This window comes from Callospermophilus lateralis, chromosome 8 (genome assembly GCF_048772815.1).
Source record: "Callospermophilus lateralis isolate mCalLat2 chromosome 8, mCalLat2.hap1, whole genome shotgun sequence".
NCBI classification, from domain to species: Eukaryota; Metazoa; Chordata; class Mammalia; order Rodentia; family Sciuridae; genus Callospermophilus; species Callospermophilus lateralis.
In genome coordinates this window covers 124,196,720-124,268,808 of record NC_135312.1, presented here as the reverse complement: position 1 = coordinate 124,268,808, position 72,089 = coordinate 124,196,720, and the positions used below count along the sequence as shown (strand labels likewise).

Below are 72,089 nucleotides of genomic sequence, written 5' to 3'. Positions count from 1 at the left end.
AAAAACAAAAAAACCCAAAACAACAACAAAACCCTCTGAATTCCTCATCTGTTTCTCTTGTATCAAAATGGCAAGAAGGTCCAGTTCTGCTGGTTGGTTCTCACTCAGGAAGACCTCTACAAACCACATTACAGTTCTCTATCAGCCTGAGTTTCCCCATCTGCCAGGTGAGGACAATAATAATACCTGCCATTTTTAAGTCATAGAACATTTATCATTAAGTCGACTTTTATTGATTGGGTTCAGTGATGCATGCCTATAATCCCAGCAGCTCGGAGGCTGAGGCAGGAGGAGCTCAAGTTCAAAGCCAGCCTCAGCAACTTAGCAAGGCCCTAAGCAACTCAGCAAGACCTTGTCTCTAATAAAATATTGCTCAGTGGGTTCAATCCCTGGTACCTCCCCCCAACTGACTTTGATTAATCAAATCCTCTGAGAAGCATAAGTAGGACTTGATTCTTCTGCAATTGACAGCCTAGTTTCTAATACAAACTTCTCTACTTGCTATGATTGTATTTTGTGTGGTTCCCCATTATCCCCAAATTTAATAGAGCCAGAATCTTTTATGGCCTTATGAATTGACTTTGAATTAGATGCTGTTGGTTCCAGATACTCTTTGTAGCACAAACAGAGCCAACAGGAAGCCAGCAGACTCCACCTGGAGGTTCTGACCAGCCGGGAGAGGCTGGCTCAGCAGAGTCCAGGGAGCTTCTCACAGGCCTTTCCCGCCCAGGGGACCCTCCACCACTGTACAGGCAGAATGTTCTGAGGCAGACTTTGCCTCTCACCCTTTCCGCCTCTTTTTCTTTCCCCAGGAGCTCAGGACTTCTCCCTTCCCGCCTGGGTTCAATCTCAGAACTTCCGCAGTGGTGGCTGCCTGAGGGCGGAGGAGCTCCTGGGCTCCAAGAAGACTCTATTTTGCAAGAAGCTGCCTTGTTCCGCCGCCTTCCGCCCTCAGCAAGTTCTCTTTGTCTGTTAGGGAGTTCCCCTGGGCTCAGGATCTTTCAGAACTTATGATGGGGAAAAGAAAAAAGGATTGACCCCCAAATAGGAAAATACAATGAATAACGCAAATTTAAGAAACATTTGGTTAAGCCTACAAACTAAAAATTGTGCTGACATTACTAATTGATAAAAGGTCATAAAATATTCATAAAATAATTACACTTGGAAACAATTGGTGGTAGGTTAGATTATTTCTACTCAAAAGATTTCCAACCAAATACCATGATTGCTTAGAAACTTTGGTTACAGATTAAATGGTTTATTTATAGTTAAATCATTTCAAAGGCAAAATTCTTTTTCTTTTTCTTTCTTTTTTTTTTTTTTTTTTTTAAATTAGAGCATTATAGTTATGGGTTAATTTTGACCAAACTATACCTGCATGAAATTTGATTTACTCTATTTCAGTCTCTGTTCCCTACCTGTCTTCCTAACCCCTCCTTCCTATTATTCTCCTTCCTCTACTGGTTTTCTTTTTTGTTTATTTATTTATTCATTTATTAATTTTTGGTACCAAAAATTGAACCCAGGGGCACTCAGACACTGAGCCCCACCCCCAGCCCTAGTCTGTATTTTATTTAGAGACAGAGTCTCACTGAGTTGCTTAGCACCCCACTTTAGCTGAGGCTGGCTTTGAACTCATCATCATCCTGACTCAGCCTCCCAAGAGCCACTGGGATTACAGGCATGGGCCACCACACCTGGGGAATTTATTTATTTTTGATTGGTACTGTCACACACACATAAAGGTGAAATTCCCTGCAATAAGTTTACATATAAGCACAACCTAATTTTGTTAAATTCATTCCAAATTTCCTCCCCTTTCCTGTCTCTCTTCCTGCCCTCTCCATCTCCCCTATATCTTTATTCTCCCCCATCCTTCTTCCCCTTATTTTGCTCTAACTTATATGTATGAGAGAAAACATTCAACCCTTGAGGTTCTGAGTCTGGCTTATTTCACTTAGCATGATGTTCTCTATTTCTACCCATTTACTGGCAAATGGCATAATTTCATTCATCTTGATGGCTGAGTAAAACTCCATTGTGTATATATGCCACATTTTCTTAATCTGTTCATCTATTGATGGGCATCTGGACTGATTCCATAGTATGGTTATTGTAAATCATGCTGCTACAAACATGGGTGTGGCTATATCACTATAGTATTTTAGTTCTGATTTTAGTTCTTTTGGATAAATACCAAAGAATGGGAGGGCTGGGTCCTATGGTGGTTCCATTCCTAGTGTTTTGACTGCTTCCAGAGTGGCTGCAGTCCTACCAACAATGTATCAGTGCACTTTCCCCCTAATCCTTGACAACATTTATTATTTGATTTCTGACTGGAGTGAGATGAAAGTGTAGCTTTGATTTGCATTTCCCTGATTCCTAGAGATGTTGAGAACACTTTTTCATGTATTTGTTGGTTATTTTGTGTTTCTTATTTTGAGAAATGGCTATTTAGTTCTTTCACCCATTTATTGATTGGATTACTTTTTTTTTCTTTTGGTGTTAAGTTTTTTGAATTCTTTATATATTCTGGATGTGAATCCTTTATCTGACTAGCAACTGGCAAAGATTTTCTCTCATTCTGTAGGTTCTCTCTTCATGCTCTAAATCATTTCCTTTGCTGTGCAGAAGCCTTTCACTTACTGACTTTTGGTTTTATTTCTTGCATTTTAGGGGTCTTGTTAAGGAAATCTGTGCCCGTGTCTATAAGATGGAGTGTTAACCCTATTTTCTTCAAGCACTTGCAAAATTTCTGGTTTAATTCCTAAGTCTTTGATTCATTTTGATTTGACTTTTGTGCAGGGTGAGAGTTAGGAATCTAGTTTCATTGTTCTACATATGGATATCCAGTTTTCCTAGCACTCTTTGTTAAAAAGGGTATCTTTTCTTCAACATATATTTTTGACACCTTTGTCAAGTAGCAGATGCTGTATGTCGCTTTGTCTCTGTGTCTTCTTCTGTATTCCATTGGTCTTCATGTCGACTTTGATACCAATATCATGCTCTTTTTCTTATTATAATTCTGTAGTACAATTTGAGATTGGGTATTGTGATGCCTCCTGCATTGTTCTTCATGCTCAGGATTGCTTTGGTCATTCTTAGTTTCTTACTCTTCCAAATGAATTTTTTTTTTTTTGTAGTAAATTTTAATTTTATTTTTTTTATTTTTTTTTTCATCTTCCATACATTTGATTTAAATGAGTTATGCATTTCCATTTTTACCCCAAATACAGATTGCAGAATCATATCAGTTACACATTCACAATGCTTACATAATACCATATTAGTGACTGTTGTATTCTGCTGACTTTCCTATCCCCTACTATCCCCCCTCCCCTCCCCTCTCATCTTCCCTCTCTATCTCATCTGTTGTTGTTCCATTCTCTCCCTTCCCCCCCTTTCCCCTCACAACCTTGTATATGTGATTTCATATAGAAATGAGGGTGTCCTTCCGTTTCCATGCACTTTCCCTTCTCTCTCCCTTTCCCTCCTATCACTCGTCTCAGTTTAATGTTAATATTTTCCTCATGCTCTTTTCCTCTGTTCAGTTCTTAGTTGCTCTCCTTAAATCAAAGAAGACATTTGGCATTTGTTTTTTAAGGATTGGCTAGCTTCACTTAGTATAATCTGCTCTAATGCCATCCACTTCCCTGAAAATTCAATGATTTTGTCATTTTTTATTGCTGCATAATACTCCATTGTGTATAGATGCCACATTTTTTTTTATCCATTCATCTATTGAAGGGCATCTGGGTTGGTTCCACAGTCTGGCTATTGTGAATTGTGCTGCTATGAACATGGATGTGGCAGTATCCCTATAGCATGCTCTTTTAAGGTCCTCAGGGAATAGTCCGAGGAGGGCGATAGCTGGGTCAAATGGTGGTTCCATTCCCAGCTTTCCCAGGAATCTCCATACTGCTTTCCATATTGGCTGCACCCTTTTGCAGTCCCACCAGCAATGTACAAGTGTACCCTTTTCCCCACATCCTCGCCAGCACTTATTGTTGTTTGACTTCCTAATGGCTGCCAATCTTACTGGAGTGAGATGGTATCTTAGGGTGGTTTTGATTTGCATTTCTCTGACTGCTAGAGAAGGTGAGCATTTTTTCATGTACTTATTAATTGACTGTATGTCTTCTTCTGAGAAGTGTCTGTTCAGGTCCTTGGCCCATTTGTTGATTGGGTTATTTGTTATCTTATTGTTTAATTTTTTGAGTTCTTTGTATATTCTGGAAATTAGGGCTCTATCTGAAGTGTGAGGAGTAAAGATTTGTTCCCAGGATGTAGGCTCCCTATTTACTTCTTTTATTGTTTCTCTTGCTGAGAAAAAACTTTTTAGTTTAAGTAAGTCCCATTTGTTTATTCTTGTTATTAACTCTTGGGCTATGGGCGTCCTATTAAGGAATTTGGATCCTGACCCCACAATATGTAGATCGGAGCCAACTTTTTCTTCTATCAGGTGCAGGGTCTCTGCTTTGATATCAAGCTCCTTGATCCATTTTGAGTTAACTTTTGTGCATGGCGAGAGAAAGGGATTCAGTTTCATTTTGTTGCATATGGATTTCCAATTTTCCCAGCACCATTTGTTGAAGATGCTATCCTTCCTCCATTGCATGTTTTTAGCCCCTTTATCAAATATAAGAAATTTGTAATTTTGTGGATTGGTTTCTGTGTCCTCTATTCTGTACCATTGATCCACCTGCCTGTTTTGGTACCAGTACCACGCTGTTTTTGTTACTATTGCTTTGTAGTACAGTTTGAACTCTGGTATCGCTATACCTCCAGATTCGCACTTCCTGCTTAGTATTGTTTTTGCTATTCTGGGTCTTTTGTTATTCCATATGAATTTCATGATTGCTTTATCTATTTCTACAAGAAATGCCATTGGGATTTTGATTGGCATCGCATTAAACCTGTAGAGAAGTTTGGGTAATATCGCCATTTTGATAATGTTAGTTCTGCCTATCCATGAACAGGGTACATTTTTCCATCTTCTAAGATCTTCTTCTATCTCTCTCTTTAGGGTTCTGTAGTTTTCATTGTATAAATCTTTCACCTCTTTTGTTAGGTTTATTCCCAAGTATCTTATTTTCTTTGGGGATATTGTGAATGGGGTGGTTTTCCTCATTTCCATTTCAGAAGTTTTGTTGCTGATATACAGGAATGCCTTTGATTTATGCGTATTGATTTTATATCCTGCCACTTTGCTGAATTCATTTATTAACTCTAGCAGTTTCTTTGTAGACCCTTTTGGGTCTGTTAAGTATATTATCATGTCATCCGCAAATAGCGATAATTTAAGTTCTTCTTTTCCTATTTTTATGCCTTTAATTTCTTTTGTCTGTCTAATTGCTCTGGCTAGTATTTCAAGAACTAAGTTGAATAGAAGTGGTGAAAGAGGGCATCCCTGTCTAGTTCCAGATTTTAGAGGGAATGCCTTCAGTTTTTCTCCATTTAGAATGATGTTAGCCTGAGGCTTAGCATAGATAGCTTTTACAATGTTGAGGTAAGTTCCTGTTATCCCTAGTTTTTCTAGTGTTTTGAACATAAAGGGATGCTGTACTTTGTCAAATGCTTTTTCTGCATCTATCGAGATGATCATATGGTTCTTATCTTTAAGTCTATTGATGTGGTGAATAACATTTATTGATTTCCGTATATTGAACCAGCCTTGCATCCCAGGGATGAATCCTACTTGATCATGGTGCACAATTTTTTTGATATGCTTTTGCATTCGATTCGCCAGGATTTTATTGAGAATTTTTGCATCTAAGTTCATTAGAGATATTGGTCTATAGTTTTCTTTCTTTGAAGTGTCCTTGTCTGGTTTTGGGATCAGGGTTATGTTGGCCTCGTAGAATGAATTTGGAAGAGCTCCTTCTTTTTCTATTTCTTGAAATAGCTTGAAAAGTATTGGTATTAATTCTTCTTTGAAGGTTTTGTAAAATTCTGCTGTATACCCATCCGGTCCTGGGCTTTTCTTAGTTGGTAGTCTTTTGATGGCCTCTTCAATTTCTTCTTTTGTTATTGGTCTGTTTAAATCGTGTGTGTCTTCCTGACTCAATCTGGGCAGATCATATGATTTAAGAAATTTATCGATATCTTCACTATCTTCTATTTTATTGGAATATAGAGTTTCAAAATACTTTTTAATTATCTTCTGTATTTCTGTAGTGTCTGTTGTGATATTGCCTTTTTCATCCCGTATGTTAGTAATTTGCGTTCTCTCTCTTCTTCTCTTCGTTAGCGTGGCTAAGGGTCTGTCGATCTTATTTATTTTTTCAAAGAACCAACTTTTAGTTTTATCAATTTTTTCAATGGTTTTTTTTGTTTCAATTTCGTTGATTTCCGCTCTGATTTTAATTATTTCTTGTCTTCTGCTATATTTGCTGTTGTTTTGCTCTTCCTTTTCTAAGGTTTTAAGATGTAGTGTGAGTTCATTTATTTGTTGGTTTTTTCTTTTTTTGAGGAATGAACTCCAGGAAATGAATTTCCCTCTTAAAACTGCTTTCATTGTGTCCCATAGATTCCGGTATGTTGTGTCTGTATTGTCGTTTATCTCTAGGAATTTTTTGATTTCCTCCTTTATATCTTCTGTAACCCATTGATCATTCAGTAACATATTGTTCATTTTCCAGGTGATGCAGGATTTTTCCTTCCTTCTTTTATCATTGATTTCCAGCTTCATTCCATTATGGTCAGATATGGTGCATGGTATTATCTCCACACCTTTATATTTACTGAGAGTCGCCCTATGGCATAATATATGGTTTATCTTTGAGTAGGATCCATGTGCTGCTGAGAAGAATGTGTATCCACTTGATGATGGTTGATATATTCTATATATGTCTGTTAAGTCTAGGTTATTGATTACGTTATTAAGTTTTATAATTTCTTTGTTCAGCTTTTGTCTAGAGGATCTGTCCAATGGCGAGAGTGGTGTGTTGAAGTCCCCCATAATTACTGTGTTGTGGTCTATTTGACTCTTGAACTTGAGGAGAGTTTGTTTTATGAACGTTGCAGCACCATTGTTTGGTGCATATAAATTGATAATTGTTATGTCTTGTTGGTGGATGGTTCCTTTTAACAGTATATAGTGTCCTTCTTTATCCCTTTTGATTACCTTAGGTTTGAAGTTGACTTTATTCGATATGAGAATGGCCACTCCTGCTTGTTTCCGATGGACATGTGAGTGGTATGATTTTTCCCAACCTTTCACCTTCAGTCTGTGAATGTCTTTTTCTATCATATGAGTCTCCTGAAGGCAGCATATTGTTGGATTTGTTTTTTTAATCCAGTTACTAGCCTATGTCTCTTGATTGGTGAATTTAAGCCATTAACATTTAAGGTTACAATTGAAATATGGTTTGTACTTCCAGTCATGTTTATTTATTTATTTATTTTAGATTGGTTAGTTTTCCCTCTTTGGTTATTTTTCTTCCCCTTTACTGAGATACCTCCCACTGTTAGTTTTGGGCGCTATTTTTCAGTTCCTCTTCTTGTAATATTGTGGTCAAAATGTTTTGCAGTGCTGGTTTTCTGGCTGCAAATTCTTTTAGCTTTTGTTTATCGTGAAATATTTTAATTTCATTGTCAAATCTGAAGCTTAGTTTTGCTGGATACAGTATTCTTGGTTGGAATCCATTATTTTTCAGTGTTTGAAATACGTTGTTCCAGGATCTTCTCGCTTTCAAAGTCTGTGATGAAAAATCAGTCGTTAACCTAATTAGTTTACCCCTAAATGTAATCTGCTTCTTTTCTCTCGTAGCTTTTAGTATTCTCTCCTTGTCCTGTATGTTAGCTATCTTCATGATTATGTGTCTTGGGGTTGGTCTATTATGGTTTTGGATGTTTGGGGTCCTGTAAGCTTCCAGGATTTGGCAATCCATTCCATCTTTCATCTCTGGGAAGTTTTCTAGTATTATCTCCTTTAGTAAGCCATCCATTCCTTTGGACTGATTCTCTGTGCCTTCTTCTATCCCAATGACTCTCAAATTTGGTTTTTTGATAAGATCCCATATCTCTTGGATAGATTGCTCATGAGATTTCAGCCTCTTTTCTGTGTTAACTATATTCTTTTCAAGTTGATAAACTTTGTCTTCATTATCTGATGTTCTGACTTCTACTTGATCTAGTCTGTTTGTAATATTCTCATTAGCGCTTTTAATCTGATTTACGGATTCTTGCATTTCTATGATTAAAACTTGATTTTTTTTTAACACCTCTATCTCCTGATAAAGCTCATTCTTTACTGATTGAATTTGTGTGGTTAGTTCCTCTTCAAAATATACTTTCAATGCTTGGATTTGCTGTCTCATGTCTTCTCTAATATTCCGTTCCATCTGAATTAGGTATGCCTTGATTTCTTTCCCTGTCCATGTTTCTGTTTCTGCTATGTCCTCTTGTACATTTAGATTGTCCTGCATTGTTTGTAACCCTTTTTTCTCTTGTTTTTTCATATTGTTCACGTCGCTATCCAGCTCTGTTTGACTGCTTTGTAACTGCTTTCTCCTATACATTTGTTTTGGCTTTGTATATCTCTGTTGTCTCTCTTTTGTGTTGGGAGATTATGCCTAGAAATGTTGGGCTTTGTTGTGCTTTAAAGCAGATTCATTCAATTCATATAAGGCTTCTAGGTTCTGTATGCATATAATGTTTTGCTGTTTGTTCTTAGGTCTATATGTTTGGGTTAGGTGCTCTGGTGGTACGATGGTTAGTATGTCTTGGCTACTTTAGGAGATTGCTCCACTGAAGGTGGATACTACCGGGCAATTGGATCAGGGTGTTGTTAGTAGCTAGGTATTTGGGAGTCTTATAGACAGCCTCGAGATATTCACCTATTTGCATTTAGACAATTACACGCAATGGAAGATGTAATGCTTGGGATGAGAGTTGGGGGGTAAGGGGATGAAGGTGCTGTTAAAAAGATAAAAGGATGGAGGGAGAGATAGATTAGAGGGGAATGAAAAGAACAATAAAATTTGAAATGGGATAGAAAGAGAGAAAGAGTAGGGGGGAAAGGATCAGGGAGAGAATAAGGAGAGAGAAAAAAAATATATCGGCAGCATCAACCACAACAACAACCACAAAAAAATAAAAATAAAAATAATAAAAATAAAAATAAAAAATAAAAAATAAAAAATAAATTAAAGTCTTGGAGATCCTCCTTCTTCTCTTCCAGTAGGTGGAGCTGTGCCCTCCAAGCGGAGCGTCTGCTCTGTACCTGCCGAGAGCTATCTCTGTAGGGCGTCTCCTGGGAGTCTCTCAGACTTGTCAGTCCCGAGCCATTTCACTTCTCCAGCTCTTAACCCCCTTCCTCCTGTCAGCCTGCCAGCCAGGTCCTGTTCCCCATAAGTGATTCTCCAGAGGTCTAGTTACACTTGCAGCCCCACCGTGTGTCCCTTTTAAGCCCCAGTGCTGTGGTAAACTGGCGGCTAAGACCCTGGCGGTCACCGCTGGTGATATGGGGGCCTTGGGGTCTGGGATCCCCTCTGCTTCCCTACGGACATGACCCCTGAGAAGTCAATGATGTTTCCTGGCTGCCTGTATCAGTATGTGAAGTCACGCACCTGCTAAAGTGGATTCTGCTGGGAAGGAATTCCGCCGGCCGAACTCCGATGACGTCACCTCTCATCTATGGCGGGCCCCAGGCTCCTTGCTGTAGTGTCCGAGGGGAGGGGTGAAACTGGTCCGGCCCGGTTTGCCTCAGCTCCTGCGTCGTGGGGGCTTGGCTAAAGACTTCTTCCTGCCAAGCTGTGTCTCGGCATCTAGCAGGACCCAGTCACTTTTGCTGCGGGCGGGTGGACAGATCTGCAGCTGTGCCCGCGGTGCGCAGACTGTGGAAGGTGAATCTGGTACTCCGCGTCTAGCGGCAGGGTCCCGCTCGTCCGGGTCACATAGACGTTTTAAAAAAATCCTAGTAGCTCCCGGGCGGTCTCTCTTCAATGGAATTTTGCTAGGAGAATCTCCGTTGGAAGGATCCAAGAGTTATCCTTGCAACTTTATGCCCCCATCACTGGGAGTACAGTGAAAGTGCAGCCTCTCTGCCCGCCGCCATGTTGGATCCCCCCCCAAATGAATTTTTAAAAATATTTATTCTTTAGTTTTAGGTGGATACAATATCTTTATTTTATTTTTATGGAGTGCTGAGGATCGATCCCAGTGCCTCACATGTGCTAGGTGAGCACTCTACCACTCTACCACTTGAGGCACAACCCCAGCCCCCCCAAATGAATTTTTTTTTTTTTTTTTTAGAGAGAGAGAGAGAGAGAGAGAGAGAGAGAGAGAGAGAGAGAGAATTTTTTCTCGGTGGACACAACATCTTTCTTTGTATGTGGTGCTGAGGATCGAACCCGGGCCGCACGCATGCCAGGCGAGCGCACTACCGCTTGAGCCACATCCCCAGCCCCCCAAATGAATTTTTAAGTCTGTTTTTTGCCGCAGTCTGGCTGGGCACAAATCACGAGCCATTCAAGCAGGAACAAACTTTATTTCTGAACTCCACCAGCACACTCCACACACGCTCCCTGGGAACTCTCCCGAACGCCACCCTCGCAGCTCCTCCAGGAACCCCACACACCAACTGGAACTCTCTCTCCAGGAACTTCCCCAACCAACTCGAACTCCCCAGGCAATCCTCACGAGAACTCCAAAGAAGCGGGTGCCCAGGCGGACAGTAAAGGTCTAATATACAATTGAATCAATCCAGCATCATCTTTTTTTTTTTTTTTTTTTTTTTTTTAAAGAGAGAGAGAGGTAGAGAGAGAGAGAGAGAGAGAGAGAGAGAGAGAGAATTTTTTAATATTTATTTTTTAGTTATCGGTGGGCACAACATCTTTGTTGGTATGTGGTGCTGAGGATCGAATCCCGGCCGCACGCATTCCAGGCGAGCGCCGCTGCTGCTTGAGCCACATCCCCAGCCCCCAGCATCATCTTAATGGCTTGCCTCTCAACCAATACTATTAGCAAAATGCCAGAGGCCATTCCTACTCGGCTCTCAACAGTTTTTCATAGTTCTTTGAAGAATGTCATTGGTATTTTGATGGGGATTGCACTGAATTTGTATATTTCCTTGGTAATATGGACATTTTGACAATATTGATTCTGCCTGTTAAGAATATGGGAGGTCTTTCCATATTTTAGGGTCTTATTCAATTTCTTTCTTCAGTCTTCTATAATTTTCACTGTAGAAATCTTTCACCTCCTTGGGTAGATTAAAGTCCCAAGGTTTTTTTTTTGTTTGTTTGTTTTGTTTTTGTTTTATGTTATTGTGAATGGGACGGTTTTCTTGATTTCTTCCTTGGCTGAATCATTGTTGGAATATAGGAAAACTATTGATTCATGGGTGTTGATTTTGTATCCTGATACTTTGTTGAGTTCATTCATCAGCTCTAGAAGTCTTCTGGTGGAGTTTTTTGGGTCTTCCAGATATTAGAGCATGTCATCCCCAGATGGAGATATTTTGACTTTTTCTTTTTCTCTTTGTAACCCTCTAATTTCCTTCTCTTGTCTGATTGCTCTGGGTAGTGTTTCAAGAGCTAAATTAAATAGAAGTGGTCTTGTGCCTGATTTTAGAGAAAATACTTTCATTTTTTCTCTGTTCAATATGATGTTGGCTTTGGGTTTGTCATATACAACGTTTATAATGTTGAGGTAAGTTCCTTCTATCTCTAGCTTCTCCAACATTTTTAGCATGAATAGGTGCTAGATTTTATCAAAGGCCTTTTCTGCATCTTTTGAGATGATCGTATGATTCTTGTGCTTAATTCTGTTTAAGTGGTGGATTACATTTATTGATTTGTGTATGTTGAGCCAACCTGGCATCCCTGGGATGAAACCCACTTGATCATGGTGTATTATCTTCTTGATGTGTGTTTTGAATGAAGTTTGCTAATATTAAGAATTTTCAGAGGCAAATCATTTAAGTTTTTTTCAGAAAAATTATACAATAATATGGGTCCATTTTGATACTGTTGAGTCTTCCTGCCCAATAATATGGTAAGTCTCTCCATTTATTTAGGTTTTCTTTAATGTCATTCATAATTTTCTTCTAAAAATAATATTTTCTTTTCTTTTTCTTTCTTTTTTTTTTTTTTTTTTTTTTTGGTACTGGGGATTGAATTCAGGGGCATTTGACCACTGAGCCACATCCCCAACCCTATTTTGTATTTATTTAGAGACAGGGTCTCACTGAGTTGTGTAGCACCTGGCTTTAGCTGAGGCTGGCTTTGAGCTCCTGATACTCCTGCCTCAGCCTCCAGAGCTGCTGGGATTACAAGCATGAGTCACTGTGCCTGGCTCTAAAAAGATTCTTAAATTTTTTTTTCTAAAGTATTTTTTGATGCTTTTTAAAGGCATCTTTAAGTTTTTTCATTTTCTATTTGCTTGTTGCTGATGTAAGGAAATACAATTGATTTTAGTATATTGACAGAGTATTGAGGAGACAAAAGAGACATTTTTAAAAGTTTTTATTATTTTTAATTTTTTAGAGATGAGGTCTCAATATGTTGCCCAGGTTGAGCGTCATCTTCTGGCCTCATAGGATCCTCCCTCAGCCTCTCAGTAGCACCAGCACACCTGTAGCTGTGAAACACTTATTAATTCTAAAGATTTGTTTGCAGATTTCTTTTGGTGTTCTATATAAATAATATCATCTGCAAATAACAACCAATTTTTTAAAAATACTTTCCAAATTCCTATTCTTTTTATTTTTTATTTACCTTATCTTGTTCTACTGCATTGGCCAGATGTCCGACATAATATGAAATGGAGTGATGACACAGCAGTCTCTACTACATTCTGCTCTCATCCAATCAGAATTGCTCTCCTACTTTTTAATTTTCCCCAGTAAGTTGGCCCTCCTGATTACTCTTCCTGGAAGTCATCCAGCCATCACGCATGTCCCGTGTTGATACTTGCTTTTCTCACCCCATTCTTGTGTAGTGTCCCATTTCCTTTGATGAATCAATAGAAGGTGGAGATTCACAAGGAAGGCTCATTCATTTATTTAATAAATATTGCATGAGTGTCTCCCAGGTTTTAGGCACTGTGCAAAGACCATGCCACCATGGCGCATATGTATCTTCTAGTGGTAGAAGACAGACAGCTAACAAGTGAACAAATGCACACAGTAACTGTGGCTCGGGGATAAGGGATGACAAATGAAACAACAGAGGGTAAGTGGAGGAACGTCTAAGACAGGATGGGGACCTGTGAGTTGTGAGTGCTGAAGTTGGGGAAGGGGGACCCAGGTAAAAGGCTAGAGGAAAATTTGGGCAGAGGAGCCAGCAGATAGCCAAGGAGCCAGGAGCTCACTTGGCAAGTTTGAGGAACAGAAGATTTGGCTGGAGCACAGTGGGACAGGGTCGGAGCGGGGTGGGACTGAATGAGACTGTAGAGGCCGAAGGAATCTGGATTTTACTCTGTGATGGAAAGTCATTGAAGGGGCTCAGCAGGGCAATGGCATGATCTGCTTCCCTTGTCTTAACAGACCAGTGCAGCTGCTGTGAGGAACATTAGCTAGGGGTAGAAGTCAAGAGCAAGCCAGCACAGGCTATTTCCTGTCCATAGCTTTGCGGAGGCATAGCCTATGACCTGCCTCCCAAGCCCCACTGTCTCAGGAAAGAACAGGATCCGGTGGAAAAGCCTAGCTGCAAGAGTTTCTTGGAATGTGAATATTTAAGGCACAGAAAGGCAAGGGGAAAATGTCCTGTGAATGGCTTTTGAATAACCAATCCACAGCGTCTGCAGCTGAGTCATCTCCACTGTATCGGAAATGAGCCTACAGAAATAGACGGGACAATTTTTATTTATCTCATTTATAAAGGGCTAAACCATTAAAAAGCACACAGGTTGGTGTTGTAGCTCAGTGGTACAGTGCTTCCTAGCTTATGCTGGGCCCTGGGTTCAATTGCCACACTGGGAAAAAACAAACATACAAACAACAACAACAACCAAAAGAAAAAACCCAGCACACAGTTAAAAGGGAAGATCAAGGGCTAGAGTTCAGATTTCCTGCCCCACAGTACTGGGTATGGAACCCCAGGCTTCCTGAATGCTAGGTAAATGTTCTACCACTGAGCTGCATTGCCAGTCCTTTGAAAGAATTTTATTCTTGCCGGGTGTGGAGATGCATGCTTATAATCCCATTGGCTTGGGAGGCTGAGGCAGGAGGATTGCAAGTTCAAAGTCAGCCTCAGTAATTTAGCAAGGCTCTAAGCAACTCAGTGAGACCCTGTCTCTAAATAAAATATAAAAACGAGCTGGGGGTGCTGGGGCTGTAGCTCAGAAGCAAAGCGCTCGCCTGGCATGTGCGGGGCACTAGGTTTGATCCTCAGCACCACATAAAATAAAATAAAGTTATTGTGTCCATCTATAATTAAAAAAAATTTTTTTAAACCTTAAAAAAAAAAAAAAACGGGCTGGGGATGTGGTTTAGTGGTTTAGCACCCCTGGGTTCAATTCCTGGTACCAAAAAATAAAAAGAAAAGGAATTTAATGCTGAGTTAGGGTCTCCCTAAGTTGCCCAGGCTGGTCTTGATTGTGATCCTCCTGTCTCAGCCCCCTGAGTAGCTGGGATTAATGAGTTCATATCTTTTGATCTCCTATTGAATGTGCTCTCTTATTACTTTAAAGCAATAAGAGCCCTGCAAAACGCTGATCTGGTTACACATGTCCTGGTGTGTCTACTAGTGACCCTTTCTTGGAACTCTGTGAGCAACATCTATCATGTGTGCAGTTATTAAGGCTGGACAGGCACGGAGGGATGCCAGGTCACCAAACTCAACTTTAGAATGAAAAGAAGCCTAAAACAGGAGAAGAAAAAGCAAAGTAATAAGCAGTGTCTTCTATTAAACTAGGAAATATTGTTCCACCAAACAATGATAAAATGGAGAGATATACCCCAAAGGACAGGAAGGACATTCCCCTGGATACGGGGAACATTAGAGGTAAACATCGCCTCCTCACCCTCCATTCGTCAGTGGATTATGACAAAGGGCCTAGGCAAGTGGCTTTATGATAATGTATCTTAAACTCCTCCAATTCCTTTGTAATGATATTGGGAATTTCAATGAAATTCTACCCAGAAATAATGCTTCATAATGTGATGTATGTGTGTCTCACATACACATTATATATATTTAAGAGATAATAAGTATATTTCATATCTGTCACATGGCACTGTAGGCAGAATGTGGCTCTGTAGATTACTTGAAGTATTTAATTCAAGTGGTGAACCATCTCTTTCAATCATTTCCTTCGTTTAACCAATTTGGAAGAAAGTCTTGCTAAGGAATTGCATACCATAAAACATGCATATGGAGGGCTGGGGTTGTAGCTCAGTTGGTGGAGTGTTTGCCTTGTATGTGTGAAGCCCTGGGTTCAATCCTCAGCACCACATTAAAAACAAATTTAAAAAATTAAAGGTATTGCATTTGCCTACAACAACAACAAAAAATTAAAAACAAACAAACAAAAATCATGTGTATAGAAATTAAATGAGATAACCAATGGGAAGCCCCCAGCAGAAGGTTTGATGCACCATAAACATTCAATAGGTTATAGCTATTGTTTGTGCAGAAATTCAAGAAAGGAACTGTGAGCTGGATGGGGTGTTTTTGCACCTTGGTGGCTGCTTGCTCTGGGTCACCTGGGAGATGTTCATTATGTTGGGAAATCTTCCTTGACTTAGTCCCTTTCCTGGTCCTTAAAGGCTCCCAAACTTTAAGTTTCCAGCCCACTCTGAGCACATGCCTTTTGGGACAGACTCACTAACCAAACTCATAAGACCAATGTTCAGAACCAGAACCCAGTGTAGTCACAAATAGAAGGATGTGATTGTCCCATCAATTGAGGGGCTATGTTGACATGAGCCATAAAACATGAATATATGTTTTATATTCTATATGCATGTTTATGGTATACAAAAAAATGAAATATTTTCTCCTTGGTGCCAGATTGTCAACCAGAGAATCACTTGGTGAGCAGGGAATCTGGAACAGAGGCGTTTCCACACATGTAAATGTCATGTTTAATGATACCTGATGTATCCATTTCACAAGAGAGATTAATTGCCAGGGGGCTCAGGAAATTCAAGGAAGGCAATTGCTTGGATGGAATTAGAACGGTAAGGCTTGCCTCTGTGACTCCTGTTTTTCGACATGTTTGTAGCTCATAACCTTTTGGGTTGTAGATAGATATAAAACCTTTATTTTATGTATTTATTTTATGCGGTACTGAGGATCGAGCCCAGTGCCTCACACCTGCTAGGTAAGTGTTCTACCACTGAACTACACCTGCAGCCCTGGGTTTTTAAATTCTCTCCCTTCCCCCTTATTTTTTTTTATTGTGGAGACTTAAAGACCTGCACAACTCCACCTCTAGTGCTGGGCTTGGTGCCCAGCCCCCACTGCAACCATTACCCACACATGGCCAATCCAGTTTGTCCACACCTCCAGCCACTTCCCTCACCTCCTGTATGATTGTGAAGAAAATTCTAAACATTCTCATTGTTTTCAAAGCTATTTATCCAGTCTTGCAGGTTTGAGAGTTGTTTTCTTTTTTCTCTGGTGACTTTAGATGTCTCTGCTCAGATCTTAAAATGGCTCCCAGAGAGTGATCTTAAGTTCTTGGGGGGAGGCCAATGTTCTGCCAACAATCACATGGACATTAAGCCGACTACTTCCACTTACTTTTATCTCTTCATAATCACTTGGGAACATTAGGAGTACCAGTTATGGGTCTGCACTGGAAAGCAAGGATGACAGTTTTTCTGTGTTCCACCCAGGGGACCACCCAGATCTGCGGACTCAGATCTCTGAGTGCAGCTCAAGAACCTGTGCATTTAACACACTCCCAGGCGACGCCTCTGCGGCCAGAGTTAGAGAAGCACCTGGCTGAGGACGTTTTCAGAGATTATCACGGTACATAGATCACAAGCCTGGTGCAGAAAAACTGGAAAGGAGACTTTTAGAAAACCAAGTGCACTTTTCTAACCCTTCTCCCTCTGGCTCTTGGTGACTCCTCCCTGGGCCAGGGCTCTGAGGCTGGTCTCTGCTGTTCCGCGGTGGATGTGCCAGGGCAAAGTGCATGAACTCTGGAAAAGCTCTTGACTGCTCAGAGGTCACTTGGTCCCTGGTTTCTGGCTGTGCCCCAGCTGTGGGTCTCCACACACACCCAAATGCACACAGGTCAAGGGCTCTAAGCCTTCTCATGTGTAAAGGAATTTCTTTACTGTCTCAATCCTGTGGGGCTCTTTTAGAAATCAGTTTCAGTCCCCATGGGGTGGACGCGAATCTCCAGCATACAGCCCACTCACGAGCGAGCCTGAATATGACTTGGTTCATCTCACTCTCCCTATAAAGGTCCTCAAGCCTTCCCTGTTTTGGAGACATTTTCTCTTTCTGTCCCAGATAGGAGCTAAATTCTAGGATCTAGAAGAAACCCAGGAAGTGGTGGATGGCACATTGATTTAATTCCAGATGGTTTGTGCCTGTGATTAACGAGAGGGCAACTACCTCTGGTGAACAAAGACTCATTCTCCATAAGACACTGACTCATTTAAAAAAAAAAAAAAAGAAAAAGAAAAAGAAAAAGAAGAAGTGATATGTCAGGAAAGTGCGGAACTGTGTTATTTTAAGACACTTGAACCTATAACCCATATTTTGGCAAACAACTGTGCGCTAGCCATACAGAATTTAAAGAGCCACATAACATAAAAAATGCTTTTGTTTGTTTTAAAAGATAAACTTTTGTTCAACTTTGTTCAACTTACTTTTGCTGCAGGCTCTAAACATGCTATTTAGCCCTTTTGAAATTGGGATTTATTTAAAAAGTCCTGGAAATTGTATGTTCAGTCAGTCACTCAAAGTTCACCCTGATGATAGGAAAGAGATTAGCCAAAATGACAAAATCATAGAATTTGGAGGGAAATGGATGGCATTAGAGCAGATTATGCTAAGTGAAGCTAGCCAATCCCTTAAAAACAAATGCCAAATGTCTTCTTTGATATAAGGAGAGTAACTAAGAACAGAGTAGGGACGAAGAGCATGAGAAGAGATTAGCCAAGAATTTTTAAATTTGTATTTATTTATTTATTTATTTTGGGTACCAGGGATTGAATCCAAGAGCACTTAACCACTGAGCCACATCCCCAGCCCTTTTTTGTATTTTATTTAGAGATTGAGTCTCACGGAGTTGCTACTAAGCACCTTGCCGTTGCTGAGGTTGGCTTTGAACTTGGGATCCTCTTGCCTCAGCTTCTTGAGCCATTGGGATTACAGGTGTGCACCAAGGAGCCAGGCTAGCCAAGAATTTGTTTGTTTTGGGTTTCTTGTCTAGCAGCAGCTGGGGACTGTATCCAGGCCTCACATGTGCTACACCTCCACCCCACTGGCCAAATTTCCACATTTGCTTTTAAAATGTGTTAAATCATCCTCTCCCTATAGCTCTGTTCTCTGTCTTCTTGTAAGAAACAATGTGATAAATTCTTACCACAAGAGGGAGCTGGACCATGAAGAAATTCATGGATTGTTTTGGAAACAAAAACTGGAGCGTGTTGGAGATTGAGGTTAGCCCAGGTGACAGTTTATTTTCACTAAGTGATTACTCCTGTCTTAGTGGCTCAGACCCAAAACCATAGACCTCATGCTTGATTCCTTACTTCCTAATGTAGGAGACATGTCTTTTTCTCTTTTTGGAGCTGGGGATCAAACCCAGGCCTTTGGGCAATGCCAGACAGGTGCAGTTCCACCATGCAGATGCACCCCCAGCCCTGAACCCTGTCTTTTTTTTTTTGTGTGTGTGTGTACTGAGGATTGAACCCCTCAATCCTCTGCTTCTTAAAGGCAGAGACAGTAGAATTTGCTGAGATGTAGGGTCAGGCATTTTTAGATGTAGATCTTATTAAGGTACGATGAGACCAAGATCAGGAGAAGAGTGCCGAGTGAAGACAGTTAATCACAGTTCCCGTGAGGTGGTGGTCTTCTTTGTTACATAAGCCTATTGAGTTGGATTCTCTTTCCTCTTTCCCTCCCTCCCTCTTTCCTTCTTTCCTCCCTTTCTTTCTCCAGGGATTGAACCCAGGGATACTTTACCAGTGAGCCACATCCCCAGCCCATTTCTTTTTTTTTTTTTTTTTTTAACTTTGAGACATGGCCTTGCTAAATTACTTTGGGTCTAGCTAAATTGCTGAGGCTGGCCTCTAATTGGAGATCCTCCTCCTAGCCTCCCGTGTTGCTGGGATTACAGGCGTGTGCCACTGAGCCCAGCTTGGATTTTTATATCTTGAAGCTAGAAACATTCTCATACTTGTAGAAGTAAAAACCTGGTACCAATTGAGATGACTGTTAATCCCCTTTCTCTATACTGTACACTATAAGAGGTGAAGCTCTGAAATCAAATGTTGCCTTTTTTTCTTTTCCTCCCACAGCAAAACAAAACATTAGGAAAAACACGTTTACTGAATTCATCAACATGTTTTGGGGGAGTTAGACAAAAGTTATTTTCTGTAATATTTGGGAGCAGAATCTTATTAAACAACCACAAATCAGTCATATGCTGAGTTCAAACTGGATGACTATGCTATGGTTCAAATGTTGTGTTAGAACTGGGCATGCCGATGCACAACTTTAATCCTAGTGATTCAGGGGGCTGAGGCAGGAGGTTCACAAGTTCAAGGCTAGCTTCAGCAACTAAGCAATACTCTGTCTCAAAATAAGAAGATAAAAAGGGATGGAGATGTAGCTTGGTGATTAAATTCCCAGCAGCACCCCCCCCCCCCCAAAAAAAAAAGACCTGACAAGAGCAACTTGGAAGAAGAAAAGTGTATTTTGAATTTCAGAGGTTCAGTCAGTTTGTCAGCTGACCCCAGAGCTCTGGGCCCAAGGTGAGACAGAACATCATGGCTGAAGGGCGTGGTGGAAGAAAACTGCTCACTTCATGGCAGACGGGAAGCAGAGAGAGCTTGAGCTAGGGATAATATAATCCCCAAGGACCCACCTCCTCCAGCCATGCCCTACCTGCCAAAACTTACTACCCATTAGTCATGTGATTAATCCATCAAATGTATTTTAATCATTAGGTCACGGCTCTCATAATCTAATAATTGTACCAATGAACATTGCCGCATCATCTCACACATGAGCTTCTGGGGAACACCTCACATCCAAACCCAAACAAACGTGTTCCCCAAATTTTACTAGTTGTAAACTTGATCCCCAAACTCATATGCTGATGGTATTTGAAGGTGGGCCCACTGGGAGGTAATTAGGAACAGAGAAGGTCATCAGGGTGGGCCCCAGGAGGGGACTGGTGGTTTTATGAGAGTGGACACACACTTGCCCTGACTGGCCACGTGGTGCCTGTGGCCAGGTCACGATGCAGCACACAGCCCTCAGGGAGTGCTGAGCAGATTCCAGCTCTGTGCTCTCGGACTTCCCAGCTTCCAGAACTATGAGCCAAATAATTGTATTCTCCACAAGTTACCCATCTTATTAGGTATTTCATCATAGCAACAGGAAATGGAGTAAGATAGCCCACTTCTGGATGGCTGGTGCCTTCACCTGGAGGTGACTGCTGAACGGGCAGGTTGAATGATTGAGGTTTCAGTAACAAGTGTCCCTGGATGGTCACTGACACCAGCAGTGTTTGGTCTCGATCTTCTTCACATGACCTTTCTCTATAACTCTTGGGCCCACAGGGAAGCTGCCTGATTCACTTTTGAAAGTTTAGCTTCTTAGAATTACCTGGTTTGTATTAAAATTTTAATTCTACACCTCTTTTCCCCCACAGGGAAGGATACCACTGCTGTGGTCTAAGCCATGAGTGCTGGTGGGGACAGACCTGCCTTAAGATCCAGCGTGGGATGTCCCTGTGCAAGCCGAGGAGCTGGCCCAAGTCCACTCAGATCATCACCCTTGTTTGTGTTTCCTTTCTTCTGCAGAAGAAGGAGTGATGAGATCAAGGACTGGGCAATGGAAGGAGCCAGCAGAGCAGTTATGCCCTCTTCCAGGTGAGGCCTAACTGGCCCAACTCCTTGAGGTTAACTGCTTTGAGGTCCTGGTGATCCAGCCAAGAGGGAAGCAGTGTTTTGACTCTCTCTGTCTTTGGCTTTTGTGTTTTGGGAATAGTGAAGGGGATGGTTTAGAAATGTAGATTGTGATTGGACAGGAATAAGTTCCTGGGTTCTTCACCCCAAATGCCTCATAAGATTGCCAAAATCTCCTGCAATTTCTAACAATTTTTAAAATATTTTCCTTAAGCCATAAGTTGAAGCTTTTTAGCTTTCAGATAAGTTTCCTTAACACGTATTCACTTCTGGTGCTGTGGCTAATGGTTCAAGATTCATGAGTATTTGGGGACTCAGCTACTTCCTTCGCCTCCTGCTCTCCTGCTCAGATCTTACTGCAAAGCTTTGAAAATGGAAAAGGCTGAAGAGCATTTTTAAACAATTTATAATGTAAAGTTTTTTTAGTAATTTAGATATGACAATAACATTGCTTTTGCAACCAAAGAAAGACAAAGGCGGATGATTGTATATTTTGTTTAATACTTGCATTGTTTCTATAGCGCAATTATAGCAATCTTTAAATTTACTTTTCATTACAAATATTTGTCAAGTTTTGTTTCAGAAACATTTTTCCTACTCTCTTGCACATGCACCCAGACACGCTACAAAAAATTCATTCATAACACAGTAAGGGCAAACATTACTCATGTAAACATCTTCCATTAATTTCCCATAATTTAAAAAAATCATAGAATTATAGATATTGAATAAGGCTCATAGATTTAGTTCAAATTCCACAAAAGACCAAAGATGCTTCTTAACTGAGATGGGGTTGACTTTTGGTTGCGGCGAATGCCGGAAGCATCCCCCTGGCTTCCACTCCTTAAACATACCTCACAACCTAAAAAATGCATTTTTAGGAGAAAAAGAGAACAGAGAGGAAAATCTTTTAAAGTAGGGAGCTCAGAATCATGGACATAACTTTCTTATACCATAAGCAGGCATTTATGTCATCCCTGTCATTTCTCCATACAGCAATCAAGATTAAGTAGAGTAACCCCGAAATGTAACCAAGTAGATCTGTTAGGAGACATTGGCATGTGTGTTCATATTGCTAGTATACACAGTGAAAATTTGTCATGTTTATATTTCATTATATCCAGGACCAAAATGAACAAGAACAAAACAACCCACTCAAGTCCAATGTCACTATAAAGGATTTTTTTTTTTTTTTTCCCCAGTAACTCAAGAGTCAGGGGGCTGGGAGGTATGCCTAGGGATGGGAGTGGTCTTGATATTTGGATGACTTCTAACAACTGTGAGTAAAGTCACAGACAGAGGAAGCAAGGATTCCCGTTATCCGAGGACGTCTCTCTCTCTGGTTGGAAGTTTGGTGCTGGGGTGCATAGTCTTCCAGAGCTGAGACAGAGAATGGGCTGTGCTGAGAAATGCGCCCCTGGCCAGCGGCTGCCTTCCCCTCCCTCCCTGGGAGGTGGAGGTCGGAAGGCAGGGATCGCTGGCAAAACCGTGAAGTCCCACCCTGGGGTCTGAGCCCCAACTCCACTGAGGGCAGCCTCCCTGACATTGTGACTAGGCAGTAGGGGTGGCGGTTGGTGGCCGGGCTTCACGGCCAGGTCTGGCTTCTGATTCTGCTGCCCTGCAAAGAAATTGTGCTCCGGATACTGCACCGGTGGCTCCCGGGCCCCTAGTGAGTCACTGAAAGGCGGACACACCTTCATTAGCACCAAACTAACCACCAGGAAGCGGCGGAGGCACTGGCGAAGCCTACGGGGCTCTCTCCGGACAGACCGACAGACGGACAGACCGGCAGGGGGCTGCCTCGGTCGGAGTCGTGCGTAGGCTTTTTGATTTTTAAAAATCAAAATTGATCTGCATTATATCTCAATAGACTCAGATAATTCTCACCAAAAATTTTTTGTAATGTGTTTAAATAGCACTGGAATAATTCAACTTCATTTAAATATATTCATTCTACCATGAAAATATTTCATACAAACATCTATTTACATACAAACACATTAAAATTTGTGAAAAGGGTTTCCACCCCTGTGGTTGTATGGCTTGAAATCGTTTCATTGCTTTGAATATGTACGCACACATTTGGCAAAAGAAAAAAAAAATTTAATTTAGAATTAAAAAAAAAAAAAAAAAAAAAAACAAAAACCCAAAACCTGACACCAAAGATCCAAATTCCTCAAGGAAAGACCCAAGAAAAGAAACAATCTATTGAGGTACCTCAAGTACATGTAAATTTAATATATTTTGTGAACCTTTGATCTGTGGCAAATTAACATTACAACTATCCATCTTGCAACACAGTTTTGCTTGTTTTTCTACAACAAAAGATGTCTGGATTCTAAATCACTACTCTTAAGACAGAACTTGAGGCAAGGCTTTGAAAACAAAACAGAGAACTCTGTCTTCTTGGAGGATTTTAAATGCATTTTGCACTGAGTGATTTAATTTTTTACATATTAAATGAAAATTACTAAAAGTGCCACATACTGTCTCACTAAGACAACCCTTTACTTCACTGTTCACAATTAATGCAATTTTATTTTTTCACAGTGCTGGGGATAAAACTCAGGGCCTCAGACTTCTTAGGCACATGCTGTGCCACTGAGCTAGTCCCCAGCCCAGTGAAATCTTCTTTTGTTACAATTAAATGTTGCAAATGGTTATATTTGGCCTTGTTGGCTATTTCAGGTTGTTCAAGATGAGGAAATAGTTTTTCAAGTTTGATCAACCTACAGGGCAAGGAGGTTGAACTCTATTCCCAGATAGGTCCAAAGAAATCTTGAAAAACGAGTTCCCTTCTCAGGTGCTCAGGAAGACCAGGGGTGAAGCTGGTTAAAATCAGAATAGGTACTACAAAGCTCAAGTCCTCCTCAGCGGTGGCTGTTAATTTCACCATTCCTTTGTGTCAGAAATTCAATCCTCCCCGTTGCTCTTGTTAGTCCACACAAATGCCAATTTGGGGACATGCTCTTACAGATTAGTTCCTATTCCTAACTCTAACACAAGATAATATTCATAATAGAAGAGATGCTAAGGCAAGGTCTAGTCATGCAGGGATTGGCTTGAGAGCTCCGAGTGAATCCCCTTGACTCCAGGGTATCATGCACACACAGGTGCTGGCTGTTTTGGGAGAGCACAAGTCCTTATTCTGCACCATATGTGGGAGATACTATGCTAAGGCCACTTGATTCGGTTGCTTCCTGACTATGTTCTTTTGTAAAGCATGTAAAGCAGAAAAATACATTCTGAAGCTTTTCCACTTTGGTTCAACCAAGGAATAAGCCCCTACCTCCTCAACAGTGAATTCTTCATGGAAACCCCACCCCATCAACTGCTTCACCTACCTACCAACACAGTGAATCTCCACCCCCTGAGTGCCAACTGTGACAGTCAGAAGTTTGGGGGAGAGAGAGAGGGGGGGGGAGGGGGGGGGAGGGGAGGGGAGGGGAGAGAGAGAGAGAGAGGAAGGGAGGGAGGGGGAGGGGAGGGGGGAGAGAGAGAGAGAGAGAGAGAGAGAGAGAGAGGGAGGGAGGGAGGGGAGGGGAGGGAGGGAGGGAGGGAGGGAGGGGAGGGGAGGGGAGGGGAGAGAGAGAGAGAGAAGACTAGTAAGAGAGGAGAGGCTGTCTGCATGGAGAAAGAGATGGGCTGGCACTATCATTCCACACGGAAGCCCAGGCAGTTCTCATGCACGGAGAGAGAAGAGGAAAGAGACACAAGAGCTAGAAGACAGGTGAGTATGAGAAGAGGGAGAAAGACACAGAGAGATTTCCTCTTTCCTTTGATTTGTTGCAAGGTCACAGACAACCGCTAGGTTTTAAACCCAGACTGTGAGCATTCACTGATGTGGAGAATTGATTATCTGGTTAATCAATTAACTTACAACTCTCCAATCCCATTTATCCAAAAAATATATATATTTAAAAAAATCCCATTTGAATGGGATAAGAATAGCCCTTTAGAATAGAAATGATACCCCACTGAAACCACCCTCAGGCCCACCCATCCTCAGGCATGAAATGACTGAGCCAGCTGTGAGGAGGCATGACCTGCATTCTCCCCTCCAGCCCAGGTTTCACTGCCCAAGGTCATGAAGGGGTGGATGAAAGCCATCTTTCTCCTGAAGACAGTCACTCACTTTGGGACACATTTAAATTAAAGCACCTATCAAAATACAAATCCAGAGCCTTGGCCCACCTGTCACAGTTCACAGACCAGTCTCTTTCTGCAGAATAGAAGCAATCCTATCCTGGTGCCTTTCGTCTAAAAACTCTATTGGGAGATCTTTCTGGAAGCCTGACAACTTCCTCTCCTGTGGAAACTGGCAGCTCAAGCTCATAAACAGGGATCCAACTGGATTCTCCAGAAACCACTGCCATCTAGCTGCAGAGGAGGCAGCTGGATGTTCCAGGAAGCCTGTCCTTGCAAAAAGGAGAAGAGCAGCCCTGTCATTCACTGTCCTGGGGGTTGAACCCTGAGCCCAGAGGCTGCCTCAACCAAAAATTGGGAGCAGCCCCGAATCAAGCACTTTTGTCAAAGGCTTGGTGAGAACAACGTGTCACTGACAACCAACAGGGAACTTCCTCTGCCGAGTTCCTCACTCTCTCCCACTCCCAGCAAGCATCTCTCATCTGCTGGAGCTCTCTGCACAACTTAGAAGGCATTAGCTTTCAAGACCAAACCGACAGAGGTGACAGGTGGCACAGTTGACAGCTGCAGACTGGCACAACTGCTGCTCCCAGGCCTTCCAGCCACCTCATCTGTCCAGGCAGCTAAAGAAGACAGAGCCATGGCATGTGATGAGGGGGCTTATCAAAAATGACAGCTCTCAGAATTCACTCAGAGCAACCCCAGTTATGTTACAGATCTAATATGCTAAACTAAAAAAACAGGGTTTTTTTCCTTATTTCTGTAGTGGTGATTATACATGACTTGTGAAATGGCTGAAATGCTATCAATAATGCTTTTAAAGTATGCAGGTGTGAACTCTTAGCTTACAGGTAAGTGCTTTGAAATTACAACGAGGAAGAGTTTTAGCATTAAGGTTTGATTTGTACCTAGTGATCTGTATGTTTGCTTTCATAGTACTGATTTAAAATAAATTTTTGAATTCTGCATTAGAACTCAAGTTTTCTGTTTGACTTCTGAATTCAATGCACTGGGCACCCCAAGCTAGGCTGTGCTAGGTTATGTACATGTAATGTGTACCCAGGGAGAAAAAAGAGTCGCTAGCACTATTGAAGATATTGCAAAATTGCCACAGTTACTGCTTGGAGATTACTAATTTTCCTCTCTTCTTTCTTAAGGTATATATTACAACTCTTCCATAACTGAATGCAAACAAAGCAAATTCATTTCTTCTCACATCTGAAAGCAAAGATATCTTTGTTTACATGCGAGAATAATAATTCTATAGTAATATCCTGGCCTTAGGAGCCAGTACTTATATTAGGACATAATAATGAAATAATGGTATAGAAAGAACCAGAGAGACATACACATTGCCACGGATGCAGAATCCATGTGGAAGTTTCTCCTGTGAAGGGTATCTACGATAGGAAATGAGAAGAGTAACTAAGTGGGCTTCTGTTCACTAGGAAAAAAAACAAAGCCATTCTATTGCAAGATACAGATCAAAGGTTAAAAGGCAAATTATCCTACATTGAGAGAATAAAGATGTCGTCGTTCTCTACTCCAGCACGGCACAAAGACAAGCGCAACGACACAGTCTGCTTTGGCCGTAGGAAAAACATCATGGAAAACCCCCGACAAAAAAATGACTGAAAAAAAAACCCCTTTCCCTTTTTCAGTCTAATCATTTGGCATCTCTGAACGTGGTACAGATTTAGACTTGAACCACCAAAGTACATGGTGCTGTCTGTGTCAGCGCTCGGCAAGACCTCTCAGTAAGACGTTGTTGCAAGGCTAGCTAATTTTAAATCTGGTATGAGTAATACAGTCAAACCTAGTTAGTATGCGAGAAAGTCGTTGCTAACGCAGGGTGAGAGGATGTGATGTCACAGCATGAGCAGTCCCTGGTTGTCCCATTGTTGGATAAACGTAGTGCATAGATCCAAGTTTCTATTCCAGGTCTCTGGACTCCGGAGCCAGGCCTTTCACTTTTGCTGGGTGGCCTGGAAGGCCTTCAGCTCCACCTGGTACCACTCGGGGGCTTCAGGCCCGCTCTTTCCAGGAGGGCTGTGGTCATAGCCGTAGGCAACCGTGAGCTCCTCGTCGGCCTCCACTGCTCGAAGGGTGCGGATGCATTTGATGGGCCCGAAGCGGGGGTGGACAAACCTAGACATCAAGATGCACACGGTCATGCCAGGGCCAGACCTGGGAGGGAGAGGCAAAGGCCAGCGAGGGGCCAGTGCAGATGAGCCCATGTGCTCTTGCCTGGGCACCGTTGGAGGGCACTGGAGGTGCACGCACAGGTCAGCCAGCTTCTGCTTCACCTGGGCGCTCATTAGACTAGAGCATCTCAGCCATGCCTAGACATAGGTGGGAATGTGCATCTAACAACACCTGGAGATTCACTGGCATATTCAAGTTTGAAAAGCACTGCTTTATCTTCCGTTTTGAGCATATTGGGCACTCTATTTTTTTTGGTGGGGGGTACCAGAGATGGAACCCAGGGATGCTTATCTACTGAGCGACATTCCCCATCCTTTTTATTTTGAAACTGGGTCTTATTTAGTTGCTTAGGGCCTCGCTGAGTTGCTGAGGCCGACCTTGAACTTGTGACCCTCCTGTCTCAGCCTCTTGAGTCGCTGGGTTACAGGTATGTGCCACTGCACTGGGCAATGGCACTCTGTATTTCTTAAGCAACAATCAGGGTCAACAACAAAAACCTGTCCTTAATGAAAAGTGAGATCTTGTGCAGCTTCCCACACTTCAGCTCACTGCCTGGTAGCATCAGGCTCCTTGGCTATTTCTCAAGCAGAAAGAAGGCTTGATCAGATTGCTTTTTTGGAATTGTAAGGACAGACTTCTGGCTTTTCAAAAGAAAAAAAAAACCTACTTGTATTGCACCCTATCCATAGAGAGGAAATATTACTTTCTAGCATAAGAGTAGATGAAGATTTCTTCTCAAGAGGGAAGTCTAGACCTTTCTGCCTACCTGCTTCTTCCATATTTCCCTTGGTGGGAAGCATCCTGTGAAGGGAACAATATCTCCTCCTAGTAAAATCCTCTCAGAACCAGAAGTGGAGTTAACACTCTTTAATCACTTGCCACAGGTTCCCACCACTGTTCACCTGCCCAGCGCCCTGCACAACAGGTGCATAAATAAGTAATGGACTTAGCTCCCCTGACAGTTGCTGAAAGAGATCTAAGACCAACATGGCCAGAGAGCAATCTGCTTTATTTTTATATGCATTTGGCCAAGTCAATCTCATTCACTTATAGTCTATTGTTAAACAAAGGGCCCTGAGTTGGGGTGCATATGGTAGTTTGGCTGACTCCCTCTGTTGGTGGTGGAGATAGGAGCATCTGAGATTTTGGGCTATCTTCCATGTGGTATAAAAAGGAGCAACCTCTACCTCACACCAAAGGCGACTCAATGTCCACCAGAACTAACACCAGTCTCCTGACCCCAGGTTAAACTGTCCCTTTTATGAAACATCACGAACATCTCTTTTATGAAAAAATACTATTTCACCAAAGGGATGCTTAACTTGGGGTCAAAAGACTCTGTTGTTAGTCCTGGGTCCACACATATTACTGGGTATTCTTGGAAACTCCACCTTGTATTTCTCTCTCTCTCTCTCTTTTTTTTTTTTTTTTTTTTTGATGGTGGTGCTGGGGATTGAACCCAGGGCCTTGTGCATGTTAGGCAAGCACTCTATCAATTGAGCTTATACCCGCAGCCCCTCCACCTTGTATTTCTGAATCCCACTTTCTTAATCTGTAAAATCATAATGATACTAGTACGACTTACCCTATGGGATCATCATGGTGACAAAATGGGGTCACACATAGAAAGCACCCCACACAAATCCTGGTACAATAGAGGACTTGACTAATATTAGTTACTGTGTGTGTGTGAGCATGCCTATGTGTGAGCTTGTGTGTGACTGTGCGTGTGTATATGAGCATGTGTAAGCATGTAAGCACACAGTAGTATCAGATTGTGACCATCACAAAGGAGATGCCTGCACCAGGGATTGAGGAATTCCTTGTTAAAAAATCACAACTTTGTAAATTAAAATGTTCATCATAATTTCCATCATGTTCTTTCAGGATGAAGAAAAAACCTGGACTCCTGAAATAGAGCTCTGATTAATCTTCTGACCCACTGAAAAAATCCTGGGTTGCCTTTTCCGGGCCTACAGGGTTTCTATGATCCTCTTGTATTTCCTGCTCATCATCATGTTTTCAGAGTAGATAATGGGCAGATTGAGAAGAAGGAACTTATTTCAGTGTTGATCCTTGGAGAGGGCATTCCTAACCCCTGGGCCTTCCTGATCTGCATTTCCTGGTCTGAAATCTGGAAAGTAATACACGTGGGCTCTTGAATTCCTGGGCTGATCAAATGAGACAATGCATGAAAAGCACCCAGAGTGAGGATTGGGGTGTGGCTCAATGCTAAAGTATGTGCTTAGCTTGTGTGAGTCCCTGGGTGTGATCCCCAGCACCATCACCACAAAAAAAAAAAAAAGTACCCAGAGTAGTTACTGACCATTTTCAGCTGCATGATTGGCCATCAACCCAAACCTCTGTGCTAAGCAGTTTGACCCCTGTCCACATGTTACCTACATTTACAGCTAGGAAAGATCTTGTCTGTGTCCATTTGACATTTTGTGCCTGGTTACATTTAAAATAGCTTAGGAAAGTGTTGTTTTACTTATATTAAATATATAAAGTGTATGTAACAATACCAGTGTTGGGAAATAAATGAATGCCATGAATTGCAATCTGAATGTTACATTTGATCAGTATTCAAGTAGTCCTCCCCTGACCCCAAATAACTAAGGTTTGATCACACTGAGTTTGCAAAACAATCAACCAACCAACAACCAAAGCAAAACTTGCAGAATGGGTTGGGGATGTGGCTCAGTGGTGGAGAGTTTGCCTAACAGGTATGAAGCCCTGAATTCCATCCCCAGTATTAAAAAAAAAAAAAAAAAAAAAAAAAAAAAAGCCCTTCCGAGCAAAGAGACTTGCATTTTTGCATTTGCACCAATAGAACTTTCTCTTGTCTCATGTGCTCTCTTCCTTCTGGTGAGAAAAATCATGTCCTTGCAATAGAATCAGAGAGCTAGTTTGTTTTAAAGGAGTGGTCTCAGTGGCATTTATGATGGTTAGTTCCCATACTTTAGGGGCCTTGTCGTTTCACTGTGTGCAGCTTGGGTTGATGCTTTGGCTAATGCACTGGCCATGAAAGCCTTGCTGTTAATAACAGTGTCAGTTTCATTTCACTTGACACATGTCCTTTGCCATTTCTGCCGCTCTTTGAACAGAAGTTGTAGCTCCAGTGCTTGTTATTGGCTGCCAAAGAGAGCAGATTACTGCCAGAATGATTTTTGAAGCCATCTCAGGGATGCAAACGGAGACATTCCTGAGGAACCTTCAACTCTTGGCAATTTCCCTGCACATGAACTGCCTACGATCTGCTCTTGCTTATGCTAATAACCTGGGTGACTTGAGGAGCTGCAGTTATAATGAAGCAGAAAAGGTCATGCGCAGCTCACTGGCTCCCAGGAAAAGCTGGCAGGCTCAGGCCAAGCTCAGAGAGGCAACAGAGAAGCCCAGCTGTATCCTTCAGAGAACAGTCAGAGATGCTTGGCTTTGGGAAGAGGAGATTTGGGGGCTTGTGAAAGCTGCTAAAATATTTGCAGTGCTATCATGTAGAAGAGAGATTGACAGATTCCACAGGAAAGAGACAATTAGGACGGAGGGCTGAATATCACAGGAAAACCCATTTAGGCTCAATAAAAGAAACCTGCTAGTCCTCAGAACCCAAAGGCAAATTTCATGCTGTCTCTTTCAATTGCCTTTGTGGATAACAGTAAGCTTCCCACCAACGGAGGTTTCCAAGAAGAGAGTCAACGAGCAGATGGAAGGGCAGGCTTGAACACCAAGGGGGACAGGGGTATTTGATTTTCTAAAATACAGCTTTGTTAATATATAATTCACACACCATAAGATTCATCCTTTTAAAGTAGTCAATTCTGCGGTATTTAAATATTCACAAAGTTGTGAACTGTCATCTAATTTTGGAAATTTAATTGCCCTCAAATGATACCCCACTCCCATTAGCAGTCACTCCTTAGGTGACCTCCCAGCCCCAGGCAGCCACTAGTCTACTTTCTGTCTCCATGGATTTCCCCCTTTGGACATTTCATACAAATGGAATCACCCAATATGTGGCCTTGGTGACCTGATTCTCCCATTCAGCATAATGCAGCTAACTCTCACCACACTGTGGCGGGTGTCAGTGCTTCATGCCTTTTTATTATCATAATTGGGGCTCTGATTTTATGGTGCTCTTCTATGAGACTTCATGCCCTTGGCGTAGGATTGTATTTTCCTCTTCCTTTCACATCATAAAAAGGGTTTCCTAACTTTCTCCATTATACAGAGTAATTTCAGATAATCCTAAATTTTTTATTTTATCCTTTGTGTTTTTTTGCATTGCTGGGGCTCAAACCCAGGGCCTTATGCATGTTAGGCAGGTGCTCCATCACTGAGCTACACCTCCAGCCCCAAGTGAGAAAACTGAAGGACAAAATGTCAGTAATAAAACAACCGCTAAGTACACTCTTCCTGTGGCATGTCCTACTGTGGAAGCACTTGTCTATCACTTGGCTTGCCAAGGCCACAGGGTGGGGATGTCTGGATTTTTGTTTGTTTGTTCTTTTTAGATACAAATCACAGTAGAATGCATTTTAACATAGTATACATACATGGAGTGTAACTTCCCATTCTTGTAATTGTACATGATGTGGAGTTACACTGGTGGTGCATTCATATATGAACACAGAAAAGTTATGTCTGATGCATTCTGCTGTCTTTCCCATTCCCATCCCCTCCCTTCCCTTCATTCCCTTTTTGTCTAATCTAATGGGGATGTTCAGATTTTGAGTTTCAAGTCATAACACAGGCCTGTGGCAGAGGCCCTTTGGTTATTCTGATGGGGCATCTTTTATCTGAGATTTAGGGGCACTTCCCAAGGGTGCTCCTCAGTCCCAGGGCCCTGGGCATAGATGCATCCAGCAGCTCAGGGCCCCACTTACATATCGTAGATGCAGTTTGGAGTGAAGGAGTGGTTCGCCTTGTGTCCCAAGGAGGCACAGTACTTGGCTACGTGGCTGTAGGGTTCAGGCACATCAATGACCGTGTCCTCGTCGAGGGAGAGGGTGTTTCCATTAAGGGCCCAGTCCCTGCTGTCGACCTGCAGGGAACAAAACAGTGGGCATTGGAGGGTGCCTATCTCTCAGAACTCATAAGATGCCAGAGATATTAACTCATTTCTCCTTAAATTTCATAATTTGAAACACAAAACCCAAGACATCTCTCCACACATGGAAGGTGCAAGCAGACGGCTCAATTTACTATTCATTGATTTTTTTCCCCCTCATTTTATATAGAAAAATGGAGTTCCCTCCCTTGTAAAGACACACAAAAATGTAACTAGATAACTTGAATTAAAAGTAGATGAAAGCTGAAGTGGTAGTGCATGCCTATAATCCCAGCAATTCAGGAGGCTGAAGCAGGAGGATCATGAGTTAAAGCCAGCCCCAAGCAACCTAGCAAGCCTTTAAGCAACTCAGTGAGACCCTGTCTCTAAATAAAAAATTAAAAAAAGGGGCTGGGGATGTGGTTCAGTGGTTAAGTGCCCTGAGTTCATCTCCCAGTTCTGGGGGCTGGGGGGGTGGGGAGTAGATGAAGACAAGGCAAATAAATATATGAATAAATAAATAAAATAGGAACATCAAATGGATGTTCATGTATGAACATAGGCTAGTTATGTCTGATGCATTCTTCTGTCTTTCCATTCCCATCCTATCTCCTTTCCCTGGGAGAAGGGGTTGGTGATGTAGCTCAGTGGTAGAGCACTTGCTTAGCAGGTGCGAGGCCCTGGGTCCCGTCCCCAAGAGATCTCATCATGTATATGCAAATATTCCAAAATCAGAGAAAATCCCAAACCCCAAACATTTATGGTCCAGAACATTTCAGATAAGGAACCCTCAACCTGTAATGTATCGTTTTCCTGCAGCCACTGTTCATATGCTGAATTTCTTGGGCTTTCTGGAGTGCCTTCAGAGGTCACAGGGACCCTGCTCCGCTGGAGTGCATTGTCCCTTGGTTGGTGCACCTGCTCTGCATGTGTGACAAATGAAACATCTCATGGCATTTTGTTCTTTATTGTTTGGCAGGGATGAGTAAAAAAGTGGAGATAGGAATGTGAAACATTCGCCGTAAGCTTCAGTCCCACACAGAAAACTGAATCAGGGATGGAAGTCACTCACTGGGCAGAAGGCTTCAAATTTTTCCCTTAAGCAAACTCTTAGAGGTTAGCTGAGAAGTGAAGAAAAAGACCAAAAAAACAAGAAAACAAAAAAACCCCAGAACATATGTCAAATATGTCAAAGTTTTTGTCTCAAAGGGAAGAGGTGATTCAACTGAAACATTCTATCAGCACCTAGAACTCTTCCCAGCAAGACACAGGCTGCGTATAGCTTTTGCACTACCAGGAGAAGGCGCTTTCCTAGAGGGCACCCTGCCCAAGGTCATGAATCAATTACTGACAGAATCTGACTGGATCTCAATTTTCCAGACATTGGGTGTGTCTTGTACAAAGCAGTTACTGTCTCAGGGACGGCACTGCCCCCCTTTCTATGAATTAGCTGTGGAACTTTAAAGGGACCCTATTTGAAACAAATGCTTTAACCAGTCTCACAGCTTGTCACCTCTCCCCACTCACCTCTTGGTGTGTGATTCGGACTCCATTATAAAAAGACATAACAGTATTCGGTCCCACTGCTACCTTGGAAAATAGTCCTTCTCCGGCACTGGAAATGAGAGACTCAGCAACATAAACCCTACATGGGGGAAAAAATAATGATTTTTAAAATGTGATATGTCACTCTTTACGTCAACCACCAAATTATCAATATGGCTACTGGATCTAAAATATCAGTTCCTAATAACCAAACGAAGAAGAAAAGAAGGAAGAAAATGCTAAACCACAACATTTTAACATCAGAAAAGGAAGAAATAGCAGTATAAAGCTACCCAGGACTTGCTATAGCAGCGATTTTCTTTTGGTGGATGGTTAATGACAATTTTCAGTCTGATTGTACAAGTTGATCAGTCTCCAAAGTTAGTTAAAACTATACCCAAGTTTGTCAATGTCAGTGATGAACCCAGCCTAATCCCATCTTAAGATTGGGAGCCAACTCATCACAAAGTCATGAAAAGTTAATTTCTGTTTTACTATAAATTACTGAGATTTCTAAACTTGTTTGGAATTCCTGCCCATGCTCTGAACTCACCCACGTCTGGCTCTCCTTGACCAGATAACAACCCTCTCTAAAACCTTAGTGGCACCTCATAAATCCTGGCTCCCCCTGACCAGATAACGATCCTCAACAGTGCCTCAGAAATTCTGATGTTGGGATCTGAATTTACTCCCTATCTTGAAATATCATGCCATGTAGATCATTAACCTACTATCTGCCTTTGTATTATGCTTGTCAAAATCCTGGTTTTTTCCACCCCCCTTTGAAACTTTTTGTGTTATAAAACCTTTTTCCTGGAGAGCTGGGGGGCTGATCTCCAGCCCAGCTTAGGGAGAGACAGTCCTGGCCAGCTTTATTTGTGTAAAACAATATAAGCTTGCTTTAATTTGATTTAAAATCGGAGTTGGTGATCTTTTCTTTGTATCGTGGTTCAATAATCAGTTAAACCCCAAGATGAATCTTCTACATGGAGGAATGACAGTTAATAGGAACAATTACTTCCCCCCTCTTTTTTGTGTTGCTGAGGATTGAATCCAGGGCCTTGTGCTTTTGAGACAAGCACTCTACCTACCAACTGATCCATATCCCCAGCCCTCCAACAAGTACTTCCCAACAAAGTGGTTTGTCCAGACACTGGCTAACTAAAGCCCAAGGATCAAATCTGGCTGCTGCTCATTTTTGTAAATAAAGTTTTATTGGAGCATAGCCACCCGTATAGGCTTGGTTATCTTCCTGACTGCTGTAGCTCTGCTAAGGCAGAGCTAAGTTCTTGCAACAAAGCTCACCGGCCTTCAAAGCCTAAATATTTACTATGTGGCCTTTTGTAGAAATAGGTTGCCAATCACTGGTTTATAAAAAGCAAAGACAGCATTCTGCCATAGAACTCTCTCTCTCTCTTTCTGTGTGTGTGTGTGTGTGTGTGTGTGTGTGTGTGTTAGTTACTGGGAATGAAACTATATCCCTACCACTTTTTTCTTTCCCCCACAATGCCTATATCCCTACCACTTTTTTCTTTCCCCCACAATGCCTTTATTTTATTTATTTGTTTTTATGTGGTGCTGAGGACTGAACCCAGTACCTCCCACATGCTAGGCAAGCACTCTACCACTGAGCTACAGCCCCAGCCCCTTCCCGCTTTTTATTGATATTTTGAGACAGGATCTCACTAAGTTGCCGAGGCTGGCTTCAAATTTGTGGTCCTCCTGCCTCAGCCTCCTGAGTCACTGGGATTACCAGTGTGCACCATTACGTCCAGTTGGATTTGAATTTTAAAACAGAATATATGTTCCGTCCACAACTCTTTCAGTTCTTTGGACACCATGATGGAATGATGCCGCAGGGATAGGTCATTTGTAATTTTTGTTACATGGAATTTGTGTTTATTTCATGGACTGAATAACAGCTTCCAATTCTACTCTGTGATAGGAGTATACATCCTGCCACTTTACGAGGTGACCTCAAGGGGCCTCCCCAGTGGTGGATCACACATGTCCGCCCTGCTGATTTAGTACTTGGCTGTATTCTGCTTTGTGAGCAGAATGGACAGAAGCGACTGCATGCTGGGTCTCAGGTGGAAGAACCCTAGAAGAGTTCTGCCAGCCTCCTCCAGCATTTCCATGAGAAGAACATGCTCCGGGGGCTGTACTCCTGTACTCCAAGTCTTGGAATGAAGACGCACGAAACAGACCTGAACCCAACTTGAAGCCTGGAGTCCAGCCTAGTCCAGCTGAACTAGTTGATCTGGGTCCAAAGGGGCTGAACCTCAGCCAACCTGCAGAACCGTGTCACATAAAATGTTTGCTTTTGAAAACTGCTCCTTGTTTTGAGGGTGTCGTGAAGAATCACCCCAACAATAATAAGACTGATATATACAGTTACGGTGCTGTGTTGTTTTAGGGCCAACAGAGACACAACTGTCTTCTTTGTAACTGGGCCAGAGCCTCTTGTCAAAAAGAGGCCATTCATTGCTTGTGACATTGCAGGGTCAGCTCTGTCAGCTAAGTCAGGGGACAGAGACCGAATCAGAGTGAGGCAGAGAGAAAACCAACCTCAGAGGTGTCCTTGCTCAGAAACACCAGCTGCTAGGGAATAAGGATCCCAAGCAGGGTATCAGCAAAAGCCACCCGAGAATGGAGGGTACAGTGCAGCCATCCTCAAGGATAACATGTGAAGTGGAATAGAACTTGACACTTGGAGTGAGCTTGTAGAACCAGAGACTTGCCATTTACAAGCTGGAATGTTTTTATGCTTTATATGTTCAGTTTCCAAACTCTCCTTGATGATTGAATAAATTGCCTTGCGCTCCGGACCTTCAGCTGAGCTAAGAAAAGGAACGTTCTGGGGGTGAAGGCTAGGGCTTTAAAGAACGTGAAATGCTCCCCTGGAGGACCGCATGAGTGTGCAGCAGAAACCTTGCCACCAGAGCTCTAAAAAAGGGGGCCCTTTGGCAGGGCGGGGCCACCTGGCCTATGGCTCTGTTCACCTGGAGCTTCCATGCTAGGAAACATGGGAGCCCTGTTCTGTGCATGATAAGTGTAGAAACCCTCTCTAGGGAGAAATTCTGTATGAGAATAAAAACACTCATCCTCAGAATATGTAAACATTTATTTGGAAGGTTTGCATAGGACAAGGGACACTCTCATGAGGGGCTTTGACAGAACAGAAGGAGCCCAGCTTCAGCAGAGGGTGAAAGGCGTGTGAATTCCCATCACTAGGATTTTTTTGCACCAAGGATTGAACACAGAGGCGCCTAACCACTGACCCAGCCCTTTTTATATTTTTAAATTTATAGACAGGGTCTCACTGAGTTGCTTAGGGCCCCTCTAAGTTGCTGAGGCTTGCTTTAAACTTGAAATCCTCCTGCCTTAGCCTCCTGAATCATTGGGATTATAGGCATGCACCATAGCACTAGGATTTTTAGCTCTACATAAACTGTACAATTAAAACCACAAGGAATTGCAGCACTATACAGATTTAATGCAATTCCAATCAATTCCTCATAGAAAAAGCAGTCATGAAATTCATCTGGAAAAATAAGAGACTCAGAATAGCTAAAGCAATCTTAAGCAAGAAGAGTGAAGCAGGCATCACTATACCATACTTTAATCTATACTGCAGAGCAATTGTAACAAAAACAGTATGGTACTGGCACCGAAATAGACTGGTAGACCAATGGTACAGAATAGAGGACACAGAGACTAACCCACAAAATTACAATTATCTTACATTAGACAAAGGCGCCAAAAACATACATTGGAGAAAAGACAGCCTCTTCAACAAATGGTGCTAAAAAAATTGGAAATCCATATGCAACAAGATGAAATTAAGCCCTTATTTCTCACCATCTCTCACAAAACTCAACTCAATGTGGATCAAGGGCCTAGGAATTAAATCAGAAACCCTGCGTCTAATAGAAGAAAAAGTAGGCCCTAATCTCCATTATGTTGGATTAGGCCCCAACTTCCTTAATAAAACTCCTATAGAGCAATAATTAAAATAAAAAATCAATAAATGGGATGGATTTAAACTAAAAAGTTTCTTCTCAGCAAAAGAAACAATCAGTGAGGTGAATAGACAGCCTACATCTTGGGAGCAAATTTTTACCCCTCACACATCAGATAGAGCACTAATCTCTAGGATTTATAAAAAACTCAAAAAGCTAAACACCAAGAAAACAAATAACCCAATCAACAAATGGGCAAAGGATGTGAACAGACACTTCTCAGAAGATGACATACAATCAATCAGTAAATACATGCAAAAGTGTTTATCATCACTAGCAATTAGAGAAATGCAAATCAAAACTACTCTAAGATTTCATCTCACTCCAGTCAGAATGGCAGCTATTATGAAGACAAACAACAATAAGTGCTGGCGAGGATGTGAGGAAAAAGGCACACTCATACATTGCTGGTGGGACTGCAAATTGGTGCAGTCAATTTGGAAAGCAGTATGGAGATTCCTTGGAAAACTGGGAATGGAACCACCATTTGACCCAGTGATCCCTCTCCTTGATCTATACCCAAATAACTTAAAAACAGAATACTACAGGGACACAGCCACATCGATGATTATAGCAGCAAAATTCACCATAGCTAAATTGTGGAACCAACCTAGATGCCCTTCAGTAGATGAATGGATTAAAAAAATGTGGCATATATACACAATGGAATGTTACTCAGCAATAAAAGAGAATAGAATCATGGCATTTTCAGGTAAATGGATGGAGTTGGAGATGATAAGGCTAAGTAAAGTTAGCCAATCCCCCAAAACCAAATGCCAAATGTTTTCTGTGATATAAGGATGCTGACTCATAGTGGGGTAGGGAGGGGGAGCAAGGGAGGAATAGATGAACTCTAGATAGGGCAGAGGGGTGGGAGGAGAAGGGAGGGGGCATGGGGATAGGAAAGACAGTAGAATGAGATGGACATCATTACCATAAGTACATGTATGAAGACATGAATGGTATACAACTATAAGGAAAGGAAAAAAAAAAACCCACAAGGAAAAAGTTACCTGTCCGATTCATAAGGATCTGGAAGGAGAGCATTGGTTGAAATGCAAGATGAAGTCGACTTATCAAAGTGGTACACGGAGCCTAAAAAGCAAAAACAAGCCAACCGTCGTCAGTGCAGGTAGAGGGTTGGGGAAGAGCATTTACAACATTTACTTCTATCCAATGGACAATAAAGAGCTTATCAACCACAGAGATTATTCTGGTTATACCTATTCGAATGCAATTTTTCCATTTAAATAGAGTTATTCTTTAGTTGTATTTTCAAGTCTTAATGAACAGCCATTAAAAGTGCATCTTAAAAATCCCTATTTTGAGATAGAGATTCAAGAGAATTTTCTTCATTCAAATAATTTAAAAGATACTTGGCTACTTAATAATTGTTTTTTTTAAAAAAATAAAAAAATGCCTTGTTGTGGAGTTTTCAGATATCTGGTCAGATCAAATTGAATAGTGGTTAAAAATTTTGTTGTGGTTTTCTTCATACGAGACAGTCTGTAAAATCTAACAACTGAGCCCTGGCTGTTGGTACTTTCACTAAGAATAAACATTCAGTCTCCAGAATTCAGGAGGAGTGCACTCACTGCTTTTGATAAAGCATTAACAAAGTCATCTTATTTCTGTTGAGGTGGTTCAGAACCCAATCAGTAATTTTTTCCAGAAACTAAGATGTGCAGCCATTCGAGAATTACCAATGACTCTCTGCAAAGAATAAGCCTCAGAGAATTCTCACAAACCATAATGGAGACATATGATGTTCTGAAGGCTAATAAGTAAAGAAACAAAATTTAGAACTGTAGGGCTTACTACTGTAAAGTAAATTATTTTAGGCATTGAGACATCACTAATAATCCATTAAGCAGTTCTGCCATGGTTACCAATGGCTACCAGGTCCTCTATTTTTTTTTTTTTTTTTTTTTTTGTACAACTCAAGCCCAAATTAATGTCTCAAATTAAAAGTTAGAAAACAACCCAAATCGGTTCAGGACTAAGTAAGAAATAGGCCATTTAAGTATTTCAAAAAGAGAGAATTTAACTCAGGTAATTAGTTATACTGGAGACAGGAGAACCGAGAAGCCAAGATGGAGTAGGGAGGAGACAGGAAAAGGAAGCCTCCACTCTAAGTTAAGGGGTCTAAGAGAACGTGGTGCACCTGGGGCTCTAGGGCTGGGGTGGCCAGAGTTATGGTGGACTTCCCTGGTAGGAGATGGAATCAGGAGGCGATGGCTAGGCTGCTGCTGCAGATGCTGCTCCACAGAGAGGGAGCTTCCCCAAACCCCCTCCCTGTCTGCCCTGGGGCCAGGAGCCTCCCTGTGGCCAAACCCAGACAGAAGACTGATAACAGAAAAGCCTGTTCCTCTTGCAACAGAAGCAGGTGAAAAAGAATGAGAAATAGATCTGAGAGTAAATCAGTAAGAAAGGAACCAGCAGACAATCCATGAAAGGCATTTAGTTCCGAAAACAAAAACAAAAACAAAAACAAAAACAAAAAAACACACGATTTTTTTTAAGCCAACCTTGTGTGTGTGTGTGTGTGTATGTGTGTGTGTATGTGTGTGTGTGTGTGTGTATGTGTGTGTATGTGGAGTCCAACCAGAGCCTCACACATGCTGAGCAAGTACTCTACCACTGAGAGAAGTCCCAGCCCTAAATCAAACATTTGTGTGAAAATTCTATAAATTTCCATCTCCTTCCTTAGACTAAAGCTTTCAACCCCAGTGTATACTGCGTGCCAGCTACATGTAACACAACACCTTAGGGACGCTGCTGATACAAATGGGTTACATCTGTCCTGTATTCCAGGCTGCGGAACAGCTTCTTCCACTCCCTGGGACACACAGGACTCCAGGCAAGCACAACACTCCCTTTTCCGTCTCCTTTCCTCCCTAGTTTTCACCGTGACTTGGGATTAGAACACATCACGCACTCAGCAAGCACCGATTATAACAGTGAGCCAGAGAGCGCAGGGCCTGGCCAGGGGAGGGGGTCTCCAGGGAAGGCTGAAGAGTGAGAAGAAAGTCCAGCCAGAGGCAGGAGGAGAGAATCAGCCCAAAGCCAGAGGAGACCCAGAAGCAGTCGGTGGTCACAAAAGCACCAAGAGAAAGGGGTGGGGGGACAGGAAGCCAGTGAGGTGGCAGGTGGGGGAGAACTTTATGGGGAAGATGGTCACATGACCCTGGAATGCCTACTGCATTGGTTAGTCAGCAGTTCAACGATGCCCACCGACAGGAGGCCTGGAGGAGAGCCACAGGAACGTGGCGGGACTAGATCTTGGGTGCCTCAGAGGTGCCCAGGACAACCATGGTCCCTGACGCTCTTCAGTTGAGTGCTTTCCCGGCAGAGCTGTTTCCTGACCCCTTTGAAGACCATTTCCTTAAAATGCCAGAGGCCTGCCAGAATCTTGCCCACGAATGTGCCCCTTTCTCTTTTAACCTAAATGGATTCGAGAAGGGTGTTTGCTATTTGTAACAAGTATAAGAAAGACAATCATCCCCTTGACAATCATCACTCTCAAAATCAGTTTTTTATTCATACCAAGAAGAACATAAGAACAACAGTAACTTGCATTACGGTGCTTTATAGTAGGTGCTAACACCCATATTCAAAGTGAAGAAACATAGTTCTGAAAGATAAATAACTTGCTCAGGACCACAGTATGGTGGATTTTAAAATTGAGACTCAAACCAGGTGACTCTTTTTTTCATATGTATACATATTTTTTTAGTTGTAGTTGGACACAATACCTTTATTTTATTTATTTTTATTATGTGCTGCTGAGGATCGAACCCAGGGCCTTGCATGTGCTAGGCGAGTGCTCTACTGATGCGCCACAACCCAAGCCCCTCAAACCATGTGACTCTTGCTATCAACAATGTTGTCATTTCTGAAGTGTTAAACTTTGCATCACTGGGCTGGGGAGGTAGCTCCAGGGGAAGATGGGCTGCCTGGCAGGTGCAAGGCACTGGGTTTGAACTCCAGCACCCCAAAAGATAAAAATTAAAAATTGGAAATATTGGATTACCAGTTGGGATTCTCCCTGCCCCAGGTCTCCTGGTTTCAAAACATTATAACATTATCTTTTTTTCAGAACATATCAAGAGTTGAAATACTAGAGTTTGTAGCTCAAAGATTACTGCTTCCCTTTTTAAGAAGAAACTGTTCATCTTGGAATAGTTTTAATTATATAGAAAAGTTGCAAATAAGCACAGAGAGCTTTCACTGTCTCTCCTAATGTTAACTTCTTACATTACAGGGTACATTTGTCAAAATTAGGAAACCAACATAGATACATTACTAGGAACCAAACTCCAGACTTTATTCAGATTCCACCAGTTTTTCACTAATGTGCTTTTTTTGTTCCAGGATCCAATCCAGAACCTCACATTGCATTTAGACTGCTTCAAAATTTAACTTAAAAAATAAAAATGGAGACATTTAAAGCAACCCAAGTCAGACTTAAATGTAAATGTGAGATTTTCTATTTTTGGAGAACTTTTCTTTGCAGATTCTCCTGCAGATCCCAAATAGCTAAGTATTATTTGGGCCTACTAAGGCATAAGTTTATTACCTTTTTAATTTTTTCTCCTTCAAACCTAACCTGGACCAGAGATACAGGCATTTATAGTTTCCAAGACATCAGACTAATTCAAACAATGTTCTTAGGCTGTGGCACCCAAAATGCTAAATTTTGAATTTTTTCTTCGTGTTTCCCAATTTTCTACAATAAAAATTTTATATCCAGAAAAAAATATTTTAGTGTGGCATATTGCACATGCAAAGAAAATCCACTTTTTCTCATATGGATTCTCTTGGGTTCATACATATATTGAGTGTGTGCTCCATGCAAGATGCTGGGTTCTGGAGAGGGCAGGGGAATGTCACTATGCATTTGTCTTTTCCAGTTAGCGCTCAAGTTGAATCAGCCTTCCAGTATGTACAGGTTCGGAGGTCCATCTGATCTGGTTCTTTTTAATATCATTAAATCATGGTTCTGTGCTTTGGAAATGTAGTCATTTGACATTGATTGGATTACTACTGTCATTTCTTAGCTCCTGCACTGTATTATAGACTCATCTATCTGTGCTTCTTGTCATGTGACTTTTCAGTGACTCCCACTAAAGTGTATGATGTAATTTCTGTTTTTCTTGTATCTGGCTTAGCCGTGTGACTTGTTTTGGCCAGAGAAAACTGGTCATTCTGTCCGTTCCAAGGCGAGGCTTTAGGGGACATCACTGGGATCTGCTTCTGTTGTGACATGTTATGATCCACTGTGAGAAAAATCTTGCTCAAAGTTGCCATTGTCCCTTCAGCCCAGGTCCCATCATTAAGACACACAGTGGCACATGCCTGTAATCCCAGTGACTCGGGAGGTAGAGGCAGGATGACTGCCAAGTCTGAGGCCAGTCTAAATAACTTAGTGAGATCCTATCTCAAAAAAAAAAAAAAGAAAAAAAAAAAAAGAAAAAAACCAAAAAACCAAAAAGCATAAAGCAAATCAAACTGAACAGAATCCTCCCGCCCAGCCTCGCCCAGCTGTAGCATAGATGGTCAGCAGACCTACATCTGCTGCTGTAAACCATCAGGTTGGTGAAGTGTCTGTTCTGCAGAAAAACTTGACTAAGGCACCATTACAGTGTGCTACTCAGGTCAAGAGACTTCTCTCGGCCTATCACCCATCTGAAGTGCGTTCAACTTACTTCCAGGCATCAGTTCAAAGTGAGGCTTCCCTTCTTCAGTGGCCATGAGCGTGGCCAGTTTTCCTTCGATCATCTCTCCATCAATGAATTTCCCATAGAGTGCGGTCCTCTCGTCAGGGTACACGTAGGCTATCTTCTCTCCAGTCATCTCCCCGTCTTCGTTGACATCCCCTACAAGGCTGCCTCCGTCCTGATGGGAGAAACCAAAACCCAGAAAATATTATATATAGTATTTATCTATAGGCCACGAGTTCAAGAAATTTCCATTCTACACTATTAGTAGCAAGAATGAGAACAGGAAACATAGCTCCTCAAGTTAGTGTCCCCGTGTGTGTATAACTTTCCAGACCCTTACAAAAACACTGCGGTGATATTACATACACAAGGGCTGGTAAAGGGTGAGAAACCGAGTTACACTTTGTATCCCCAGACTCCCTGCAGATTCTCTATCTTGGTTTGTTATTTAAGAAACAAACATGTTACATTTGGAACATTAGTTGCAGACATTTAAAGACAATGTGACATTACCTCTGGCTAATATCAAGGCAATCCTACCTGCCATTTCTACGATCTACTTAATGTTAGATTTTGGATTTCTAGTCTGTTAAGAAAATCTTTGGTTTAAATGTATCTAAAAATTAATTTGGTGTGCATGGGTAAATATAGAGTTGTCTGCATTTTCTAAGAGAGAAACAAAAGGACTTCCGGACACTGCCTTTCTGAGAATCCTATATCATTATCTTTTTTTCTGGTACCAGGAATTGAACCCAGGAACGCTTAACCACTGAGCCACATCTCCAGTCCTTTTTACAATTTATTTAGAGACGGGGGGCTGGCTAAGTTGTTTAGGGTCTCGCTAAATTCCTGAGGCTGGCTTTAAACTCGTGATCCTCCTGCCTTAGCCTCCCAAACCATTACCCCTAACCTTAACTCCAAAGGCAAAGTGAAATCAGATGAACTCAATTCTCTCTCAATCACTTCACACTCTATTTACTGCTTCCTTTTGCCTCCTTCAGTAAGAGGAGCCGGTTTTGCTTCATTCCTAAGGATCACTGTGTACTTTAGCATAGAGGCTATGATAGAATTCTGTATCCTAGATTCCACGGACATAGTAGGTAACCCATAAATACTGTTTTAATTGACCTGGGGGTCCAAGAAACAATGCATCATTTAATCCAGTTCCTTCCCCCTCACGCCCTACCCTGAAGGTCCTTATGGTATAACTTTGAAATCTAAAATCTTTACATGTTTGATATAATGTAAATGCCATAACATTGATAAAAGTTTGGTTATTTTCCCTGGTTCAAGGATCTAGAAATAGCTACTCAAAGTCAGTGATGTGGGTGACTTGCTGCTTATTGGGAAACAATAGAAATCAATTACATAGTATATTTGATTTCTATGCCTTGCCACAGTCTAATTGTTCTTTGGTGGGAAAAAGTTTATAAATTAAAATGAATCTCAGTGCTCCCATAAGAGGAAAAATACTCAGAAGCATTTTTTCATAGGTAGAAAGTGCACTAGTACTCTATTTATTGCTCTTCCTCCTCCCCAAATTAATTCTTACTAGGCATACATGAGGACAATACTTTGTGCATAATGCTTTCAGGCTGTCAGTGATGATTACTGAGCCTGGGCTTATGACATGCCCGAACATAAACCACTACCATTACTAGTAATTTAAAATAGAAGTCTTTCTTCCTACTCCTCATACCTTTTCCCTTAAAAGCTTTAAACTTCTGGTTTTGGAAGAAGTGAATGTATTTCTCTAGAATGATAAAATAGAAATTCTTTTATTTCCCAAAGGAGTTATGCATTTTTATTTTATTTTATTATTTTTGGATACCAGAGATTGAACTCACAGGCTCTCTACTGCTGAGCTCCTCCCAGCCCTTTTTATTTTTTTAATTTGAGACCTGGTCTTGCTAAATTGCTCAATTGTAAGTTGATCCTATTCACAGGATAGGCCTTGAGCTTGCCATCCCCCTGCCTTAGTCACCCAAGTAGCTGGGATAATATTCCAAATAATGTCCAAAGAGTTATGCATTTTTAATCAAGAACTTTGTTTTACAGTTTGAGGGAATTTCTTGAAAGAAATGAACTCTTCTTAGAGTGAGCCTACAAGCACTGCGGGGAGAATAAATTATTCTTTTCCTGTTTTGATTCCTTCACACAGAAATATCCTTGTCTGCTCTCTGGGGGGTGCTGGGTAGGAAGCTGTGGATTCTGGCCTCTGCTCGCTGGCTCCCCCTGGTGGAGCGAGGAATCATTCAAGCGATGTAGCCGGCTAGAGGGCAGGTCTGACACCAACACCCATTTCTTCTTTGGGTGGGAGTAATAAGATAAAGTCTTCTTTCATGCATCTGCATTTTTCTTTCTTTCCCAGGCCCTTATCTGCTGCCTGATTTCCCCTTTCCATTGGAAGCTCCTCGAGGCAGGCCCATAACCCCTGGGCAAACATACGGCCTTCTAGCCACTGTCCAGAGCTGGCCCATCTGCTCAGTTCCAAGGGAAAGGAGTAAAAACTGACAACTTGACCTCTGACACCTGTGTCTATTTCTTAACTGTTTCAGACTCCAGACAGCAGAGCAGTGTGAGCCACCCCCTCAACTGCCCACAGATACCACACTTAAAACAGGCATTATCAACCACTTCTGAAAGCTAAGAACTCATTAGCCCTTCCTTCCAAAGGCAACTTCTCTTGGCATTTAATAAGATAATAATTAAGGCTACTTATTAAAATGTAGCTGCATTTTTAGTTTTCAAAGTGCAACAACACTGAGAGAGGTGAACGCAGTCCCCCAGCTTAGAGCATCTTTGATCTCACAGCGATTGTAAGTTGATCCTATTCACAAGTTAAATGACAGGCAGTGGGAGAGCCTGGGGATCTCTATTTTGCCTCTCTCTGCCTACAGAGTTCCACTTACTTCTGTGACTTCAAGGTTCACTGTCATTTCAGCACCTCCTCAGCAGTGGGCAGCCAGATGCTCACCTGGAGCCTCAGGAAGCCCAATCTCAGTCTCCTTAAGGTGGCAAGTGCCTCCCCTCTTCCTGTCCCACTTGCCTTTTTCTAGGTGGTAACTGAAATGACTTATGATCAGTCATGGATCCTACCACGAGGATATGTAAATGCTTTCGTAATTAAAAAAAATTATTAGTTATTGATGGACCTTTACTCATTTATTTGTTTATATGTGGTGCTGAGAATTGAACCCAGTGCCTCACACATGCTAGGCAAGCATGCTATCACTGAGCCACAACCCCAGCCCCGCTTTTGTAACTCTTAGCAAATGTTTTACATGATCTTTTCCTAGAGTATATGTTCCTTCCTTCCTTCCAGATGGGTCTTGCTATGATGTCCTGGGTTCAAGCAGTTCTCTTGCCTCAGCTTCCTGAGTTCTTGGGACTACAGGCATGCACTTCCATACTCAGTTTAACTTTTTAAGAACAATAATGTGTAAGTAGATTTAATGGGAGCTATTTTTCTCGTTACATATGTAATAATTTGTTTTTATTAACATTTTTAAATTGTAAGAAGATAGGGTTCAGAGTAAGCATCTGGATATGACAAAATATTAAATAAAATATTCCCTAAGGTTTATTTTCTGAAATATTTTCTGGAAACTCACTAAGAACAGATGGGATATTTGAAATGTGAACAAAAATTAGAACATTAATTCTGAACTATGGGTTTTGCCATGTCTACTTGCTCCAATAAATTCCAGAACTATCACTATTACCAAATACTCAGGCAAGTTAAATTAAATCACCTTAATTCAAGCAATGTAAACTATAAAGCGACTTCAAAAGTAGTGACATTGTGAAAGTAAACAATGGTGTAGTAACAACAACAACAAAAAGTAAATCTCTGGATTTAATCTTACATATGAGAAAGAGAACACAATAAATAGGAACAATGAAATAGCCTATCACTCTTTCTATATGCCAAAAGGAATTAAAAGCAATGTGTGTGTATATATCTATATCTATCTATATCTATATATTATCTTTCACTTGGTTAGTGGTATGATAAAATTGATTCATCCCAGTTAATCATTCTTTCCCAAAATGACTCTAAAAAAATAACCAACTCCCAGGACTAAGCCTACGTCAGCAGCGCACAGCATGCCCCGGCCTCCCAGACTCTGGGCTCCAGCTACTGGGCTGCTCGGTTCTGCAGCGTCTCCAGTTGGAGCAGAGCGCGCACCCCGCTTTCTGCCTTACTGCACCACACCTTCCCCAGGGAGCGGACTCAGGCTTACTGGGTAGTAGATCCAGCACACTCCATGGCGAATGTTGTCTTTGTACTGCCCCTTGAAGATCAGGCGCCCATCCGTGTCGTACTCCTGCGCTGGGCCGTTCAGCTCTCCGTCCACGTAGGTGCCCTGGAGAACGCCGCCGTCCTCGTAAGTGTAGACGCCCTGGCCCTGCAGGGCGTCGTCCACGTAGTACCCCTCCAGGGTGCTGTGGGGGGGAGGACAAAGAGGGAAGTCAGCCAGGCTCAACTCTCCCCAAGACAGGATCCCGCCCGAGGCCCTGACGTCCAGCTCTGTCCAGCCCGACAGGCGCAGGGCACCCTCCTGAACCCTGGTAAAGTGGGTGAGGTGAGGAGGGAGGATGACTCCCAGTCTGGATTCCCATAATCCTTTCTCGGCTGGAGGAAAGAGAAGAAGAAAGCCACAGTTGGAACCGAGGACAGACCTCACCTAAATATGTTTCTGGGGCTAGAGACCAAGCCACACGGGGCCAGAGAAATTCCGGCATTTCCTTTGCCACTTATAAACCACTCACGTTGATCTCCCTCAAGAGAGGGCCAGAACTCACTGGGAGTTCTCAAGCTCTTTCCGATGGCTACAGGGAGAGCCAATAAGGCGAATGCAGGTTAGGATGTGTTTGAATGCAGGTTAGAATGTGTGTGTGTGTGTGTGTGTGTGTGTTAAGAATGCATGGCTACATATGTGTGTGTCTGTCTACCCACATAAGCTCCAAATCACTAACATGCAGCTCACCAATGATCACCTTAAAAGGCATCCACACAAGTAATCCCCTTGTATCTCTTTGGAAGGTACTGAACATTTATTTAAATGTATGGACATATGTGTATGTTTGTTTGACCCACAGACATAAGTCATGCATCACTCGACATGAGAACAGCTCCTGAGAAATATATATATATATTTTATATATATATATTTTTTGTACTGGGGATTGAACTTGGGCACTTGACCACTGAGCCACATCCCCAGCCCTATTTTGTATTTTATTTAGAAACAGGGTCTCACTGAATTGCTTAGCAAGTGGCTAAATTGCTGAGGCTGACTTTGAACTCAGGATCCTCCTGCCTCAGCCTCCTGAGCTGCTAGAATTACAGGCATGTGCCACCACGCCCGGTGAGGCACATGTAATTTTGCTATTGTGAACATCGTAAGTGCACCTATACAACCCAGATGATATAGCCTTCAACACACTCAGGCCACAGTAAAACTGTATGGGATTCACTATCCTACATTCTGCCTGTCATGCCATTCTTAGGTGGTATGGGGCTACACACACACACACACACACACACACACACAATCATGGCCAGTGGGGGCAAGAAGGAAGACCATGGCTCACCCTGCTGATGTCTTGTCTCTGATAACTCCTGAGCCCTGGTACTAGGTGGGAGAGCAGTGCTGTGGTGATGTACCAGCACCCCTTTATCTCTCTCCCCAGAAAACACCCTTGGAAGTTCAGAAACAGGACTTCTGTGTCCTATCAAAGGCTATGCAATGAAACTAACCCTACCAAATGTTTCCTTTATATACTAAAATTTGGAATAAGAGCAGCTCAAATTATTATTATTTGGTACCAGGGATTGAATCTAGGGACATTTGACTACTGAACCACATCCACAGCCCTATTTTGTATTTTCATTAGAGACAGGGTCTCACTGAGTTGTTTAGCACCTCGTTTTTGCTGAGGCTGGCTTTGAACTCACCATTCTCCTGCAACTGGGATTACAGGCATGAGCCACTGTGCCTGGCTCAAACTATGTTTAAAATTTAAAATGTGAGAAATTTAGAAACAAAAACATCATGATTGTTTTAATATATGCATGTAACATTCATTCACTGATTATTTTAGTATGTGTAACTATATTCACTCATTCATTCATTCATTTATTCACTCAGACAGTGAGCATTTAGAGTGTGCCTTCTGTGTAGCAAGCACTGTGTGCGGCTCTAGAGAACATGAAGACAGAACACACAACTGGACTGTTCGGCCTGGTGGGCACACACCGTGTCCTGAGCCAGGCAGGATGAGCACACATGGGGTGCTGGGGTACATGGGATGCAAAGCGGCCACAGGAACTGAGGTGGCTGTCCATGACTGCTTGGTAAAGACTTGTCTCATTTTAATGAATGACTGAGAATGATCTATAATTATTAAATGAAAAGCACAGCCTAACAGGCGATAGCCCCTGATGACATTGTAATTACACTATTTGTAGCCTCCCAAGGAGATAAATAGTTCTCTTTCAGCTTTGTTTGCACTATCAATGACAAATAGGCTTACTAAATTCATGAAGAAAATGCACTTAGCATAGCCGTTGCATAAATAATCAAAATTCCAAATCAGTGAGGCTGAAATTAATGAGATTCATCCATTATTAGACTCCCACAATTAAAGAAAAAAAAAAAAACACCACCTTGGAGAACGATTACTAATCAACTGACATATTGATGCAATATACAGTTCAAAAAACAACTTAATCATTCATCTTCATATTTTGGATTGTCAGATAAAATATCAATGCCTGGTTAAGTTTGAATTTCAGAAAAATAGCAAATAATTCTTTAAGTATGTACCACCAATTTTTAACTTAATTAATTTATTTTTAATTTTAAAAATTTCTTTTAGATAGTCTTACACTATTGCTCATGAATGCCTAGGCTCAAATGATCTTGCCACCTCAGCCTCCTGAGTAGCTAGGACTATAAGCATGCATCATGGTGCCCAGCCCAAATACTAAATAGTACATGATTATAGTAAATTTTTTTTGTTGTTGTTGTTTATCTGAAATTCCAATTTAACCATGTGTGGTAGATTTTTATTTGCTCATCTTGGCAACTCTGTGGACTTTGGATTCTTAGCAACATTCAAAATGTTCCTGTGTGTGTTTGGGTACAATTATCCCCCAAAGGACCAGTCTGCCAATATTCCTCAGGTTTAAGACCAAATCTTCAAGGCACAGATCTTGCAAATCAGTTAAGTAATAACATAGACTTGCATATATTTTCCCATAACCATATCCAGTGGCTTGTCCTATTCCTTGCCAAAGGCCAATGAAGAAACTGCTGTTTCCCTCTCTAAATCCAGCTGACTTTGGACACACCAGTGCAAATTCTTAAGGTGCTGGACAGTAATCTTACTGCATGACTCTTTAGCATCTGCTTATCCTTAGCTTTCTTGGCAACTTTTTATGGTAACTTGGATGGGATCTTATGACAAAAAGGGAATGTCACACACTCGAACTGGATTCCCCAAGGAAATAAAAATCTCTGAAATCCTCTGGCATTGAAGAAATGAAGGAAAAGCTCCTTAGATTGGCCTTCAAAACCAGGCTTTCTTTCCAGCTTTTCCTTCCAGAGAAGGCTGGAAATTGTGGCCCATGACTTGCTTTTGTCAATAAAGTTTTATGTGAACACAGCCATGCACATTCCTTCTTGCCTCCCTGTGACTGCTTTCTGACCCTGGTGGAAGAGTTGAGGAGTTGCAGAGATGGTATGTGGCCCAGGAAGCCTGTTCCTCTCTCACCCTGAATAAAAAACATTTACTGCCTCCTGTTCTAGAATCTTCTGCTTACATTATATACTCACAGACTTCTATGTACCTTAGCTTTCATACTGTGTGTTTCCTTTCATCCTCCTTGAAACCTAAGTGAGCTGACTTTTTAGCTCTGCATCTCAAAGGACATATTCAGGAAAAAATCACCAGTTAATTTTTCTGTCACCTTCCTTCCTTCCTTTCTCTTCATTCAAAACATAAATGCCTTGGGATAATAATGAATATTTTCAATCCTCTGGCATTTTTCCATTCAAAGAGAGAGAAAAAAAAAACTAAGAGAAAATGGTGCTATTTTGTAGCCACTAAAATGTCAATGTGGTTATATTTGAAAAGTAGGTACACAGAAGTAGCTTTCTAATCTTTCTTGCAGAAACTGGACTGAGAGTTGTTTTAGAGCATCTGCTCATCACTGTATGAACATAGATTCCTTATCTTCCCCATGGAGCCCTAATTTCCCTCAAAGTCTACCCTGGCCAGGCAGCCCTGCAGACCATTACTCATTGCAGTTTAGTCAGGCACTATTCTAGAACACTCCAAAGCTTTACTGAGGTTAAACTCCATGTCCTGGGCTGGGGTGTAGCCCAGTGGCAGAGTGCTTGCTTAGCTTGTGCAAGGCCTTGGGTTTGGTTCCCAGCATTGCAAAAAGTAAATAAATAATGTGTCCTATTTTTCTCTATCTAGGTTGTAAGTCCTTTACGTATAAACATAGCAGATCATCCTTAACAAGAACCTCAAGGCTATGATGGCGAGCTTTCCACTGAGAAACTGGGTTTAAAGCAAGGAGACAGTTATAAAACACTGGGATAGTCAAATTTAAAAACTGCTTCAATTCTAGTTTTTTTTTTTTTTTTAAGCAAGAAAGAGTCCTCTCTTTTTGCAGTAAATTATGAGTGACCCAATTGAAAGGGGAAGGGTGGAATAAATGGCTCTTTATGTTAAAAAGGTAACATGTGTTCACTGTCAAAGAAAACACACACAAGAACCCTGAGCCGTGGAAGGCAGAAACCCAGGATTTGAGCCCAATTATGCACAGCATCTGAGACTTTTTCATGGGTGTACCATGCATTTTCCCACCTTTTGTTTTTGTTGTTTTTACAAAAATGGGATCACAACACACAATTTCTTAACTTGTGTTTTCTTGAAGTCCTTTTCAACATCTTGGCAGATTTTTCAGTAGGTTATGAAATTACAAAAAAAAAAAAAAAAAAAAAAAAAGGTCTTTCAATTTTTCTGGCACCAGCATCTGAATTAAACAACTGGAAAGTTTAGAGGAAATGAAAACATCAATTTTAATTAAATTACTTTCTCTGCATGCGCACAGACCATTTCTGGTTTATCAAAGCTCTCATACTTCCAGTGAAGTTTTCAGTAATAAATTAGGAAATCTAACTTAACATAAAAAATATTTTTTATAATAGTTTGCAAGATGCACTTGAGATCTGATACACTTGCATTTTATACAGACACCACTGCATTTTCACTTAAAAATCACCTGCAGTATCTGAATTTGCAAATGTCATTAGGGACTAAACAGTGTGAGCTTGTTGTCAGGGTCTGAGGCTCTAGAAGATTTTCTGCTTTCCACCTCATTGGCCTAAATTCTATTCCCTTCCTTTTGTCAACTACAGCAACATGAGAACCAAGAGGGAAATATAAAAATGAATCATAATTCTACTTTAAATTTCCATTTTTAACCAAATTAAATTGTGACTCTTAATATTAAAACATTGTTTTAGGAATTATGTTTATGTGACATTATGCATTATCTCTTAAAATATGGCAAAACAGTGAGGAACAATAAGACCCAACTCTGCCCAATCTCTTTCTTTCTTTCTATTTTTTAGTTGTAGTTGGACATAATACCTTTTTATTTATTTATTTATTTTAATGTGGTGCTGAGGACCAAACCCAGCATCTTGCATCTGCTAGGTGAATGCTCTACCACTGAGCCACAACCTCTGCCCCTCTGCCTAAGCTATTTCTTTTTCTTTTTAAAAAATATTTATTTAGTTGAAGATGAACACACGTATCTTTATTTATTTTTATGTGTGCTGAGGATTGAACCCAGTGCCTCACACATGCCAGGCGAGCGCTTTACCATTGAGCTACAACCCCAGCCCAGCCCAAGTTATTTCTAACCAACAACTTCATGCTTCACAAGTATGATAAGCAAGCACTGTAGTGCTTCTAGATGTATGCTATATTGTGTTTCTATTTTTCTTTTTGTTGTTGTTTGTTTTTAACCCTGAAAAAACATATTGAAGATCTATGAGTCTATAAGATCTGATCATCATAAAAGCTCAAAACAGCAATAAAATATCTGAGGAGCAATTAGTGCAATTTAGCTTTACTCTCAAAGAACAAACAACCACAAAACTAAACAAACAAACAAACAAACAAAAAAACCTAAGAAAAGTTCTGACTCTCCAATATTTGGGTTGAAATCCTAACCCCCAGGAAGATGGGCTCAGGAGGTGGGGCTCTGAGAGACACTTAGGTCATGAAGGCAGAAGCTTCCAGAATGGGTTTAGTGCCCTTATAAAAGACATTAGGGAGCCCACTTCCTCTCTCCCTCCTCTGCACCATGGGGAGGCAGCACAAGGAGAAGGAAGCCATCTAAACCAGGAAGCATCATCACCAGACATGTACCAGCCAGCTCCCTGGTCTTGGGCTTCCAGCCTCCAGACTGTGAAAGGGAATGTTGTTTATTTTTTAATTTATTTTTGGTACCAGGGATTGAACCCAGGGGTGCTTAACCATTGAGTCACACCCGCAATCCTTTTTGTATTTTATTTAGAGACAGGGTCTCACTGAGTTGCTTAGGGCCTTGCTAAGTTGCTGAGGCTGGCTTTGAACTTGTGATCCCCCTGCCTCAGTCTCTTGAGCCGCTGGGATTCTAGGCGTGTGCCACTGCGCTTGGCTGGCGAATGTTGTCTAAAACACTCAGATAGCATTTATTACAGCAGGCCCAAACTGATTAAGACACTGAGATACTGTGATATATTTATAGTTTGGTTTTCAGCCATGCTTCCTGACCTATAACTCCCTCCCAGGCAGGCTATCGAAACTAGAATTTCTCTTCTCCAATTTCTCTAATCATCCCTGCCTTTCTGTGCAGGAGCTGGCCATAGAGAAAATCTCCCACCAGCCATTGTCTGAGAGTAGGTCATAAGACCCCCTCATTCCAGAGGGGTCCTGTTCATACCCTGGAGGGAGGAGTGCTGCACAGAGACCCAGAAAGGATCTGAAGAGACAGGCTTTCTGGGCTCCCCACCAGCTGTTAGCAATCATATTACCACGATGAAATCTCCCCACAAACCCCAAAGGATTGGGTTCCAAGAGCGTCCGGATTCGGACATGGCAAGTTACACTTCTAAGACGGCTTGGTGGTGCCACGCAGGCCCCTTCCCCAGGCCTCGCCCTGCGCATTTCTGCATGGGCACCCTTTGCAGCATCTTTGCAGCATCTTATCTAATGAACCAGGGAAACTGAGCGTCTCCTTGAGTGGCTCAAGCTAACAGAACGTGGGAATGGGATTGTGGAAGCCTCAAATTTCAGCAGATCAGTCAGAAGCACGGGTCAAACCGCCTGGACCTTGAGCTTGGCATGTAGTGGGAGCAGTCTTGGAGACGGAGCCCTCCGCTTGTGGAGTGTGACACTGTCTCGTGTAGACAGCATCAGGACAGAATTGGATGAGAGGACACCAGCCACAGAACGGTTTGCTTGCTGGTGGGGAGACATCTTCACATCTTTTGGAGTCACAGAAGTCTGCTGTGTTGCCTGTCGTGTGACACTAGGAGCAGAAGGGGACGCCAGGCACTCCGAGCTTTTCCCAACCCATTCCCCCAGTCACCATCGTCAACTCACAGTGACCGCGATGATGACGGATCATCGTCTCCATCCATCCACCGATTCCTCTGAGCACCTAGGAGAGGCCCTACATTTGATAGGGTTCTCGGGGTTTCCTCATTTAACCACAACAACTCTGAGAAGTAGGTTTGTTTATTCCCATTTTACAAATGAGAAAGCTGAAGTTTAGGGAGGCCAACCAGCTAGAACCTTCCATCAGTCTGCCAAGCTCCTACCAAGTTGTTAAAAGGACTGGGTTCACCCCAGGCCTCCTTTGAATTTTTCATAATTATAGCTATTGAGTGACCTGAATCCCATGAGAGTGTGGAGGGAAGGCGTGAAGACCAGCTATTTCCCTGTTAGTAGTTGGAGGAGGGAACACATGTAGTGGACAGAGGGCCTCATCTTGGTTGAATCTCAGCTCCAGCTCCTACGAACTAGGTGGTCAAGGGACGGTTATTTAGTCTTAGTTTCTTCATACTTAAAATGGAATCATGAAACCAACATGGCGGATTGTTGTGAAGGCAGAGCCCAGTGCTGAACGGATGCGCAGATATTCAGAGGTACCTATTTCTTTTCCATTCCTTGCTTGCTGCATGTTACAAAATCTTTTGCCTCAATTCGGACTGTTCTTTAGAATACAGATGAATACATTTGCTGAGCCTAGTCCTACAAGAGCTGGACAACACTCAGGAACATGAAGGACTTTTGCCTTGTGTGGGAGGCTGGGAGACATGACTTCAGAGGTCCACTCCAACTCCATTTTCTCTGAAATGTGACCAGACGCTTTCTTAAAATGTAGCACAAGAAATTCTGCATAGAAGTGTCACTTCAGGGGCTCATCAGATATCCTCGTTTAGGTTACTGGGGCCAGTGATAAACTACAAGGAGCTCTCTTGGCTGGACACACCAGTGTAGCAAGTGACATCAGAAAATGACTTGGACACAGAATGAAGTCATGGGGTAATTAATACTTTGAAATCTAACTGGCAAGTGTCAAGGAGAAGCATCATGTTTACACAGCAAACAACACATGATGCATTATAGATTTGTAACTATTTTATATATTACTCATATATCTACATGTGTACGTGTACATACATAGATATGAGCAAATGAGTTAACTCATCTTTTTCTCAGGCTAAGAAACAATTCCCTAATACCCCAAAACCCAAAAGAAAGCCAATCTAAACTGGAACTTCCTCCTTCTTCTTACCATTCTAGGACAGTGACAAATTCTGCCTGGAGATCCATAAATCTTGGTTGAAGTGAGAACAATTAAAGGAAAAATACATGATAATAAACATCCAGAATTGGGGAATTATAAAGATTAGAGATGTACACATCAAAATATTAGATATTTTCCTAATATCCCTTAGTACTCCCATAAATCCTCTAGTGCCAGTTTCCAGATCCACACAAACAATGCGTCGAGATCCCATTTACCTTCCCACACATGTGCCTCTACCTTAGAACCAGAATGATATTAAGAAGAAGTCCCAATTAACTTTATTTTAGGAAAAGTTTCTTCTCTCCCCTCCCTTTTTCTTTCTCCCCCCCCCCCCCCCGTTTTTTTGGTGATTCTGGTGATTGAGATCAGGAATGCTTTACCACTGAGCTACATCCCCAGCCCTCTTTGTTATTTTTTTAAATTTGAGGTAGAGTTTCCCTAAATTGCTGAGACTGGCCTCAAAATTGTGATCCTCCTGCCTCAGCCCCCTGAGTTGCTGGGATTACAGGTGTGTGCCACTGTACCTGGCTTCTTCTCTCTTTTAAGGAGAGAGTAAAATGGAAAACAATAGCTGTTTTAAAAGACAATTAAAAAAAAACTAGTTTATTTTCCCATTCCTTCTTCATTCTGGGGATAAACTGTCAGGTGAAGGATGAGTGGTCTAACCTAGGTTTCCAACTTAACCAGCCAGTTCCAGTAACTTAGCTTTCCTGTTGCACATTTTGTCACAAATACAGGGACGACCAAGTCTTGGTTATGGTCTACAAACCTGCAAACTTTCTGAAGCTGAGACAGTAGGGAAGGGGAGAACAATGACCGTTCTGTTTCTTTCAGCTGATTTAGCGATAGCTAGCTGTTTCTGTTTTTACCTTGAGCACCCTGAAGATGCTCACCTCGGGGCTGGGATTGTGGCTCAGCAGTAGAGCGCTCACCTAGCACAGGCAGGACTGGGGTTTGGTCCTCAGCACCACATAAAAATAAAGGCATTGTGTTGTGTCCACCTACACCTCAAAATAAATGTTAAAAAAAAGGATGCTCACTTTTTCTGTCAACAGTGGTCACCTTGGTGACATGGGGTAGGGGTGGGGTTTAAAAAAAGGAACCCTTTTGTACATTTCTGTGATTCTGAAGAGTTTTAATCCACCAAGCATTTGCTATATTTTTAACCTTTAAAATATTCTGCTTCTCTCTAGGAACTTGGTTAAAAATTTAACAAGATCATTTCTCCTGTAAATGTGGATGCTTAATAATCAGGCTTATTATATTCTATGTCAAGGGGAAAGTTGATTCTAAAATTTTCTTCACATTCATTTGAGCCCTTCGCATGATTGCACATCTGGGTTCAGGTTTCATATAAGACTAAAAATGCATCTTCTGTTACTACACTTTGTGTTTTTCCTTCTTGCTTTCCAAACACAGGTTTCTACAATTGCAAAGAAACCCTTTAATGGGATCATAGATCAGCACTAGAGGTTTAAGCAAGTTTCTTTAACAAAACTTTTTGTTTCCTGACCTTTACTTCAAAAGCTTGATTTCAGACTTTTGCAGGGAATATTTCAAGACTAAAGGCCTTGACTGACTAAGTGGGACTCTACAGTCAAGACCTTTAATTAAAAAAAAATTATAATAAATGGACACAAACCCAGCACCTCCCATGTGCTAAGCAAGCACTCTACCAACTGAGCCACAACCCCAGCCCCACCCCCACCCCCACACAATTTTAACAACACATAGATCCTAATAATCAGGAGTGGTAACAGGGAGGAAATATTAACAGATAAATGTAAATAGAGATGCTGCCCCTGTAGAAATAAATGCATCCTGTGTGCCACACCCCACCAAAACTATACCCAATAGATTCCACAGCCTTTGTTTCAGTCATAAGATGCTCACTAATTTTTGCAGAAAATTCTCTTAGACATTTCACATCAAGACATGTATTGGGATTATGAAGGATGACAGTGACCTTCTGAGGGCCTGTCCCTGCATAGATTCTCATGTGCAATAACCACCCTCTTACCCGGGGTATTGGCCCTGGCCTCTCTGAAGACTAACCAGCCCCCGCCCCCCCCCCCCCGACATCCTTGTCAACAATATACTGTTTTTTGTTTTTTTGTTTTTTTTTTGGTACCAGGGATTGAACCCAGGGGTTCTTAACCACTGAGCCACATCTCCAGCCCTTTTAAAAAAATATTTTATCTAAAGACAGGGTCTTGCTGAGTTGCTTAGGGTCTTACTAAATTGTTGAGGCTGGCTTTGAACTTGAAATCCTCCTGCCTCAGCCTCCCAGGTGGCTGGGATTCTAGGCATGCACCACCCTAACTGGCAATACTTGAGTGGTAGGTATGGAAATTAGTGAATGGAAGCCTTGAAAAGAAAAAAAAGAGTCAATGAATTTATTTCTAGCTGGAGGGTCTGGGCTTCCACCTGACCCCGAGCTTTGAAGTTTTCATGTCATGACACACACACACAGACTTCTGCATGTGTGTGGCCCTGGGTCAGTGACTGGAGCTCATGGGGCCTGGTCTTCATGAAGGCTCAGGCCTTGCTCAGCAAACCGGGAGCTACATCCTGCTCGTTCTCGGCATTCTGGTTCAGAAACTGGGTCTGGACCATCAGTACTTTTGTTTATCAGATCTGTGAGGCAAGAAGGTAACCAACACCAAATTACCAACTTTAACCAAATCTGTTGGGCTGTTTTCAGTCACTGGTTATAATTATCAAACTATCAGAAGTTTGGGGAAGCCTGGGGGAGGTGTGTTTTGGGTGAATTCCACACTTTTTTGTCTTTCAGCTCCCTACTCAGCAAGGACTCTATTACGGTTATGGTTTTAGTATCAAATCAAGGGAAAGTGCTATGGAGCATAAGAGATGTTATAGACACAGAATCTGTCCCACGGAAATCTCTGTCCTTGGATATGGAGCCGCCGAAAGAAGGCATTCATGTAAGTGGTTGCAGAGAGAGGAGAATGCTTGCAGTATAAGGTAAAATGGGACTGTCAAGAAAAAGAACTTTACGTCAGCTGCAGTGGAAATGGGTGGGAAAAGCTGCTCTCTGGACAGATTGCCGGGCACGTGGGAGACCAGCACCTTGACCAGGTCTCCAGTAGGCATTCCCATTAGGATGAAAGAAGAGAAGAGAGCTACCAGGCCAGTTTTCCATTGACAGTGTGAAAGCAGAATTCTGATAAATATCACGTGGGGTGAGGAGTTGGGGACAATAGGAAAGGAAAGGGTGGTATTAGTCATTAAAATGAAACTTTTTTTCTCCACTGCCTAGAATGGAACTCAGGGCCTTATGCTTGCCAGGCACTGAGCCAAATCCGCAATTCCTGAAATAAAACTTCACAAAAGTCCTATGGTCAATTCTCATTGCTTTCCTCACTTTCTTATATCAGAGAATGGAGGAACAATTGTCATCTCTGGAATCAACCCACTGCATTTCACAAAAAGGTCTGTGGTGGCATGCCAGTGTCTGTGATCACCTTTCAGCTGCCAGCTAGACATCCCCTTTCCTCAAGTTTAGAAAGTGCTGGCGCATCACCAATGCCAGGGGTGTAGTAAAGGGTGCCATCACCCACACGCTCCTGTGACCTTAGTGAAGTCTTTTCTGTATTTCCCACTCGACGGGTCTGATAACGTTGGCCCTTCCATGGCTCCAGATTTCTTTAACTGCTTGAGAAATTCCCGGCTTCTGAAGCTGACATGGAAGGAGACCTTGCTGAAGAGGGGGGCCCATGGAACCCTATCTTTCCCTCAAAGAGGAAAGTCCTCCAGTCACACCCGGCCATCACAGGAGGGCAAACAGCCTCTGCCACGTGGCATCCTTATGAAAGGAGGCAAGAAGAGATGTGAGATACCTTGTCCAGGTGGTGCAAGTGAAAGTGACTACAGGTAAACATGGAAAATACTAGCACAGACATCAGTGTGACGGGATCACATAGAAGGACCAATTATCCCAAAGGCAGGCATCTAGCGTGCGGTGAGTCTAGAGCTCTGTACCCCACTGTCTACCTAATTGTCTTACTTCTTGGACCGAGATGATGTGGCTTTGATGGGTTTTGCCAGATGTATTCTTCAGCAACCTCGTCAGGGGAGGGAATGTAAGGAAAGGATGAAGCTAAGGAGTCACCCAGGCAGCGGAATTGAGAAACCACAACTGCTGACAGAGTAGGCTGAAGGCAGGTGTGCACATTACACTTGGAAGAAATGGAATCAGTCTCTGCTGGAATTGCCCAAACTGGCCACCAACAGAAGTGACCCGCACTTGTGTGACCTCACTGAGATGCATCACAGTACTTGAATGATCAGGTGAGATCCATCAGAGAACTGGGTGACCATGTAATGAATGAACTTGTGCAAGATGGGGGCCCCTGAATCTGGCAGGGCAGAGTATCACCTAGACAGGTCCATCATGGGCTTTGCACACCTGACGGTGACTTCCCGATACCACCGGGGTCACATCTCAGCCACCAAAGCAGCACATACATATTGGGGTTACCTTTTTACCTTTTGTATAAGTTGTACAAAAATTTCCACTGGAATTCTTTCATTTGTATCATTCCTTCATGTGAAATAGTTTAGTTCCCTCCAAAACCAAAAACAAAACAGTGAGTGCTACCTGCCATCAAAGAAGAAGAACTTCCCACGTCCGTTCTTTTCTCCATGAACAAAGTTGCCCTCAAATCTGTCGGTGGAGGAGTAGGTGACTGTGCAGAACCCATGCGGCAATCCATCGTCATCCAGGTGTCCTGTGGAAAGAACCACAAGGCAAAGCTTAACAGAGTTTGGGCTCCGCACCACTGTCAGCCCGGATGCTGCCAGGCAAGTCCTGGGGTTGCCCAAGGACCCCTACCTCGGCACCAGGTGGTCAAACATGCAAAGCTTTCTCATCTCGCTCGACTGGATCATGGACACTTGTGAACTGACAGGTTTACAGGGACTTGGCCACATTTCAGATCTCATGTGGGACTGAGGGGTATTATCAATAAGATCTGCAGTGCTAGCTACAATGTACCATCTATCCCCCCCACTAGAACTTCTCACGTTTGAAAAGAAACTCTGTGCTTAACTGAAATGTGGTTCAGAGTCATTGTTAGAGTGTATCGCTAGATACATTATCTTTGCAATAAATTATCCAATTCTTGAGTTTTTAAAGTACCCAGTATGATTTTATATATCATTCTGTTTTATGATGTGGAGGACTACAGCCATTCTGAGACCCCCCCAAGTTTACATGTTATGCTCAGATAACAAGAAAGAGAGTCATGTCTCTAAAACTGCCCTGCTATCCATACACAGCCTCATTGGTTGAGAGTCCTTTTTTTTTAATTTTACTTTTATTTATTTATTGGGTATTGAGGATTGAACCCAGAGGTGCTCTACCATTGATCCACATCCCCAGCACATTTCATTTTCTATTTTGAGATAGGGTCTTGCTAAATTGTTGAGGACCTTGCTAAATTGCTGAGGCTGGCCTTGAACTTGCAGTCCTCTTGCCTCAGCCTCCAGAGTCACTGGGATTACAGGTATGTGCCACCACCACACATGACTGGCTGACAGTCCTTCTAAGCTCAAACTTGAGCATAACCTGTTTTATTTTGCAAAATCATTCAGCTTTGAATGTTTAGCAACAACCTTGTCACATACCCCCTACCACTGTGTGTCAGAGGGTTTTTATTCTAAATGGAGGCAGAAGTGTCCACAAAGCCATTTCACTAGTGATCTTGAACCTCAGCAGTAGTCATTACCCAGATCTTTCAATTGCTGGCTCTTCCTGGATCCCAGGCCGTCTATTCTAATGTATATGTTTGCAGTCCACGTTTCAGTTCTTTATTACTATCTACATATTTCACAAACCCCAGGGACCACCTCATGGGGTCTCCCCACTCATTCTGGCAAACTGATTTTGCAGAGCTGGGTGAAAAATAAGGGCAGTCATTACTCTACTGGCTTTTTCCGGGTTAACAACCAGGGTCACGGATGGAAAAGGAATAGAGACATTACACACCGTGTGCAGCACAGGACATTAAATACTAAAATGTGGCTTCCAGATGGCGCACAGACAGGAGAAAACATACCAAACCACCACAAGGAATGTTTTCATCTCCTAAAATAATTTCTTCTAGCATGATAAAAGAATATTATCAGGCTGGGCTGCAGCTCACTGGTAGATGGTTGTTCTAGCATTCGTGAGGTCCTGGATTTGATTCCCAGCACCACAAAAGAAAAAAAAAAATTAAGAATATTACAAAGAATTAAAATGCTCCTTAGTTCTGTTACTGATTACAGAAGGATAAAATAACAGCCAACAGATCAATATATTATTGCTACATCTGACTCCACATAAAATGGGTCTCGCTGAACGTGTCCAGTAAGACATGACTACTTAAATACATGACAATCAAGATAGTCCCTTTCCTCTTAACATATCCTTTTCCCACCAGGGCCAGGAAATCAATTGTCAGGAGGAAACTAGGTCATAAGTGCTTTCTTTTTATATAAAAACCAATGATACACGACCCTTGAGTCATATGAAATATGTGGATAGTGTTTTCTAAATATCTACTGATGACATTTTTCTCACTGAAACAGATTGTTTACTTTTTTCTTTTCATAAAAAAATGATTTTTTTTAATGAAAATGTTGTTGGGATCAAATTAAATTTAGCCACTAAAGTTCCTATAAATTTAATTTGAATTAGGTATAAAGTTCAGAATAATCAGGTTAGCCTCATATGAGATATTTACTAATTTGTTGAAAATGCTTTTTTTTCATAGAAAACAGTTCACACATTTCACACTTTTACACAGTCAATGTTGATAAATCTGTTATTTCACTTTAGATCAAGAGAAATATTATGATAAACATGAACACCAATTCCAATGTAAATGCAGCACCCTGCTTTCCCTCTAGCCTATCCTATTTCTGAATAAAGTGCTCACGGTTCACCCTCAGCAATGGAACTGAACTATTAGGGAAATGGAAGATGTCAGACAACACACCAAAAAGCGCATAGAGGTCAGCACTGATCCCAGGTGAGATGACCAGAGGCTCAGCCCTGCTCCACGAGGGATGCCTGTGTTAGTGCCTTTCAACAGGCCAGTGGAGAGGAGACCCATCATCCTTTTAATCTCGTAGGAGAGAGAGAGGGACCTACTGAATGATGGCCATTTCTCAGGTGACCTTGTGATTCTAGAAGAAGGTGCATGGGTACGTGACCCTTCCCTGTCATTCTTAAGGTTTTTATGTTGCTGGTGGGGGAGTTCTGAAATCTCTCAGAGCACACTGGGGTCTCTTTCTCCTTCCTCTACCCTTCCCCCTTCCCCTCCTCCTTCTTTTCTTTATTTCTTTTTTCTTCTTCTTCTTTTCACAGTACTAGGGATGAACCCAATGTGTAGCTAAATATACTGCTACATGTTTAGGCAAGGTGCTAGGCAAGTGCTTTACCACTGAACTACATCCCCAACCCTTTTTATTTTGAGACAGGGCCTCTCTAAGGTGCTGAGGCTGGTCTGGAACTTGGAATCCTCCTGCCTCAGCTTCTGGAGTAGCCGGGATGACAGGTGTGCACCCACAAGTCCTGCTCAGGGATGCTCCACTTGACTGGCTATGTGTTTTGTTTTGTTTTTTTTTCATATCGTCAGGATGTGATCAACTAATCGCATTAGAAATTAGAGGCTGTGATCATTCAAGACTTCCACCCCGAATATTTAATAGCTTAGGGGATTTTTCTGAGCAGTAGAACTTTACATCTAGAAAACAACCAAGACAATAACAACAAAGACTTTTCCAAACAAATAAACACAGGGAACATCTATGCCCCTCCATTTCCTTTTAGCATTAGTTCTATGAGAGATTCCAGCATGATTTCATTTCAAATGTCCTTTAGACAATATGATTTATGATATTTTGTCATGTCAGTGATAGTCTTATTTAGCTAATTTTTGCAGTGTGGGAGATGGAACCCAGAGCCTTGTGTGTGCCAAGCGAATTCTGTACCCTTGTACCCCACCTCTAGTCTTACGAAGAGTCAATTTAATGAAGTAGGATGTTGATAAACAGAAGAAGAACCCACTGGGTCAAGTGCTTCCTGTTGTCACTTTAAACCTCAAAACAATCTTCTAGATTTCCACCTATTTCCGCTGAGGACATCAATGACACATGACTTGTCTATGAATGCTGCAAGCCCTTCCCCCAAGGCCAACAATTCCTCTTCTCTTGGGAGGAGCATTGAGCACTCTTTCTTCCTGGCTGCTATAGAACAAGGTGTCACTACGAAAGATAGGCGCGTCCAAGGCCCTGGTAGAGAAGGTAATCCTCCTAGAACTGCAGAGATTTTCAACAGCATGTCCAGGTTGTCAATTCCTGTCCCTTGCCAGTGTTACCTAACTCAAAGAGAAGCCCTGGTCCTCCCAGCTGTGATTGAGGTCAGTCTGCAGAATGTGCCAGGTCAGCCAACAGCCTTCCAGGCCAGTTTCCACTACACAGAGGGTGAGCACCAGGCCCAGAGGACAGGGAAATTAACTTGAATGACTGCTCTGTGTTTTTAATGCTGCCCCAGCCAATCCACCATATATCTATCTGCAGCATGATTTTAAATATTTATAGGCATTAGAGAAAGGAAAAGAAAAAGCAACAATTTCACAAGTCTACTTTTTCATTTTGTTCTAAAGATCATTATCTACTGAATGGATAGAAAGTTAATTATTTCCCCTTGAGTTACTTTTGAATGAGTTTCTTTTCCCCTGAACCTGATAGAAGCCAGGCCTCTACTCTGCCAGCAATGTTTGTCTCAGCAAAGGAAATTCCCTCCAGATCAGACTCTGCTGTTGACTGCCTCAGGCTCACAAGGGATCTGGGAGTGCAGTGTGGGTTTCCTCAAAACAAGAGACCCTTCCACACACTGTTGGTTTTGCACAGCCCTCCAAAAGTAGTAATAATAAAAGCCAAGCTTATTCTAATAATAATGCAAAAAAAAAAAAAAAAAAAAAGCCTTCCTGATGATACACTCACACAGGCTGTTAAAAATATAATTTGATTTTTAAGGGCAATTCACTGCAAGAGCTCAACTGTTAGTTGTGAGGGTCATAATTTCAGCACGTGGCCCACAGGGAGAGGGTGCTACCAGTACACTGAGCATGCGTTTGTCCTAGGAACACAGCGTGGGCAGTCTCATTACAGAAGCCAGGACAGGCTATTGGGTGGCCTGTTAATAAAAATATTACTGTTTTGAGGGCGTTGGGTAGGGGAACACTGTTCTGGGGATTCTGCTCTTTCCCCCTTTTGAGCAATTTTCCTTGGTGTCTCCTAGGTGTTTCCAGGACTTCCTGTTTTTTTCCTGTTTCATAACCACACACTTGAACCATTGCAAGGGGCCTATGAGGTGACGTTCAGCTGCCCATTCAGCCCCTCCCAGTGCCCCTGCTTACCACTGTCCAGAGCAGAGCTCCAAAGGATCCCCGTAGCGCCTATGGCCTCCAGCTGTCATCCTTTGGTCCTGTGACCCAGGCTCCCCTCCCTCAGGCACCCTCCACTTCTCTCCTTCTAAGCCCAGTATTACAGCAGATCCCACAAAATGATTCTCTGGATGGGCCCCAGTAGTTCCATGTGGGATGTCTTTGCTTTCAAAGTTTCCCTCTCAACTCAACTCTGTGCCACCTCTTTGGGGGAAATCTTTCCCCCTCTACTTCCCTAAGCTGCAAGTAATTGTTACTTCCTCTCAACCACTGAGATCCATCTATGTAGACATGCTACAATGTTAAACTGCTAATAGGGACTACATTGTATTCATTTTCTTTCCATCTATGGGTGGACAAAGAAATAGAAAAATAAATGTTTCCAAAGCCCCTGATGAAAACTAACACATGAAAGCTAAACATCACTCTTCACTGAACAAACTAGACTTTTCATGTTTTAAAAAGCCACAGTGAGAACAAGGTGCAGTGACATGCACCTCATCTCAGCTAATGCAGAGGCTGCGGCAAGAGAATCACTTGAGCCCCAGAGATCGAGGCCAGCCCGGGCAACATAGCAAGACCCCTGTCTCGAAAGTCATAATAATAAAAATTTTAAAATAAAAATAAAAAGCCACAGAGAGAGCTCAGGTGCAGCCCCCGGGTCTCAGAGCTTGTTGTTTACCCAAAGGAGCAGGGCAGGCAGAGGTGCAAAGAATGCTCCCTCCTGACACCCCCATTTCCCCTCTGGGAGTTCATTCACTCTGAGTTTAGAACTTCACTAGGTTACCATTCTACCCGGATAGAGATCCAAATTGTATATGATGCACAAGACATTTAAACTCAAGTCCTCAAGAGATCAGTTTCTCCCCCAGGGTACACTTTAATGGGGGAGGGGAGAGGAGAAAGAATTCCTGTGGCAGAGGCTGAAATGAAATTATCTTTCCCAGATGCATTATTCTGAGACAAGGAACTCTGACAGAAAAACCTCTGAAGAGTTATTCTGATAAAGAACGATGTTGACATAATATTTAGCTGTTTCTCAACTCAAACACCCAAGTACTTCATATAGTTGACTGACAGATCAAAAATGTAAAAATATTTGGGGGAGAGAGTTTGGTATAGTGGAGGGGAAGTCCAGCCTGTCTCTCCCCCTTGCTAAATGTCCTTGAATTAGTTCTTCTCTATGTCTCATTTCCCCTTCTCAGCAAAATTAGAATATTTGTACCTGTCTCATAAGACTGAATGGATAATATGTGCAAAACACTAAGCACAGAACTTCCACATAATAAAAACTAAACAATTATAGCAACGATAATAATAGCTAAGACAATGAACTTATGAGCAGAGAGGCTGTGTTTATGAGAGAGGTAGATTAGTTGGCACTTGAACACCAAGATATTCAGACTAGCTTCTCTTTGGGAAAAGGTCATAAACAGTTTATATCATATACCTGTGTTAGATGTTAAGCAGAGACCACTGCACAAGCACTAAAAAGGCCAGCAATTGCTGAGAAAGGCCCAAGGGTACAATTTGCCAGGAGCACAAACACAGCTTTAGACATCCTGCAAATTTGAGCCTGACGACTCATTATTATTTATTTATTTTATTTTATTGAGTCAGGGACTCACCAGGTGGCTCAGGCTGGCCTAGAACTGTCAAGTGATCCCGCCTCAGTTCCCAGAGCAGCTGGGACTTCAGGCATACACCACCACACCTGGCTTCTCTAAGGACTTTTAAAGATCAAAAGTTATTCTAGGACTGGGAATGTAGCTCAGTGATAGAATATTTACATAGCAGGCACTGGGTTTGATCCCTAGCACCATAGGAAAAAAAAATAAATTAAAAATTAAAAAATTTAAAGTTAATCTAATTGTCTAGTGCTAGGTGCCACTGAGTGTATGTCCCAGATTGCCCAAGATAGTCAAGGTTTAAGCCAGTTGTCCCAGCATAATTATTAATAGTGCCCACTCTTGCTCTCAGGAGTGTTCTGATTTAGGACAATAATGTATATGCTCAACTTGTATAACTGCCTTCCCCGAGATAAAAGGAAATTTCCCTGCTTCTAATCCAGGAGATTATCTCAAAAACAACACAGATACATTTTGAAAGCCTCCTTAACATTCTGCAAAGGGCCCCCAGGACCACAGGGGAAGGAGGCTTAATCTGTGATCAGGGTTTTTACAAGTAAAAAGTAAAAGTAAACTTTGAGGAATAAGAGTAAACCCTAACAAGCCCTAATTTGAGAAGAGCATTTTTTCCCCCCATGACAGAGGCAGAAGAAGTCAGTAACTTAATTCAAAGACTTGTGGACCAACTCAATCAATGCCTTTGGATCCCACTAAGTTCCAACATTAAGTTTACTTAAGGGGTAATAGCTCTGAGTTCACAACATTGTGAAAATTTTCTAAAGTTAAAAAGCATACTAATTGGCTTTGAATCTAGATGAAAAAATAATAAGTTTTAATATTTACATCAGACTGAATACCTTTTGGAGAATTCATAAATATCACTCTGATTAATCTCCTTCAAGAGCACTGCAATAGGAATTATGTTTATGAAATCATAAAATTTGATTTTTCCTACTGTAGCACTGACCATGCATCCTTATGCATTTGTAAAGGGTTGCCACTTTAGTTTTTAACTGTTTGTGAGAATTTGTTTATACAAATTAGATAGAAACCAGAATCAACCAATAGCTAAAAATTATTTGCTGGGATGCTGTTTAAAATATTCTGGAACAATACCACACACAACATTGCAAAACATCACGACGCACGGTTTAGGGTAGAATCGAATAAATACGCTAAAGAGTATTTTCCAGTATTCAGTGTTACAAAATCATAACATCTGATGACACAAACAACGAGATTGTATAACGTCCCCACAGCGTTTTTCAGAACTAGCAAAAAAGAGGTGGAGAAACTCAGCAAAACAAAGTGGCAAGGAAAGTCGGGGGAGGGGCGCCAGAAGAGAAGGGGCGGAGAAACACGACACCGCGGTGGTGATATCACCCACAGCCAACTGCAAGGAATTCAGAAAGTTAAGTGTCACCCAGCAATTTCGGTCGGGGTTTGCGGCGCGCCCGCACAGCGTGGCGGCGGCGGCGACACCCCGGCTCGGAAGCAGGAAGGGGGAGGGGGGCTTGACAGAGTTCGCTCGGGGAGGCAGAAGGGAGGGCCACCCGCCTCCCCGACCTCTCACGATCGAGCCCGGGGTCGGAAGCGTGGTCCAGTACCCAGCAATGATTTCATCCTTTTGGAGGAGCCGCCGCTGCCGCCACGTGCCAGGTTCGGCCCGGTGCGCGGCGCTGGGGGACCCACCCGGTGGCGGCCGCGGTGGCCGCGGGGCGCAGCGGCAAACGGAAGCAAAGGGCTGTTGGCCGGAGAGGGAATCAAGGTTGCCCAAACTGCACTGGGGGGCTGCTCCGCGGGGACAACCAGGTCGCTGACCTCCAGGGTCCCCTCCCCTCCATCCCCGCGCGGGGAAAGGCCAGAGTGCAGGGCAGGTTAGCAACTCCAAGGGAGGATGCAGGCTGTGGCCGGGCGGGATGAAGCCACCGTGCATTCCCAGGGCCCCCGGCCCAGTGAGCCCCATTCCCGGCCTGCGCCCCGCCGCGAACGGTGAGCTCCCGGCAGCGTGGCCGTAGCTGTCCGGCCCCCGCCCGATCAGGGCAGCCCGCCACCCGCGTAGGGGACAGTGGCTGCCGCGGGGCCCGGCACCGCGCAGGTCGTAGCCCGTTACTCCTTCGCCGCTCTGGGCCCTAGGAGTGTCCTCCCCGGTCCCGGAGAAATGCTGGTACCTTCCACTGCCTCCTCCACCATCTCGTCGTCGCTATCCATGGCGGCCGGGGACCCTGCCCAGCTCGGGGCCGCGCGGCTGCCTCCTGTCCCTCCGGGTGCTCCCGGTGGCTGAGCGAGCGCAGGGGCTGAGCCCTGCGAGTTTGGAGGAGGAGGAGGAAGAGGAGGAGCAGTCGGGGCTGGCTCGCACTGCCTCCCCCTACAGCCCTTTCAATTCCTCGGCCTTCAGCTGCTGCCGCAGCAGCCGTCCCCCCTCCCTTCGCCCACTTGCCCCTGGCCTTCGAGGCTCTGGGGTGCCGCGGTGGCCGCCGCCGCTGCAACTTTCTCCTGTGATACCCCCTCTTTGTTATCGAGCAGCTGATCCGCTGACATCACCCAGCGCCGGTGCGCTCCCTCCCTCGCTGATTGACAGTTCCCTGTCCCTTCCCAGAAGTAAGGCTCCTTAAAACGAAAGGCGCTCCGGGGCCGCGCTGACTCCGTGCCCCGGCCAGCCGGTCCCGGGGCCCCTCGGCGTTTATCTTTTGCTTTTGCGCGACTTTGCGCGCTCCGAGAGTGCCACACGGCCCTGGCAGCTCGGGGCTTCTCACGTGCACTCAGGACCGCAGGGTACCCGCCCTCTGGGGGGTCTCCCGCAACTTGGAACTCCGCAGTGCAGTGCCCCTCCCTCCCCGCACTTCGGGACAACCTCCAAAGCTCACGGGAAGCCCAGGAAGCCTTGCTGCCGCCCCGGCGCCTCGACTTCCTCTCGCCCTCGCCCCCGCTTCACCCGGTGTGCCACCGGAGCTGCACAGTGCGGCAGGCACCAGAGCGCAGGTGCCCGCACGGCCCCGCATCGCACCCGCGAGCTGGTTTCCGAGACTCCAGGGGGTGTCATCCCGCCTGGATTAGCCGGACGGCGGGTCCCACCCCCGGGCCCCCAGGATCCACCTTCCTGCGGAGCGTCAGGCCCTGGGGTGATTCAGAAACGCCTCGAAGACCCACGGCGGCAGGCTCTGTATCAGGCAGGAAACTAGCCGCACCGAGGGCTGGGCAGATTCCTCCTCGCGGTTGTAGTCATGGAAAAGGAGCCGCCGAGCGGAGCTAACGAGGAAGGACCCTCCGTCTGGCGCGCCTCCTTCTCGCGCTTCCCGTCCTGTACGTGTGCTGTCCCCAGCTGTCCCTGCTTCTCCAAGTGCCAACTACTTCACCGATTCAGGCGCCTTCGAGTGGAGAAAACCGCTGGGCACCCACTTCACGGCCCAGCCACTTATCCACAGTGTCATTATGGTGCTGCCTCTTACAGGTGGCGGTAAAGGGCGGCAGTAAATAGCGGGTTAAATGGATGCAAATGTACACAATGTTCCGTGGAATTACCGGGTGCCGCTTTGGGCATCTGCCAAGAACAGCTACTGCACGGAGAGGAAGCGGGTGAGGCGGGGAGCGAGGAAAGTTGTTCCATTTTGTTTTCTGAACAATGAACGAGGCTTTAGAGATTTCGAAGTACTTCCATCACCCAGGAGACCACTCCTTTTTTGGGCTCGGTGTTTGAATGCCAGTTTTTTGTTTTTGTTTTTAAATGAGTATTGCTGGCTCTTTTTTTTTTTTTTTTTTAATTCAATTTTTCCTCAGTGAAAAAGAGAACAATGCTAGGGATATTAACCCCATCAACTGCCAGGAATTTTAGGGCCTCAAATTCCCCCCTCCCACCTCGGCTTTTTTTTTGGGGGGGGAGTAGTGGAGGTAGAACCCAGGACCTCAGGCATGCTGGGTGCTGTACCACTGAGCTATCCCCCCAGCCCTTAAAGTAGTTTTGTTTAATTTTGAACCGGGGTCTCACTGAGTTGCCCAGGCTGGCCTCGAACTTAAAATCTTCCTGCCTCAGGCTCCACAGTAGCTGGGACTGTAGCCCTGTGCCACTGCCCCAGGCTTCTCAGCCCTCTTTGACTTTTGGAAAGAGGGGTGAATCCTGATGCAGGAGCTAGGACACTAACTGCAAAGCCAACCCCTGCATACCTGAGTTCCTCCTCCTGACTGCTAGAGGCTCAGACTGTACTTTAAAGCTTCCTGGGGGTTTAGGTTTGGCTATTCTGAGGACCTTTAACTTAGGCTGGACCACTCTGGGGTCCTCTGGCTCAGGTTAGACCCTTCTGAGTTTTTCCAGCTTAGTTAGACCTCCCTGAAATCTTTCTGCTGAGGGCTGACCTCCATAAAGTCCTCCAG

The 72,089-nt window shown here is 42.8% G+C and overlaps 1 protein-coding gene across 1 annotated transcript; it reads right to left on the bottom strand.

The window, feature by feature from the left end:
* Positions 1–21,533: 21,533 nt before the first annotated feature.
* On the bottom strand, positions 21,534–70,320 carry Setd7 (SET domain containing 7, histone lysine methyltransferase). Its single transcript, XM_076864336.2, has 8 exons — positions 69,893–70,320; positions 61,257–61,386; positions 47,988–48,189; positions 43,726–43,915; positions 39,031–39,112; positions 33,978–34,095; positions 32,287–32,444; positions 21,534–27,346 (listed from the first exon to the last, which is right to left on the bottom strand). The coding sequence occupies exons 1-8, from the start codon at positions 69,930–69,932 to the stop codon at positions 27,166–27,168; spliced, it is 1,101 nt and encodes a 366-aa protein (XP_076720451.1). The 5' UTR covers positions 69,933–70,320; the 3' UTR covers positions 21,534–27,165.
* Between the last annotated feature and the right edge of the window lie 1,769 nt (positions 70,321–72,089).

What these genes read in the sequence shown, in the direction of transcription:
- Setd7 (XM_076864336.2), bottom strand. Translation starts at nt 69,932, where the DNA reads ATGGATAGCGACGACGAGATGGTGGAGGAGGCAGTGGAAG. An exon ending in TTCTTCTTCTTTGATGGCAG is followed by an intron (nt 48,190 to 61,256) that starts GTAGCACTCACT and finishes TCCCCCCCACAG; the next exon opens with CACCCTGGAGGGGTACTACG. An exon ending in TGTGCTGGATCTACTACCCA is followed by an intron (nt 43,916 to 47,987) that starts GTAAGCCTGAGT and finishes TTCTCCCATCAG; the next exon opens with GACGGAGGCAGCCTTGTAGG.